The sequence below is a fragment of the Mesocricetus auratus genome, unplaced genomic scaffold (assembly GCF_017639785.1).
Source record: "Mesocricetus auratus isolate SY011 unplaced genomic scaffold, BCM_Maur_2.0 Super-Scaffold_100022, whole genome shotgun sequence".
In the NCBI taxonomy this organism is placed as follows: Eukaryota; Metazoa; Chordata; class Mammalia; order Rodentia; family Cricetidae; genus Mesocricetus; species Mesocricetus auratus.
In genome coordinates this window covers 35,600,687-35,671,751 of record NW_024429203.1, presented here as the reverse complement: position 1 = coordinate 35,671,751, position 71,065 = coordinate 35,600,687, and the positions used below count along the sequence as shown (strand labels likewise).

The window sequence follows — 71,065 nt, the reverse complement described above, 5'->3', positions numbered from 1 at the left end:
CCCTATCTGGGCCCGAGGACCCGGTTCCTTTCCTGGTCAGCCTGCTTGTTGGAACTCTGATCCAGTTAAAGTGCGGCTGCCTGCCACTGATAAGGTTTGAAGACCCTTATCCCACATTCCTTTCCTGAGCTACGAGTACCCCTGGAGCAGTGTTCCTCATGACCCCTTGGGGGAGAATCCAGTGACCCTTTCATAGGGGTTGCATATCAGGTTTGCTTCTGTCTAGGTTCCCGTGCTCTGCTGGCAGCCTAAGGAGCCTTCCTCCAGCTTAACTGTCGCCACAGCAGCCTGGTCTTTGGCTCCTGCCCTGGGGATTTGTGGCAGAAAGATAATGGCTCTCATAGGGCATAGCCTTCTTTGCACGCTGTAATTTATTCAGCTGTGTGGGGAGGTGCCCAGCCAGTGTCTCCTGACCTGCAAGCCTCCTTCCTCATGTTTGCTCCTAAGCAGACATTCTGAGCCGTGTTCTCACCAGGTGGAGCTCTGGTGTCCTCGGGAAGGAGCGTGTCTTTTCAGCAAGCTCCCACCGGTCTGGTCAATGTGAAGAAGGGCTGCCTGTGATGGTTGTGACCCTGGAGGTGCTGTCAGCCATTGTGGGGCAAGCAAAACCCAGAGACTAGGAGGTGGGACTTTGAAGTTTGAATTTTGCAGTCTGACTGTGCTTTCCTTTTGTAGGTGGCTTTAACAGCGAGGCCAGAACTTTACCCCCATCAGAACTCACAGTGACCAGAGATGAGCCAGAAAGCCAGGCCCTGGCTCATGAGTCACCAGCCACCAAGGTCAAGAAGCCAGGGAGGAAGCCACCAACACCCGGCCCTGAGAAAGCAGAGACAACCACTGGGGAAGGGTCACGTGATCCCTTGCCCAGCTCTGGTGCCTGCACTAGCCCACCAGGTCCTACCCTGAGGGCACGCTTCCGCAGCCTTCTGGAAAACGCCTGGCTCAATGGTGTGGCACTGCCTACTTGGGGCCACAAGGCCTCAGGACCAGACCGACCTTCGCCTCACCCCCAGCTTCTGGGCAGCCAGAGCCATCACCTTTAGCATTGGTACCTAGTGTTTTTGGGACAGTCATCTGGGGACCTGTCTTGACATCCAGCTGCCCAAAACTAGGAGTGGATAATGGGGCTGGGCCCACCTACCTGGGCAGAGACTTCTGAACTTTGAACTTGAGGGTCTGTGGTAGAAGAAAAAACCTGTGGGCATTGGAGCCAACCCGACCTGGCCTTGAATCCTGGCTGCTGTGTTCCTTGTTGCGTGTCCTGGGCAAACACTTCACCTCTCATGAGCCCTTGTTCCCCATTTGTAGAATAAGACAACACAGCCTACCTCACCAGGGTTGTTGTGGGGATGACGTCTGACATATACCTATTGTGATTTGGTCTGCTTGCCCAGGACAGGCCTTTGATAGTCAGAGGAGGCTGGTAAGTCTCCATGTGTCTTGGGACCGGTTACCTTAGAGTGGTACATTGTATAGTGTATATAGCTCACACACACTTCCCGAGTCCACTGCTGGTGCAGGGACCTGGCCTGGGGCTGGCCCGAAGACCCTAGGTCTGCTCTGATCCATACCAGTGACCTACCTGGGCTGCATCTCATACCCAAATAAAGTTGTACCAAGCAGCTATAGGGACCTGACAGGCTGTCAGCTCAATGCTAGGAGGTCTCTGAAGATCTGGACTGGGGACTGGTATTTCCCAAGGCTCTTAGGGCCTCCTTCCTGTAGTGGGCTGAGCTCAGCTGGTGGCTGGCAAGCTGTGGCTCCTGCCTTATTTAAGGGTTTTGATGAGACTGGGCCCTGGGGGCCAGCTATTAAAGCATTTGGGTTGTTTTTGAGAGATTATGAGTTAATGTTGCATATCGCCCTTCCCCTATAGGCTGCCTCCCTTTCTCCTGCCCGGAATGTACTCTACTGTGGGTCACTTCTGGTCCTACTAGCCACTCCTTCTAGCTAGCCACACCAACCTGGGGAAGACCTTCCCACAACTATAGAGAATCTTGGAGACTGGTGGTCTTCTAACTACTGGTTACCACGTTTGTGTGCCTGCCTCCTGGGACTGAAGATGTGCCCACTAGAGTCTGGAACTGTCACCCCTTCCTGTGCATCCCATCAACCTTACCTGTTGAGGTGTCCCGAGGCCCACCTTCAGCACCCCGCCCTGCCCATTTTCCTGCACATGGCTTTCTTCCACCTCGCTGGAACTATGCCACCGGTGCTCACCAGGGCTGTATGTGCAGCCGGCTTGTGCCCAGCTATCTGGCCGCTTGAATCGGTCTGACCTTGAGCACCTGGGATTTGAAGGGGCAGCTGCTGTTTTCCTTGTGCGGGCCCAGGAGGACCCGATGTGTGTGATCAGAGCACCACATGGTTAGAGCACATGTATGTGTGTGTCTCCCTCCGCCTGATGATGTTAATCTAAACCACCTCAAACACATCCCTCTAAGCACAATAGCTGCATTAAATTCCCATCCTCTCATCCCACAGTGGGGATTAAATCTCAGGGTGAACTCTTGGGGGGTTGTGTTGAAACTACATCTAGATCCAGCACCTGGCCTTCGAATTTGGTGGGAATGGTCATTGCAGGAATCCTCAGGAGAGGGCTGTCAATCTGCCTCACTCCCTTGTTAGATGACAGCCGTGCTTCAGGGTACCATGTTTCTACCCCAGGGCCAGAGACTTGAGTCCTGTGCTGTGCATCAACAGCATACAGGTCCTTCACTTGAAATTAGTTCCACGAGCTCCTGATTTTGAGGCCATCCCCAAGTGCCCTTTAAGCTGTTCGCACGTCACTGACTGTCGTCCCTTTATATATGCAGCCAGGGCTGTCCTCAAACGTTTATCCTGCCTCAGCATCCAGTGCTAGGGAAGTAGATAAGAGGTTTAATCAAATTGCCAAGCTGACTCAGGAAGCAGGGGCACCATGTTCCTTCAAGTTATAGATGGAGAAACCTAGGGACAGGATTTGCTGCAGGCTTACATGAAGTCAGGGGCTGTGTGAAGACTCAGTCAGCTCTTAAAAAGAAAAAAAAAAAAGACAACCTGAAAAAAAACAGTTAAAAAAAAGTCTCCGTCAGCTCTGGACTGTGGTATGCTGGTGGTCTGCCTCCTGCTCAGGTCTCCAAGGCCTATCCCAGACCTGCTGAGCAAATGTGCCTCGGGGCATGATGGCTAGACCCACACATCACATCTGTGGGTTAATGCCCGGAAGGTGCTCAGGTTCTTAAGGCTCCAGCATGGGGAAACCTGGCCTTAAAGCCCAAGACAAGGTTTTGCTGACAAGTAGGGGCTGCGAAGTGAGTGGAGGAAGTTTTCTTCCAAGTTGTGTTCTTGAGAAAGGAAGATTGTCTTTGCTAACCCGCGTATGCCTTCTTCCCTAGTTTGCTGACTGGGTTGGGCCGATCATTGTCAGCTCCTCAAAGCAGCTGGGAGCATGGCCTGAGTGCCTCTCTGGTTCCCCCTGCTGGAGATGGAGGGGTGCTTCTAACTCCACCTGACGCCTCATCTGAGGCGTTCTACTGAGGGCAGCCAGCAAGTACTATTGTTTGTTTGTTTGTTTGTTTGTTTTGGCCAGCTGTTGTCTTGCATGCTTTCTGGGCCTTCTCCCTGACTGCCATCTCCACTGACAGTGCAGCCTTTTCAGGGTTCCCCTTTTTCAGCAGGAAGGACTATGGAGTCTCTCCTTTCTGGCTGGCCAGGGTGGCTGTGCCATGCTGAGGTTGGCAGGCAGGTGGGGCTTCTTGTGTAGCTTGGACACACATCCTTGGGCGAAGTCGTGATGACCACCCTAGGGGCTCGGTGTACATGACACCTGGACACCCACCCTGGCTCTAACCCTGCATGCTCTGTGTATACACACTGGTTCTTGATCTCTCATATTCCTAAGTGTGGTCTCCATTTCATGGTAGTGTGTGGTGGCAGCAGAGCCTGGCAGAACATTCTACGGGACCTGACTCCTTTTGTCCTGACCCACCTGTGCATGCTCCTGGAGAGGTCGGAGCTACGGGAATAAGGAGCCCCAACCATGGACACAGGACCTCGTGTTTTTCCCAGTTTTATGCAGCGTGGAGGTGGGGTGTGGCAGGAGATTGAAGACAGTCAGTCTCAGGCTTGCCCTTTCTGCTCTAGCAGCCTGCAGCTTTAGTCCTCAGGGCTGAGGTGCTGTCTGGAAGCCCCAGGTGAGGTGAGGTAACCTAGGAGAGGTAGGGGGTTTGCTTCTTGGTGAAATGGGGAGCAGCACCAAGGGCCACCTGGGGGTATAGAAAAGACACAAAAGCCAGGAGTTAAAAATGTCCAGAAAGAAAATGGAACGTGGTAGCCCATGCCCTACCTCTTGGAGGCTTAGGCAGGTCCCACTGCAAATTTGAGGCCAGCTTGGGCTGTGTAGCAAGTTAAAGATCAGTCTGGCTACATGGTGAGAAAACTGTCAGGTACTTGCTGGCTGGTGCTGCCCTCTCCCATCTACCTGGTCAAGGTGGAGTGCGGGCAGGAATTGAGTTGACATCATCTGCAGAGGACCTGGAGTGGTCGTTGACAGCACCCTTGTGTGGTGGGAGTGAGACCCCTCTGCACATCTCCATTCTCCGCCCCAGGTCTCCCCTTGTGGCCAAAGTTCTGCTTTAGTCACCCTAGCCCATGTCCGGAGCTCAGGTAGCTTCTGGGAGGGGTCAACCTGACCACCCCTTGGCTTCTACCCAAGGCAGGGTAGATCCCTGTTACATGAATGGCACCAGCCAGCACGGTGGCAGTAACTCAGCAGTAACTCAGCAGAAGATTAGGTAGATCACGCAGAGATCTCTCCTCCACACCATCTTCCCAGGGCAACCAGGCTGATTAGCCTCTGCTTGCCTGACAGAAGAAGGCCCTCCACACCCTTGTGTGGTGCAGCCACTGCTGTGGTGGGGGTTTCTGTCCTCCAGCCTGAACTATGGAGGTGCAGCCTCGGGTGGAGAGTATGCCGTTCTAGCTGGCATGTGAGGAGAATTCAGGGTCAGGTGTATAACAGGCGGCTGAGCTTTTGAGTTAAGGCCTTACAGGCTCCGCTTGTGTCTTAGGGAATAGCTCGTGTCTGGCCAGACTCACCAGGACAAGAAGAGGCGTGATGAGCTGGAGGGTCAGCATGGACACATGGCCAGGGCCTCTGGAGGCTCTGGAGCTGGGGATGCCTGGAGCAGAATGGGAAGGCAGAGTGGGTTTTCCATTCTCAGCCCTCAGAGTCTTGTCGGCGTGATGGCTGTTCCCAGGATACTTGGAGCCAGTGTACCCGTTCACGGGGAGGGTAAGAGCAAACATGGCCATGCAGGGCTGAGTGCCAGAGGGAGGGCCAGGCTGGCAGAAACAGCAAGGCCAGAGATCGCAGAGGGACGGAGGGCATGGACAGCCACTGACCAAGGACTGGGACGAGCATCTCTAACTGGAGACCTTCAGTTTCCTGCAGGAAGCCCAGCGCTCGGTGCATGCAGTCTTGAATGATAGCCTGGGCTGGTGCAGCCCCAAAGAAGGAAGCTTGCACTTTGGCAGTCAGTGGCTCCTGCCTGGGAGGATCATTACCCACCTTAGAGGGCTGGAGAGATGTAGAGAGACCCTCTCATCCGCCCCAGGACCCACCCTCTGAACTGAACACTCACTGGAATTCCTCCACCACCACTTGACCAAAGTCATGCAGAGGCTTGAGGACTGAGGTTAGCTGAGGTCACAAGACAAAAAAGTGTTACGGTTATACAACCTAGGTCAGCCACACCCCTTTCTCTGTGCCTCCATCCCCTCACGTCACCCGTTTTGTCAGCAGTCTGCGAAGCTCCTGGGACTCAGAGCTAGTCTTGTTCTCCAAGGCCTTGCCGAAGGGGTGACCCAGGATCAGGAGCTGTGTCTCGTAAAGCACCAGCTCTGCTTTCTCCCCTAAGGTGATGGGGTGGGGTGGTGATAGCAGTCAGAACTCCTGTCTTCTGAGAGCTCTGGGGTAGGACCACACCCTGACTCAGGGTGGCTTGCCCAAACCCACTGATTCCATCTGGTGGTCAGCACACAAGCTTTGCACACAGCCTGGGGTATGTGTGTAGTAAGGCCTAGAGAGATAGGCTGACCTAGAGCAATACATGGGGTCCAAGATCACTCACCATTGGCCACCAGGCTGGATTTCTGGAGAGTGGGGTCTGTTATGTGATGGGCCAGGTAACTGGCCAGGCCTCGGAGGTGAGTGGGGATGGGCCTCTTGAACTTGTATTCCATGTAAATGCTCACCCACTCATTCACATTGCTAGGGAAGGATGGGAGAATACAGTGTCATGGGCTCTTGGTCAGTGCATGCTTCTAGAAACAAGTGTTGAACTCCTAATTATACACCCCATGTTCCCACCTCCAAGAGCAGAACTCTGTGAGGCAGACTCAAGCATGCTTAGTCAAAGCCCTTGGTGGTCTCCAGTCTACACCTGTATCTCCTGGCTTTGGGTTAGGGGTGGAGTTGCCCTAGTGATACACCTCCAAGAGAGTTGTCAAGTAGGCTGGGGAATCAGGGATGGGGCAGCAAGAGGACTGGACAGACCAGATGGGATACTCAACCTACCTGAATAGGAGCAGGGGTTGGTCCTGGGGATTAGCTTTGTAGAATCTTAATACCTCATGGGTGACCTGTAGGAAGTCCTGGAAGTCAGGTTGTCTAGGAGATGCTTATCCTGAGACCCAGTATGGGGTGAGTCAGGTACTAGATAGATAAGGCAGGACCTGAGAGCCTTCTGTAGTGTAGTGTGGTCTCCTGGGCAGGGATTCTGGTGACAGCCTGGCCACTGACTTCCCTCAGAGCTTTCTCCTCCTTAAACAGCCCCCTCCACGCTTGCTTCCCCACGTATGCCATCCCGGTGTTGCTTACATTGGACATCATTTCGCCCACCACTAAAAGCTGTATAGGCCTGTTGACAAGGGAAGGAGGGAGAGCATCCCAGTCCCAGAAGCAGAGGGGAGGACACTCACCAGCTGGAGGACCTGCTTCTCCAACAGGACAAAAGGTTGGGAACCAGGCAGAAGCAGCTGGGGCAGGAAGGGCCTCATGAGTATGAAGCTGATGCTGATGGTTTCCCGGGTAAGGTCTGCCATGTTGTACTCTGCCGAGCCATATACAGCAGTCTGGGAAGTTGGAACAGCCACCTTTCCCACTGTGGCCTGTTTAGGGCTTGGTTGGACGGAACTGAATCCCTCCAAGGAGTCCAGCCAGCCTCCTCCATGCACGGCTGAGAAGGCATGGGGCAGACATTGCTCTAGACTCACCGTCAGAGGAGAGACTGTTGTCAGCCAGGGTCAGGTGCCCAAGAGACCATCTGGAGGCCTTCACTTTGCGGTACAAAGCCCAGAGGATTTCTAGGGCTGAGGGATCCGGCTGACCAAACACGAGCAAAGCTTTCACTTCTGTAGACCCAGGCCTGTAGGAGGGGTTCAGTGGGGGTAAGATCGGCCTGGCTGGTGCAGAAGGAGAGAAGCCTACCAGGCAGCTGGTGTGATTAGAGCAGTCACACGAATGAAGCGGTCACATGACCCCTTTGGTGCTGGGGCTAAGAGGGCTGTTGTGAGGCATGAAGGATGCAGGCACAGCAGGCGCTTGATTAAAGTAAGTTCCCTTGGACATTCTCACAGGGACACTGAGTATCTTGTCCAGGGAGGCACTGGGATAAGGTGTCACTCAAAGAGACCACAGCCGGCTGGGGGCTCTCAAGAGGTCTAGTGGACACAGAGAAAACCGTAGCTGCAGTTCAAGAAGTAGGGGGCTCGGGAGAGAGGGGGAGTGACAGGCCTGAGGAATTTCTAAAGCCTAGAGGAGAAGGATCAATTGATCGTGTTTTGGGGAGGCATCTCCTTCAGGCAGCTCTCAGGGAGAGACCGGGAAATAAACAGCCCCAGAATCTAAAATAACATTTGCTCTTCCTGTGCCAATCCCAGGGCTGGGAGACAAAATGGGCTTAGGCTCAGGGCAGGGGAATCACAGAGTGGACTTCAGTTTATTAAAAGGATTTTTTTAAAGACAGGATTTCTCTGTGTAGCCCTTGTTGTCCTGGAACTCACTCTGTAGACCAGGGTGGACTCAAACTCACAGAGATCCACCTGCCTCTGCCTCCCAAATGCTGGGATTAAAGGTCTGTGCCCCCACCCAGCAAAAGGGAAAAAAACTGAAGCAGTTGGGATCTTGTCCTGGATAGCCACCCCACCCCACGGCCAATTCTGGAGGTAGTAGTCCACTTTCCTAGCAGCTCAGAATGAGAGGGTTCCACCCAAGATTTGCATTTATTTACATATCATTTACATGACCCTGTCCCCAGGATAAGCAGCCAAATGCTCTTTGCCTGCCTTCTCCCTGTACACAGCCCGTCCTGATTTCGTCATCCAAACCCAACAGTTGGAATTAGGAAATAGCAGGAAGGCCAGCTGAGGTCATGCAGCACAGCTGGTGGCAGGAACAAATGTGGGCCTCTTACCCACCCATCTGGGCCAAGGTGTCCCTGGACACTCACACTTGGCAGGGTGAGCGGCCTGGGCTAGGGCTGCTAAAGGCATAGGTCAGTTGAAAAACTACACTCACCGAAATAGCAGGGCACTGACATTCTTGAAGCTGGAGAAGGCCTCATGGTAGATGAGCTGGAGCTGAGGCAGAGGCACAGAGGTCAGCATGCTCACCCCTGCCTTGTGTCCCTCCATCTTCCCTGGCCTCTGTCTGTCTCATCCCCGATCCTGGTCCAGCTGGGCCTTTCCCGGGCTGTTCCCCTCTGGTAGCCTGAGGCTTGTGATTGCTTTGTACTGAGATCCTAACTGGGATCCATCTGTCCAGGGGCTGTACATGCTGTACCTCGGCAGTCCAGTCACCTTTGGGCTCTGTATCCTGCCAGCCACCAGCCTGGGCTGCCACTCCCATCCTCATTTACCATAGAGTCCTTTGCCAGTCCCTCTGCAACTTGGGTTCCCCCAAACAGTGCTCTCTCTGCCCCAGTGCTTGGGAAGCCCTTCAGTGTTTGATGTGGCTACCTTCTCTCCACTCCAGCTAAATGCTCCCCACTGCCGGGTGTGGTAGTGCATGCCTTTTGTCCCTGCACTTAGGAAGCTGAGGCGGGTTCACTGTCAGCCTGGGCTACATAGTGGGGACCTGATCACACAAATAAACAAATACAAGCAACAAACAAACGAAAATAAAAAACTCAACCAACTAATAGACATAAAATCCACAACCAGGCCAGATGTGGTAGCATTGAGTCTTGGAGAGGAATGCCCAAGGACCATTTCAAAGCCAGGTTAACCCTGTCTCAAATAAAATAAAATAAAATAAAAAAGAGGCCTGGGCATGCTGGCATGTGACTTTAATCCCAATACTTGGGAGGCAGAGGCAGGTGGATTTCTGGGAGTTCCAGGCCAGCCTGGTCTACATGGTGAGTTCTAGGTCAACCATGTTGCACAGTGAGACCTTGTCTCAAAACAACTAACTAAACAAACAAACAAACCAACAACCAAAGGGGATCCATTGCTGTGGTGGAGGGGTCACCCGGTGTGTGCAAGCACACCACCCAACAGTCTGCTAGTCCCCTAAGTTCCTTCCCACAGCTTGTTGCGCTTCTAGTCTGGCTTCCATCAGACCCGAGGACTATAGCTCCTGTTGTTTCCCAGTTGCACACAGAGATGAACCATTCCACAGGAGATTGCGCCCTGCATGGCAGGTGAGAAATGGCAGTTCCTGTCTGAGATACCTGCCTTGCTCCTGGTTCCAGAGTCAAGGCGGGAACTGTGCCTCACTTTGCCAGGGATCAGCTAAGTGCTGATAAAAGGCCAGCAGCTGCACAGTGAGAACCTGCTCTGTTTCTGATAGGCGAGGCCTCCCCCACTGTGAGATTTTCCCTCTGTAATGACGTCTAAGAAGTATGTCTGCCTAGCCTCTCCCCAGTCTCCTCCCGGGAGCACAGCATGGTACTCATTAGATTTTATTATTTTGTGTCCAGCTGCTCTTAGAAGCCAAGGATGTGTGTAGCATGTGTTGTGGCCGTGCCTGGCATACTCAGAAGGAAGCAGAGCAGGAAAGAGTATCTTCACCCACATTCCTCTACCCAAGGAGCAGGTGACACACCTGGTAGCAGATAAACCCATTCAACAGCCTTTGCTTCAGGGGTATCAAGTTCCAGACAGCTGTGGTGAAACATTTACTGTTGATCCTGAAGGTCACAGAGTGGGTCACATGACTAGGTCCTGGCGTGGAGGAACTCAAGTCCTGCAAAGACACATCTTGGCCAGGGCGAGGCAGGGTAGAGGACTGGGTAGAGTCAGCACCCCCAGGTAACTTGGTGGAGACAGAGCTGTGTGGGGCAGGGGGAGGGCTGGAGAAATGTTGGAAGGAGAGAGTGGGCAGGTGGCTCAGGCTGGTAGGAACCCATGGCTTGGGATGGCTGGGTCGTAGGGCCATCCAGAGTGCAAGGTTCGAGGTTTTAGTGGAAGAGTCTGTAGTTGAGGATGCAGTCACAGACACAGAAGGTTTAGGAGGGGCCCTGGCTCCTGTGGTGACAGAGGAAACTGGGACCGGGATTGAGGGTGGTGGTGGGGAGAATGACAAAGATGCAGGTGGTGGGGATGAAGACGGGGGCAATGCTGATGAGGAGGGTGGGGAGCAGGGGGAGGATGGACGTGAAGATGATGTTGCTGAGGACAGCAGCGGCACAGGAGCACCACTGGATACTGGTCCCGTGCCCGAAGCTACAGTGTCTTCAGATGACCCAGAGCTCACTGGAAAGGCTTGGGAGGCCAGTTCCAGCCCTGATCTCCCTGAAGATGCAGGCAACGGGGTCTCTGTAGCTTTCAGTGTGTTAGGCATCCATGGAAAGATAGGCAGTCCTAAGGGGCTCCTTGGAGCCAGTGCCACAGGTAGGGATGCCTCTGACCTGGAGTGGCCATCCCGCCACACAGGGGGACTGGAGATGTTCAATAACAGGCACAGAGCTCTAGGGAATATGGGGGAAAAGGAAGCTCTGATTGGATGCCGTGTTGGTTTAGATGCAACAGTTGTCTCCGATGATGCAGAGGTAGGGACTGTCCAACACAACTTGGGGACCTTGTTGAACTTCTGCTCAGATCCACGTGTGGGAGAAGGCTGTGACAATGACATAGCAATTGTTTCTAGAGTTCCAGAGGCCAAGTTTTCCTCTACAGGGTCAGCCCCAGAGGACACTGGCTGAGAGTCAACAGTCATGTGGGCTGCAGATGTGTTCAGGGCTGAGGGGATTGGTCCAGGCATGACCCTGGTACTTCCTAAGGGGCCAGGCATTGAGGGGGACTCCTGGCCCCCCACTGCCTCTGTAGAAAGGGCTCCTGCCCTCCTCTGCAGGGCCTCTGATTCCGTCTCAACTGAATTGATGCCACTAACAGTTTCTGTCAGAATGCCCAAAATGCTGCTGCTTTGCCGAGCAGATGTGTCAGGGGCTGAAGGAACTTGGTTAAGGTCTTCATGTGTAGAGAGAAGGGTCAGGGTAGAAGCTGAGACTATCAGGAAGGCTGCAAAGCAAGAAAGGCCTGGTTCCCCAGTGTCTGGTGAGCAGAACTGGTCCCTAGACTCTCACATCTCATCCTGTCACAGCTGGCTCCCTTAGGTACCTGAGAGCAACACTTGGGCCTGGTTAGGCCCCAAACTATGAAGCTAGTCACTCAGGTTACCTCCCCTCCCTGATTCTAGCCTGACTGACACCAGGAATGCCTTTACCTCCACCCAGGAATGTGAGGACAATGGGACATGTCTTCAGGGTTTGTCATCTGTCTCCTAACAACCTCCATGTCAGGCCCAGGTGGTCACTAGGAGTCGAGAGTCTTGCACACTCGATTCAAACCCCATCCGAGGCCTAGACTAGCTTGATGGTGCTGAAAATACTGTCAGATTCTCTATTGTGGGTGAGACTGTGACCTGACCATGTTCCCTGCGTATAGGGTTCCTCTTCAGGGCTGACTGGGTGGTGGAGCACATGCGTGGGGAATTTTTGAGGGCTCTGGGGTTAATGCCAAACCTAGCTACACATGTGTACAGCTCCAAGCAGGTAGCCCTGACTGCTCTCTAGGAGCCTGAGGTCTCCAGTCTTTCCTTGGGCTGGTCATGGCCAGGAAAACACGTAGACAATGAAGGGAAGCCCTAAGGTGGGGGTCATGGAGTTCGCTGAGGACTCTGTCCTTCCTTACCAAGTAAGCAGATTATGGGTGAGGGCGGCCAGCTCCTCTTCCCTGCTCACTTACCGGCCAGGAAAACTCCAGCTGCAGGAAACCACTGCTTGCCCATGCTGTAGGCTCCTGCCAGGACTTCCAAGGATGCAGTGTCAGGCGACAGACAATGATGTCCTTTGCAAGCCCCCTTCAGGAAAGGACTCATCAGGCCGGGGTAGAACTTAGTGTAGCACTCTTGCCTAAAATGCCAGATGCCCAGAGCTCCACACCCATCACTGAGCTATCCACTTCTGCTGGTAGCTGTCCAGAGATAAATGTCATTTTGGGCATGGAGGAAGCCCTGAGTGAGTGATATCCCAAGTGGATGTGTGCTGTTGACATGAGTTTGGCCGTGTGGCAGATGCCAATGCCTCAGCCCCATGGGAAATGGCAAAACCTTTCCTAGGCAAGGCTCCCCTACAGATGGCTTCTACTGAGATTTGTTAAACCTGCCCTTCCTTGTTCGGCAGTATATGATAACCCTGACTCCTTGTTTATCTGTGTGCATTAATCCTGCCTCCTCGATTCAGCTGTAACCAATGACCCCACCTCCCTGTTCAACTGTATATAGTAAGCATGCTGTACTATATTAGAGAACCCAGTCCACCCAGCCCCAGATTTTCTGTACATGTGACCATGTCTGTCATGTCTTTATTCCCTCACCACCGCAGTCAGGTCAGTTCCTGGAGCTGTGATGGATGAGGAGAGCTCTTTTCCTGTCTTCAGGAGGGGAGGGAGTTACAGTGGTATTTTGGTGATAGGGGATGTAACAACAGGTAGTCAGGGATGGGTTGTGAGGTGCTAACTGTGGTGTGGGAGCTGCGTGTGTGTGTGTGTGTGTGTGTGTGTGTGTGTGTGTGTGTGAGTGTGTGTGTGTGTGTGTGTGTGTGTGTGTGTGTGTGTGTGAGCTTCTACCCAAAGCCCTCGCCCTGTCTCTGTTCCATTCCACCCGACAGGGAGGGCCTGGATTAAGGCAGATCAGGAGAGAACCACATTCATGTTAGTGGTCCTTCCTAGAGTTCTGGTCAGCGCCTTGCACTAGGTATGTGGAGGTGGCAGGGGCTTTGGGTAGAAGGGTTCTTTCCAGACCCTTTTCAAGCTGCAGTTCTGTGTTTGCCCTGCCCTGTGTTGGTTAGGCTCTTTGTTTTTGTTTTGTTTTATTTATTTTTTGTAAACTTAACACAAGCTAGAGTCATCTAAGAAGGAATCTCAACTGAGAAAATGCCTCCATAATTGGTCTGTGGGGGCATTTTCTTGATTAGTGGTTGATATGGGTGGAGCCACACCTGGGCAGGTGGTCCCGGGTATGTTAGCAAGCCGGCCGAGCAAGCTGTGGAGAGTAAGCCACACAGCACAGCCTTCCTCCATGGCCTCTACCTCAGTTCTTGTCTCTTTGTTCCTGCCCTGAGCTCAGCTTTCTCTTTGCCTGATGATGGACTGTAACCCACAGGCCAAACAAACCCTTCTCTCCCTAAGTTGCTTTTGGTCATAGTCTTTATCAGAGCAATAGAGCGCTAAGACATGACCACTCATACTGCTGGCAATGGGCCTAAGCAGCCTTGAACTCCTTAGCACCCTTGGCTCAGGGATAAACAGGGAGCAGGCTCATGCCTCAACCCTCTAACTCTTGCTTGCAGCCTTTCTCTCCCCAGGTCTCCTGGCCTCTGTTGAACCAAACCGGTCCCAGGGGTCAGTACTGTTCTTGGTCAGCAGAGCTGTAATGGGGAGAAAATAACTAGAACCCTGATGGGGGGAATTCCCCATTAGCAGCTGGGCCTGGAGAGTCCCACCCAGGATCCTACCAACTTCCAGTTCCTTCTACTTGGGCACACCCCTCTGTCCGTCCGTTATTGCTCAACTGACTGTTGAAGCAGGACTTTGCCATGTTGCACAAAGGTGCTATCTGTTATATTCCCAGCCCTTTCATTTTTCTTCTTTAAAATCTTGAGACATTGTCTCACTAAGTGGCCCAGGTTGAAACCACTCTGTAGCTTAGACAGTTCTTGAATTTGCAAGCCTCCTGCTTCAGCCTCCCTAGCAACTGGGGTTAGATTCTGTGTCAATAGGCACAGCTACTAGAAATGTTTTCTAAGCGGGGAAACCATCACTTATGGCACAGTTCTCTTCCGGGTCACAGATCCACAGTCCTACAAATCTTTCCATCCAGCCCGTCCTCTCGGCTTCTCTGACATTTGCTGTCTGTAGGCTGATGCACTGCTGTACCCCAGGAGGCTGCTGCCTCTTCCCTACTGTCCTTGGAGAGACATTTCACTCCTGGTCTGAGAGACACCTCCCAGGAGCATGAGACGGCTTTGGCTGTGATGCTCCCTCCTGCAATCCTGATTCCACTATGCCCATTCTCCCTGAAGCTGCTCTTCCTTCCCCAGTGCCCAGGAGCTGTCCCCAGGCCTGTGAGCACACACCTGTGCCTTCATTCTCCTTCCCTCACTTGTGTTCCCTGGGGGCCCAGGTCTTACCTGGTGTCCCTGGTGCTGCCAAGAAGCCTCTGCCCATGAGGAGGAGGATGGAGCTTGGTGTGGTCGCCCTTTGCTCCACCCCACCTGCTCCCGTCAGGTGGGCAGGACTACTTCTTTCCCAATAACCTAAGGCTAAGGAAGACCCTGATGGTTCTACTATAAAGAGTGAGGCTTACTCATAAGACACTGGGTTCCTGTCTGGCCAGATGGGGCTCAAACTATCAAACTGGAGTTCATTCATAGAGGCCACAGTGGGAAAAGCTGTAGCTGCCTAGGGAGCCAGGCATGTGGTATATACTTCAGTCCTAGCACTTAGAAGTCAGAGGCAGGGGGATCATCACAAGTTTGAGGGCAGCTAGCTTGATCTACATAGTGGATCCCTGTCTAAAACTTAAATAAGTAAATAAATAAATGAGACCAAACCAGTCTAGACCTACAGGCTCAGAAGCCTAGCTCTCAAGGCCTGCCTAGGCAACTCAACAAGATCTTGTCTTAAAATTAAGTAAAGAGAGGACTAGAGGTATACTTCCAGCCATAGAGTTCTTGCCTAGCAGTAACTTTGCAAAGATTCTGGGTTCCAGCCCTAGTAGGAAGGGAGTGAAATCAGGATTTGGCATGTATGAAAGATAAGATCTGGGGCTGGAGAGATGGCTCAGAGGTTAAGAGCACTGGCTGCTCTTCCAGGGGTCCTGAGTTCAATTCCCAGCAACCATATGGTGGCTCACAACCATCTACAATTCAACTTGGTGCCTTCTTCTGGCCTGTAGGCAGAACAATGTATATGTATTAAATAAATAAATCTTTGAAAAAAGATAAGAACTAATTTATAGTTAGGACCAGTGCTCAGTCTGTGACAAGTGTCTAGGCTCACTGTGGACTAGGACAAGTTTAAGCCTGGCAGGGGTTGCTCTCCCTGCTTACTCTGGGTCAGATGCAATGCCACCTACACATGGAGTAAGTTAAATGGAATCTGGCCCCACACCAGTGTCACACAATGTCAACAAAAGAATTAGAAGATCCGTGAGTGCTAGACTGTACCAAGGTCTGGCCCAAGGGCTCGCTAACATTCTTCTTGTGGGCCAGCTTTGATCCTCCCGTCAGGACTCTCTTGGGTCTCTAGCAGGGTTCTCTTCTCCTTAAAGTCCCATGGCCCTGACAGCCACACTCTAGCCCTGTCACACTCTGGTCCCTAATACAACCAAGTGCCAGGGAGACCTCTTACCCTGATGACTAAGTCATGGATTCCCATAGGCTGTATCCTACCTGGTACCCTCTGCAAGAGGAGATGCTGTACACTCTCTTCCTGTGTCCCTGGCTCAAAGACAGGGTGTGCACATACTCAAATGGTCTTGAGAGTGGTTAGTAGGTTGGTGGAACCTCCTGGGGATGGCCCCTGAGCCAGGCAGACATTTACCTAGACACACAGGCAGATGGACCAGCAGATGCTTGACTTTGCCTAAACATCTTCCTCATTGCAGGGACCTTCCTCATTGCAGGGATGGGGGAATCAAGCTGGGCTCCCCTTCCTGGTACCCTCTTCCTGGCTCCCATCTCACACTCTGTTTGAGGAAGAATGACATGGAATCTTTTACTACTCGAGAGACCTCAGTCACTAGATGTCATCTTAGTCATCGGAGAGGATACTATGACAGCCTGAGGTTCAGTCCAGCAGGACAGGACTAGCAGCTCCTCTGAAGACCAGGCAGGACAGAGTGGTGTCTCTAGGACCCTGCCTAGTCTCTTTCCAATTCTGGATTCTGCATCTGGCACCAGAGGCCTCAGTACTGGGTAAATCCCAGGCCAGCACTAGCTAACTAGCCAGACTCCTCCTACATGCCCTGGCCACTATGTTCTTGAGAGAGAGAGAGAGAGAGAGAGAGAGAGAGAGAGAGAGAGAGAGAGAGAGAGAGAGAGAGAGAGAGAGAGAGAGAGAGAGAGAGAGAGAGAGAGAGAGAGAGAGAGAGAGAGAGACTGTCTAGCCATTTGTCCACATTTTCTAGGGCAAGAGTTCCAGGCAGGAAGGAAGAGCAACAAGAATGAGGTCCCACAGGTAAAGGGGTGATTGGGTCAGTGTGTGTGTGTGTGTGTGTGTGTGTGTGTGTGTGTGTGTGTGTGTGTGTGTGTACAGACAAATGAGGGAAGCTACAATCCCAGGATTCTCCAATCTTTGATTTCCTGCTGATCATCAGTTTCAAGCCATGGATCCTTGGGGTCTGGGAAGGGTTTTGGTTAACGTCCTGCTGTCTTCTTTTCATCTAACTTTCTGGTTCATCATCCAGCCTTCTAAGCTGGTTGTGTGAGCTAGAAACATCCCCTGAGCCCTGCCAGCAGCTAGGTCAAGTAGGAAGGATGCCTGGCTATCATCAGGATGTCCTAACCCATCTTTAGCCCCAGTGGCTACTACACTGCTCCACTGAGGAATAATGGTGTCCTGCTGGCGCTCCAACCCAAGACTTGCTCCTTGCCTCCAAAGATGCTTCTGCTTCCCCTTCCTGCTCTTTTCTTCAAAGATGGCACCTGGCCTGCCAACTTGCCCTTACTGCCTGGGTATGTGTGGTGTTAGAAGAGAATAACATCATTTGGACATGGTGGTGCACACCTACAGTCTCAGAAACTGGGGGATGGTGACAGAAGAGTCAGGAATTCAGTGTCTGCCCCAGCTACAAAGGGATTTCAACCTACCTGAGACCCCATCTCAAAATCAAAGTTTGTTTTTGTTGGGATAGTTCCTCATATAATTCAGGCTAGCCTTGAACTCAATATGTTGCTAAGGATAGCCTTTCTCCAAAGTTCTGGAATTTCAGCTGTGAGATGCCATATCCAGGTTACTTTCTTATTTTTGAAGTAGGTTCTCCTTGAGTTGCCCAGGCTAGCCTTGAACTCTCTGCATTAATTAGGTTGGGTCTGCACTTTCGATCTCCCCCTTCACCTTCCTTTGTGGCAGAGTTTACAAGCTAGGCTGGTTGCACTTGGGTGTTTTTGTTTTGTTTTGAGACAGGATCTCGTGTATCTAAGATTAGCCTTAGGCTTGCTACATACTGAGAATAACCTCAGCACATAGCATCTGCCCCAACTCTCAAGTACTAATATTACAAGAGTAGTATTTCCTTGGCCTTGACCTTGGGTTTTGATATGACCCCAAGGAGTCTGTAATACTTTCCTTGCCTTCTGCTAAGTGCAAATATTACTGAACAGCTAGCTTCTTAGAAACTCCTTTTGCTAAACAACAGGTCTTGGGCCTGCAGGTAACAAAAGTCAAGTGGGACCAAGGACGTCTGCCTCTGCTCCATGCATCTCCTTTGCTTTGTGTTACTCGTTTGCCTGTGCATGTAAACAGGTTAATAACTCACTGATGAGCGTCTGAAGACTTGTGACACCAAACCCGTCTCATCCTGCTAAAGGCTAAAGGCAGATCAAGAAGAGGAACTAAGGAACCTCAGCATTGGCTTTTACAGTGTCTTGCTCCAGACCCCTTCCTAAAGTGTGCCTGAAGCTGTTTAGTCATTGTCCTTAGCTTGCAGTTATCTTGCATTCCAAAGCACTGAAGCTTGAGAGACATGTCACTCTATGATGAGATGACCCCAGAGCAGGACTGGTTCTCTCCTTGTGTCTCTCTGCCTCCCTGTCCAGACTGACCTCTGACTCACAGCTCTTTCTGCCTTTGTCATGCTGGAGTCAAAGATGAACATCACCATGCTCTGCTCCTTTTGGTTTTTGGAGATCATGTCTAGTCTGGCCTAGAACTTTTTATGTAGACCAGGCTTGCTTCAAACTCATGGCAGTTTGCCGGCTTCAGTCTCCTGAGTGCTGGAGTTCCAAGCACGAGCCACCATGCTAGGCAGAAATGAGTAATATCATGGGAACCGTATTAGCCTCCTCACATGATGACAGTGATAACTTCCTCCAACTACCATGAGAATCAGATCTGAGATAGTGATCTACCACACAACATGTTGACTGAGACTCTTAATTATGTTCTTCCCACCCACACCATATCTTTCAAACTTAAAACTCACTGGGAGTGGTGGCTCAGGCCTCTAATCCCAGCAGTTGGGAGGCAGAGGGAGGAGGATAGCTGTAGGTTCAAGGCCAGCCTGGTCTACATAAGAAGTTCCAGGCTATCCAAGCTCTACATAGCAAGAACTTGTTTCAACACAACAAAATAAACTTCAAGTTTATATGTTAGTACCTCAAAGACAGACCTGGAGGGCTGTAAATGTCACTCAGTTGGTAGTATGCTTGCTCAGAATGAACAAGACTTGGGTTGCACCCCCAGCGAAGCATAAACTGGGCATAGTGGCACATGTCTATAATCTCAACACTTCAGAGGTGGAGGCAGGAGGATCAGAAGCCTAAGTCATCCTAAGAGACATAACAAGGTCAAGGGCAATCTGGGCTAAATGAGACTGTTAAAAGAAGGTGGGGGGAGTCAGGCTTGGGGTTATTGGAACCCTTATCTGTATTTCCCAACAGACGGCCCCATTGATGTAAATCTTTTTTCCACTTTTCTCCTATTCTCTTCTTTGATTGGCACATTGGGTCAGGTTGTGTGGTCTAACCTGCTTAAAGCTGAAGGAATTGGCACTTTGCTCTGAAACTTCAAAATTAATTTTAGACTTAACATGTATATTCTTCCCTAGACATTGAAAGACCATCTATATCAGGGAGGTGGTGGTGGCAGAGGTGGCTCACACCTTTAATCCCAGCACTTAGGGAGGCAGAGGCAGGTGGATCTCTGTGACTTTGAGGCCAGCCTGGTCTACAGAGCTAGTTCTGGGACAGATAAGACTACACAAAGAAACCCTGTCTCTAGAAACCAAACTAACTAACTAACTAACTAACTAACTAACTAACTAACTAACTAACTATATAAATAAATATGACAGTTGCCACAGTCTCAGAACCCGGATGTTACAGCTACCTTTCTCCCCTCCTCCCCTGTCCCCATCCTGCCCCCTTCACCACTTCTTCCTTCCTTTAGACACAGTCTTGCCATATATACCTGCTCTGCCTCAGCTTTCCAAGTGCTGAGATTGCAGGCATATACCACAAGCCTAGAAAAAAAGGCACATTTTATGTTTAAGTTTTTAAAAAAGTCTTCATTTTTTGAGACAGGATCTTACTGTGTAGAGCATGCTGGTCTTGAACTCACAGAGATCAAACAGGTGCATGAACATCTCCGGCAAGCTTCCTTTTAAATCAAACACCTCTGATTTAAATATGTGTCCTTTTGTTTGGTACAGGAAAGCTGGGATCTAAATGACATTATGTCCTATGTTTGCTCATGCAAAGCCCGGCTGTGGTGAATGTCAACTCTGCTTACCAAATGGTTTTCTTTGGTCTACAGCAATCACAGTCTTCCTTGGGGTTGGGAGCAAGGCTGGAAAAGTATATTCAGCCTGCAAATAGGTGTGCCCTAGGAATATCAGTGGATGAGTGAGTATGTGGAAATGGCCTGGTGAGTCAGTTGTTCTTGTGTGTTAACTCAGAGTCAGTGGAGGCCAGGAAGAACTGCTAAGTGCTTAGAGAGGCATTCTGAAAAGGACCCTAATGGGAGGCACCATGGGACAGGACTCGCTTCAGCACACCTATGCCATTCCCTTCTTGTTGCCTCTGACCTTCTCTTCCTTCCTCTGATTTTATCCCTCAGAAAGCAACCAGAGCCTAGGATGGTGGTGTAGATACAAGGGTCACAAATTTAAACCCAGACTGGGTAACTTAATGCAACCCCTTTTTTAAAACATGAAGAAAGGGCCAAGGTTGTAGCTCACTAGTAGGGTGTTATCGGGTTGTAGCTCACTAGTGGAGTATTATGGGGTTGGAGGTCCTTGGTTCAGTCCCTAGTATCATCTCGACACCTTACCTGATGTGGAAAGGTGTTGGGGACTGCTAGAACCTTGAACAAAATGGAGTCTGTCGGCCATTTCTTGGCCTTCTGCCTACATGACTGCGGGCACACATGCCCTTGAGACAAAGGAAAAAGCTAACCACAAAAGTTAAATTTACACAGGGCAGCCCACCCGCCTAGCCAGGGGGAAGTAACCCTTATAGAACAATTGCCTTTGTTGGCAAAGGGTTAATGTGTTCCTTTGGATGCTTTTACCATAATGATAGGTGGAAGTAACCCTTATAGAGCAATTGTCTTTGTTAACAAAAGGTTAATGTGTTCCTTTGAATACTTTTTACCCCTCCCTAATTTCTGCACCTGGCTTACGCTGACAAGCATTTGTGGAATGCAACTGATGGAAAATTACAGCTTCGTCTTTACCTTATTTGGTGTATATTTGAGTTGAGACTTGATTGACATGCTTGTACCGCCCCCTGAGATTCTCTACTATAAAAACCATTTCACCCCAAGAATAAACGCTCTTGATCAGCAAAAGTTGTCTTGAGCCTGTTTCCCTTAACCTCTTGAAGTTTGCTTATTAAGATCGGATCTGCTCGTGAAGACCCACCAAATTAGTAGCAACCCTCATCACCTCATCCCCGCAGGTCGGGGGTCCCCTTTGGGGGTTGCAGAAAGGAGAGCAAGCTGCTGGAACCCACAAGCTTTAGCTCAGGCTTCTCTATGGGGGAGTCTAAACCCAGATAACATAGAAGTGTCTCTAGAGGGTGAGATTCTTAGAACGTGGCTCTAGAACTCACTGTCACATGGCAGTGAGTCCCGGTCACACCGAGGTGCTGGTTGATGCATGTTGAAGTGTGTCGAGCATGGATAGTCACTTGCTGTAGGTAGGGGTGAGGTACCAGGGGTGTGACAGAGGCAAGGTTGATTGACACGGCAGCTTTGGACCACAGGTTCTCCAAGTTATCCTCCTGGACCAACTGCATTAGCGCCACTTGGCAACTCAGCAGAGGTCCAGACTTGATAGTAACCTCAAACTCCCGACTCAGAGTATGGGGTGAAGCCAGCCCTTGTGCTTCCCCAGACCTGTGTGTGAGTTTCAGTTGGATAACATCTGAAAATGCTATCAATATCTGAGTTGAGCTCTTCTGATTCGTATTGACGTCTGCTTTTCCAGACAAAGCATTGTTTCTGTTTCTTCTGGGACTATTTTGAGATAAATCAACAACAGCTTTCAATATTTCTTCAGCCATTACAAATACATCCATATAGAGAATGTTACATAATATAGCTTGACAGATTTCTGCAGCTGATTGAAATTGTTCTGAGTACACAGTATCATAATGGCCATTATTTGAGAATCAGAGAAGGATCTTGTCTTCATAGCCATTATCTGTGACATGAGTTGGTGGCTTTCCAGGGTAGCAATAAAGAATGAAGTCTATTGAGAGAAAGGACTTAGTTCCAGCTGGCCAGCATTCTCCTTGGGATTGTCCAGCTGTTCCAGATATTTCTTAATAGGTCCCTCCATATAAGACTCAAAAGTTTGTTGATTTTCCTCCACACATGAGACAAATGATACTGGCATATAAATAATGGCTATGACTATAAAAAAAAACAATTGCTCAGAAATAGCTCAAAAGAGGCGAGAGACAACTTTCAAAATAGCTCTAAAGTGCTCCGTTGATGCCTCATTCAAGACCTCTGGTTGAAATACTTTTTTCCTTTCTTTATGCATTGTGCATGGTTTTAGATTATTTAAGGATGATCTGTAGAGAGGAATATTGTCTCTTCATGCCTGTATATTTTTAAAGGATTTATTTATTACATATACAATGTTCTGCCTGCATGTATATCTGCCTGCCAGAAGAGAGCACCAGATCTCATTATAGATGGTTGTGAGCCACCATGTGGTTGCTGGGAATTGAACTCAGTCCTCTGGAAGAGCCCACAGTGCTCTTAACCCCCAAGCCATCTCTCCAGCTTCCCCATTTTTATTTTGGTTTCTTGAGACAGGGTTTCTCTGTATCTTTGGAGCCTGTCCTGGAACTTGCTCTGTAGATCAGGCTGGCCTTGAACTCACAGAGATCCACCTGCCTCTGCCTCCCAGGGCTGGGATTAAAGGTGTATGCCACCACCATTTGGGGGCAGCCTGATATATACTATGTAATATTGACTGGTGATCTAGATTCACCTTGGAGTAATTAACAACCAGGTGGCTTGCTGCTATTTTGGCAGCCATGTGACATAGCTACCATCTTGGTTAAGGTGACCACATGGTATAAATCAATCAAAGCAGCACCCATAAAATGGCTAGACCCAGTGAGACCCTTGCTAATCATTGTATTTCCCTTTTATTAGACTAAAGAGGCAGCACCAGGTCATCAAGATGGTTTGATTTATTTTATTTTCCTTGTATTAAGGAGGCAATAGCAAGTCTCCAAGATATTTTTAATTAGGATGGGGTTTTTGTGTATGATAAATTTGGTTCTTAAAATAAAAAATAACAGATGAGGGCAAAACCATTAACAAGGTCTATGTAATATATATTTGATGATTAAGTCCTGTAAATTCCTAAAGACTTAAAGAGGTATGTCTAATCACTTATGCCTTTGCTAATTTTGTTAAGTTTTAGCTATTTGATGAAACAAGTCATAAAAAACCTGACATTTTATAAAGGTACACTATAAAAGGATCAGGAAAATAAGTTTCCCCGTCTCTTTCTGGACTGTATTTATGGTTTAAAGTTTTTATTTAATACTAAATGATCTTTAATTCAAGAATTATAATTTTTAAGACTCAAACTTAATAGGAATAAAATTGTAAAATCTTAATCTTATAAAAGGTACCAACTTGAGGTGGGCAAGTGGTGGCATAGCCTTTAATCCTAGCACTTGGGAGGCATAGACGGGTGGATATATGAATTTGAGGACAGCCTGGTCTACAGAATGAGTTACAGTGCAGTTAAGGCTATACAGAGAAACCATGTCTTGAAAAAGAAAAGCAAACAAACAAGGTACCAATTTGTTGTAAACTGTTAAAGATAATTAAGACATGCAAGTCAATGGTCAGTTATCTTATAAATGATGGAATTACTTAATGTGTTCAGAACTATGTAGTCATGCTAAGTACTCATTTACAGAGACAAATTTGGAGGGAGAGACCAATTTTTATTTTCCATAATATAGTATTCCATGTGTGTTGTCAAAATTAAGACTAAAACAAGTAAGGCAAAAACAAGTTTAAAGTAAATGTTAAGAGCAAAAGTTTAAAGTTAAATAATATTCAAAATCAGGTATATAAAAATTGGTTATAAAAATTAAATGCTTGAGTAAATGGGTAAAATTTACAATAAACTTACATGTCAGGGAGTCCCTAGGCTCAAGTAGTTCCATTGGATGGAGCACCCTTCCACCAGAGTAGGTTTTGAGCTAGCCACATTACAGGACAAGGATGCATGGGAAATATGACCAGCCAGAAGTCTGCTGCTTTCATCTTCAGCTGTGTAGACCTCCCGGCTCTGGCTATATAAGTCTGACCAGTGCTGACCATTTTGGCCAAACCAGGGAAAACCCTCCTTATCTAAAGATGAATTACTCTTCATGTCTCACCTAAAGGGGGATGTATTTTTTTTTTGCCCAGTAGAGGATCTCAGACTCAATACCCACATCCTAAATGTCTCAAACAATAGAGAGGCAAATAACAATTACTCTGCCCTCAATATCTTCCAAATTGACATATGAGGATGCTATGACCATGGCAGCACTTATGCAAGCTTACCATCGAACTGGTGTGGAACATGCATGCTGGTTCAATTGGCTATGCCCTTTATCCAGTTTTTTCTCTTAGTAAAAGCTAATATCTCAGTCTATACCCTAACCTGTCATAGTTCCTGATGAAAGGAGGATGCCAGATACTGTCATCAACAAAACACCTTTGGAAACTTTTAGAATATCCAAACCGTGTCTTTGAAGTTGGTTTTATATCTGTGGAGTCAACAAACCCTCAGATTCTTCAGGAGGAGACAACTTTGATGAAGGAGGTCCTTTCCAACTTGGACTCACTCATGGTGCCTTGACAATACAATCTTGTCTCTACTTAGATAGGGAGCTCCAGGGCCAGTGCCTTTACTCTTATCATAAAATCTAGGAGGTATATAATAAGTGCTTTGGCAGTGAGCTTGTGGATATTTCCTAAGAAATTCCAAAAGCTCATTTATTTTGGTTATCTTGTGTCTTAGGGTCTCTATTTCTGTGAAGAGGCACCATGACCATGGCAACTCTTATAAAGGAAAGCATTTAATTGGGGTGGCTCTCGTACAGTTTCAGAAATTCAGTCCATTACCATCATGACCAGGAACATGGCAGTGTACAGGCAGACATGTTGCTGGAGTAGTAGCTGAGAGTCTTACATCTTGCAGGCAACAGGAAGTTGACTGAGACACTGGGAAATATTTTGATAATAGGAAACCTCAAAGCCCATCCTACAGTGACACACTTCCTTCAGCAAGGGCATACCCACTACAGCAAAGCTATACTTCCTAATAGTGCAACTCCCTATGACATTGTGGGGACCAGTTATATTCAAACTACTACATTTTACTCTACAGACTGTGCCTCTAAGTGAATAGGATGATACTAAGAAAGCATACTGATATGCTTACCGTTATCAGAGTGACAGAGTATCAGGTGATCTAGAGATTTGTAGAGAACTGGTTTTTCCTTCTTTAATTCAGTCCATGTTATATGCCAGTTACTTATTACAGATGCGACACAACTGACTGTTTTCATCTGTTGGTTGAGTGCGTGGAATGAAAATATGATTTTTAAAAAGGTTCTTTTAATAGGGTTAATTTTAGAGAAACATTCTGATTTTTCTTTTTCTTTTTTTTTTTTTCGAGACAGGGTTTCTCTGTATTGTTTTGGAGGCTGTCCTGGAACTCACTCGGTAGACCAGGCTGGCCTTGAACTCACAGAGATCCGCCTGCCTCTGCCTCCCGAGTGCTGGGATTAAAGGCGTGCGCCACCAACGCCCGGCCTGATTTTTCATGGTAACCATTGTAAAGTGAATCATTTACTGACATGGGTCATAGACTCAGGTGGTAACTTTGGATATTCTAAAATGTTCTAGAGAAGTGCCCAGTGAGGAGAGTGTTCTAGGGAAGTGCCCAGTGATGAGAAAGTAAGGTAGTCACTCTCTCTGGGAGTACTTTTTTTCAAGACAGGGTTTCTTTGTAGCTTTGGAGCCTGTCCTGGAATTCACTTTGTAGACCAAAATTAAAAATAGTTTCTTTTTGGGAAATACAGTTTAGAATTAAGCTGTCTCTTGGAATATAGATATAACAATTTGATTTTAAGTAAAATATGTAGTCATGTTTTTAAATACTAATTATGGTCATTTAAGGTAATAGTTCTAATTTAAAAAAATAGTGTATTGAATTGTTTCTAATAAAAAATTATGTTTTACTTGAAATACTCTGTTTTTGTTCATTATTGTTAATATCTGGAACAAATATACCCAGTTCATCATATGTAAAAGCTAAGACTATCACTTAGACACTTTCTGTTCAGGTTCAGTCCTCAGATGCTGACTTTAACTGATCTGATGCACAGCTTCTAGGTGTTTGTTGCTTATGCAGGAGTCTGGTGTAAGCAAACAGGTAACTACAGTTATCCTTCTGCAGAGCTCTGGTACAGGGTGCAGTTGTACAGTTTCATCTAACTCAGTCTTGATGTCCTCATTGTTTCTTAATGTTCCCCACAGAGTTGTACACTTATCTCCTGACTGATATTCTAGATCTCTGCTAACTAGTAAGTTCTATCACGGCCCCTGAGATGGACTTTCTTCTGAGACACTCTAGCCACTGCTCCTTTAATTTCTCTTCTGTCAGCCTTGAAGAGATCAGCACCACAAACCTCTAAAAGCAGTTTAAGTGTGATGGGGGATGTCCTTCTGTATATATGTTTCTCGTATTGGTTGATGAATAAAATACTGTCTGGCCAGTGAGACAGGAAGATAGGTGGGACTAGGATGAGGAGAATTCTGGGAAAGGTAGGCAGAGAGAGCCCACCAAGGATAGTTGCCATCTAGTCAACAAAGGAGTAGAAGGTCCGGACATTCTCTGGTAAGCCAAGGCCACATGGAAATTCATAGATTAATAGAAATGGGTTAATAATTAAGACAGAGCTAGCCAGTAAGAAGCCCTAGTTCCCTAGTCATCGGCCAACACTTTTATAATTAATATAAGTCTCTGTGTGTTTATTTGGGGCTGAAATGGTGGCAGGACTTGGCAGGACAAGAAAATACAGTAACACAAGTGGACTAATGTGCCACGGGCCATCCAACCTATCCCTCTTCTTGCAACTCTGGACACTGTTTTGGAGACTCAGAAAAGAAACAGCTGGACTGAAGCCTCCTTTGCATATGTTAGCCCCTCTGTCTCACCAGCCCTGATCAACTTAGCATCCTTCAGGACCAGTTCAACTCCTCGACTGCTGCAGTACTCCACAACTAAAAAGGACTAGCTCTGACTGCTGCTAAGGATGGGTTCTGTGCCCTGCTCTGAGAATAATGCTGCTACCATGGCAACAAATCCTAACTGGTTTGAAATGAGGCCCAAGGATGCAGGGACCAGACAAAAATTCTTCCTGGTTCCCTCCACTCTGGTTATTTCTCTTGCTCACTCTTGCCTCTTTATCCTCATACCTATGTTTGTACCCTGTCTTTTAATTTTTTTACCTACTGAACTTTACCCTACAAAATGTTCCACACAAGAGCTCTCACCCTGTCACGGCTTGTTCCTGAAACATCTGCCAAAAAGACCTTTTAGATGCCTTGGAAAAACTGACTAAAAGGAGCCTTCATCCCTTTCACTGTGGGCCAGATACAATTTTTTTAAAGATTTTATTTATTTATTATACAACACTCTGCCTCCATGTATGCCTGCAGGCCAGAAGAGGGATCAGATCTCATTACAGATGACTGCCAGCTACCATGTGGTTGCTGGGAATTGAACTCAGGGCCTCTGGAAGAGCAGCCAGTGTTCTTAACCACTGAGCCATCTCTCCAGCCCCAGATACAATTCTTTACATTAGTCCTCTGTTTTTCCCTGTTCCCCTCCTTTGATGCTTTGTAGCTCCCTGCTACTTCTGCTAGCTCATTTTGGTGCAACAGTGTAAATGGAGTTCTTAATTGGTCCAAATAATAAAGCCCCAGACTCTGATACAGAAGAAAACGCTGAGAGATCAGAGAAGGAGCAAGCCAAAGCCACCTTTACCTTATTAGCTTCCTAGTGGAAAAGAGTGAGTTGCTGCTTCGTCCAGCTTATATCCTCTCTGCCCAGCCATCTCACTTCCTGTCTGTCTGTACAGACCTCCAGACCTCTATGGTTAGCTAGTGGCAAGCTCCATCCTCTGATCTTCAGACAAGCTTTATTTATACAAGCAAGATGTCACCACACAGCAGCCCGGCAATGCCACCGAGTCAATTCTGTGCCTACTCCCTCTCACCGGCTCACTGCATCTCTCTATCTTTTCCCTCAACCTTCCTGCAGAGTCTCTCAGTTTTTACTCTGCAACCAAATCTTCTGCTTACCTCTCTCGAATGGTGGTTTTCCAAGTCTTCTTCAGGAATACAGGATGGTAATCACCTGATCCATCACAGCCATTCAAGTTGAGACTCCTCTTGCTGTGTGTGTCCTCTTCAGTGGGCCTAGAACTACCCCTCTGACAGAGGCTTTTCTCACAGAAAACAGCTGTAATGCCCCTGCCCTGCATGTTTATATCCTTTCAGAGTTAGGAATGATGGTTTCCTGCTGAAAGATTGCAATTTCTGGCTCCCCTTGTGGACTGTGGAAGTCATTTTGCATTTATGCTCATAGACGGTTCCATATCCTATCTTCCCCTGTAGGTATTTTGGCTGTCTGCACACAGGTGACAAAACAGTGCTTCTCTATAAAAATGCATGGTCCTACCTAAGGTCAGATTGTTGTGAGATATCCACCAGAGAAGATTGCTTGAGCATGAGTTTAAGCCAATAGAACATCTTTACTAGCCAGCTGGTGACTACACTGGTGAGCTTTTAAGCATAAAAACCATGTTTTGGGTTGACATAAGAACAGTTGTCCAGAAGCAGAACTACAAAAGCAAGCAAGCAAGGCTAGTACTTTCCCAGAACTATGGACTTTGATGGATTAGGTCTTTGTTTTCATTTTGTCTGGCTAATGGTGTCTGTGAGCTGAGTGGCATTTCCATCATGGGGTCAGTTGTGCTAAGGTCTGAGTGCCTACTGAGGTCTGGGACCTGTTACAAGATCAATCCTCTCTTTCTGCCTTCCTTCTCTCTACCACTGCCTTTCAATAACCCAACACGAAATCACAATACATAGTGCTCTGGGAGCTGTGTGTTTAGTTTTGCAGGAGGGCGTGGCAGTTATTTTACCAGCGTTGTTAGGGTCAGGGTTTGCCTGGGCCCTGGCAAGCTCTAACATGCCAAGCTTGGCAACCAGTCCTCAATAAGCCAGTGAGAGAGCTATTCACAGATAATAGTGAAAAGCAGGAAAAATGAAGAGATTATTCAATGTGCTCACATTGGGAAGAGCAGCAAAGAGGCCTGGTGGGCAGAGGAACAGGTATGTGTGAGTAAGTAGCCCTGGTCAAGGAGTACTGCTGCTGCCACTGTCCCTGCTCCAGTCTCTCCTGAGAGGTGACCTGACAAGTTGTCAGAATTCTGTGAAGTCTCTTTCAGGGAGACAGCTTTCCCCTCTGTCTAGTACCAGGCTTCATATTTTTTTGTAGGAAACACATCTTTATTGGGTAAATGTTTCTTTTTATTATTATTTTATTATTATTTTAATTTTAAATAGCTTGCTTCACATGTCAATCCCAATTCCCTCTCCCTCCCCTCCTCCTGCACCCTCCCCCACTATCCTCCCCAGCCTCCCACCCTATCCCCACTTCCTTCCACATAGGGGATATCTAGAGTCTGTCATTTCACTCAGGGCAGGATCCAGGCACTCCCCTAAGAGTCCAGGCTGATAGAGCATCCCTCTTTGTGTTATGGACACACGATGTCTGTTAGTATTCGAGGGATAAACACTGATCCACTGCTCAGGACCCCATAGGTTGCCCAGGCCTCCTCACTGACTCTCACATTCAGGGGGTCTGGATCGGTCCCATGCTGGCCTCCCAGATGTCGGTCTGGGGTTCAAGGGCTCTTCCCTGTTCGGATCAGCTGTCTCTGCTGGTTTTGCCAGCTCATTCTTAGCCAATTTGCTCATCGCTCCTCTCTCTGTCACTGGGTTCCTTGGGTTCAGTTCAGTGTTTAACTGTGGGTGTTTGCCTCTGTTTCCATCAGACACTGGATGAAGGCTCCAGGATGGTTATAGACATCAAGTTCATTATCAGGAATGGGCATTCGGGGTGGTCTCTACACTATTGCTTAGCTTGCCAATTGGTGTCATCCCTTTAGATCACTAGAGGTCACAATGGTGCCTGATCTGTCTTCTAACCTATGATTCCCCCTTCCCCCTATCCTACCCCCCCAGTCAACCTTCCTGTTCCCCCATGACCTACTCTCTCTTCCTCTTCTCCCCCTCTCTTCTTCCCAGCTCCCACCCCCCCCTCGCCGTGTTCCCAATCTCTTCAGAATATCTTGCCTCATTCCTCTTCTCTGGGGTACCATGCATATCTCTCTGAGGTTCTTTCCTGTTTCCCAGATTCTCTGTCAGTGGAAGTGCAGACTGGCACTATCCTGATCCATGTCTAAAATCTATATGAGTGAGTACATACCATATTTGTCTTTTTGTGACTGGGTTACCTCACTCAGGATGGTTTCTTCTAGTGCCATCAATTTACCTGCGAATTTCAAGATTCCATTGTTTTTTTCAGTTGAGTTACACTCCATTGTGTAAATGTACTACGTTTTCTCTATCCACTCTTCAGTTGAGGGGCATCTAGGTTGCTTCCAGGTTCTGGCTATTACAAATAATGCTGCTATGAACATATTGGAGCAGATTCCTTGTTGTATGAATTTGCATCTTTTGGATATATGCCTAAGAGTGGAATTGCTGGATCTTGTGGTAGATTGATTCCCATTTTCCTGAGGAATCTCCATACTGATTTCCAAAGTGGCTGTACGAGTTGGCACTCCCACCAGCAGTGGAGGAGTGTTCCCCTATCTCCACATCCTCTCCAGCATAAATTGCCTTCGGTGTTTTTGATTTTAACCATTCTGACAGGAGTAAGATGGTATCTCAAAGTTGTTTTGATTTGCATTTCCCTGATGGCTAAGGATGTTGAGCACTTTCTCAAGTGTCTCTTGGCCATTTTAGCCTCCTCTATTGAAGAGGAGCTTCTGCTGCATACAAGAAACACATCTCAACTTCAAAGCCAGACGTTACCTCAGAGTAAAGGCTTGGGAAAAGATTTTCCAATCAAAGGGACCCAAGAAACAAGTGGGTGTAGCAATCCTAATATCTAACAAACTAGACTTCAAATTAAAATCAATCAGAAGAGACAAAGAAGGACATTTCATATTCATCAAAGGAAAAGTCCATCAAGATTAAGTCTCAATTTTGAACATCTATTCCCCAAATACAAAGGCACTCACATTCATGAAAGAAACATTACTAAAGCTCAAATCACACATAAAATCTCACACACTAGTAGTAGGAGACTTCAACACTCTGCTCTCACCGCTAGACAGGACCTCCAGACAGAAACTTAACAAAGAAATAAAAGAACTAATACAAGTTATGACCCATCTGGGTTTAACAGACATCTATAGAACATTCCACCCAAACACAAAGGGATATACCCTCTTCTAGGCGTCACATGGAACCTTCTCTAAAACTGACCACATAATAGGAAACATAGCAAACCTCCACAGATACAAAAAAGTAGTAATAACCCTCTGTATCTTATCAGACCACCATGCATTAAAATTAGAATTCAACAATAACACAAATAGCAGAAACCCTACAAACTCATGGAAATTGACCAATGCACAATTGCACCATCCCTGGGTAAAGGAATAAATAAAAAAAGAAATTAACGACTCCCTGGAATTCAATGAGAATGAAGACACAACATACACAAACTTATGGGACACTCTGAAAGCAGTGCTGAGAGGAAAGTTCATAGCACTAAGTGCCCACATGAAGAAACTGGAGAACAGTCACACTAGAGAATTAATAGCACAGCTGAATGCTCTAGAACAAAAAGAAGTAAACTCACCCAGGTGGAGCAGATGCCAGGAAATAATCAAATTGAGGGCTGAAATCAATCAAGTAGAAGCCAGGCTTCATATTTTCATGAGGCTCCACTGCCCCAGGAGTCTGATAGCCCAGATGGAGGGAGGTGTCTCTTTAATCATTGTTCTTGCCAGGTAAGTGGTAGAGGCAGATTATTTGGGGCAGGGGAAAGAGAGGACTTCCTGATTCATCAGTTTTAAATTTTCTAGTGCTCTGTCAGCTTTACTACAATAATCATGTTTAATTTGTGAGATCAAGACATAAGGATTAGGTCACGGCCAGTCTGGGATACATGACTCCAGATCAGCATGAACTACTGTAGGACCCTGCCTTCAAACCAAACAAACACAATTAGTTACACAACATGTTGTTTGTATTATTTTTTTGCGTTTTGGTGTGTGTGTGTGTGTGTGTGTGTGTGTGTGTGTGTGTGTGTGTGTGTGTGTGTGTGACTATATAGTCCTGGCTAGCCTAGAACTCACTATGTAGACCAGGCTGTCCTGGAACTTACTATGTAGTCTAGGCTGGCTTCAATCTTGTGATCCTCTTTCTTCTGCCTCTTCAACACGGGTTACAGTCATAAAATTCCTTTTCATGTATGTATGTGTGTATGTATGTATGTATGTATATGTATATATGCACACGCACAACTAATAATTTTATTTTTATTGTAGTTGGGAATCTCACCTCATGTACCCTGATTGAGTTCACCTCCCAGCCTTCCCATGTCTGCCACCCCTCCCCTGTGACTTCCCCCTACCAAAAGAGAAAAGAACAAGTCCATTTTGTTGTCTATATACTCACCGGAGCGTGGTCAGATTCTCGGTGGCTAGCCCCACAAGGGAAGATGACTCTTTCTTTGTCTGCATCCATGCCAGAAGCCGTTAACTGAGGAGAGCCATGTGGTGGCAGGAGTGGGCAGGGCCAGCTCCCCTGTGTCCACTCTGATGCCTGCAGTGGCTGACTCTCCCACACCCATGCCATCGCCAGTGGTTGCCGATGAGGGGCAGGACCAGCTCTCTTGCACCCAGGCCATTGTTTGCCACAATATGCTGTGGGCTGGAGAGGGGTGAGGCCCTCAGACATTAACATGGCTTCAGGCTGCAGTCCATACCACGGACATCTGCAGGTGCTTCAGTGGTAACACAGGCCCAGACATTAACACCATCCTTGGCTGTATCAGGACCACCGATCTGCACATGGCCCTCATCAGTTTCGTGGGCCATGGGTCTCAACATGGCTTCAGGTGGTTACACATGCCACTCACATGCTACCCCCTGCCCCTGTAGCAAAGTCCCAGGACATCAAGGCATCAGGAAATGGCACAGACTGCATATGTCCTCATGGATCTCAGGGTTCATTGTGACCTGGGACAGCAGCATGGACCGGACACCCACATGGTCTCCAGTGGCATCATGGGCCACAGTGGTCCTTCGAGGAGGTCCAGTCCAGGCAGCGAAACTTTCCTCATCTTGGACCTCCATTGTTGCCCAGAGTCGGGGGGACCCCACGGCCAGATGGCAGGTTTGGAGGCTGAGTCTGCATCTGAATGCCCTCCAGGCTGTGAACACCATCACTCAGTCCCTACTGGGCAATGACAGCATGTTGACCTCAGTGCTCTTACCCCACCTGTCACCTCTATCGCGTCACAGTTCTGCCTCTCTCCATAGTGCATGCATCACTCTGTGTTTCTGTCTTTCCCGTCTCTCCATCACATATTTTTTGATTGTAGTGTTGTCCATCCACACCAACTGTGGGGCTCCTAGTCATATGTTAAATATGCCATGCTACAGCTACAGCTATAGTTGGCTGTGTCAGGAAGAAAGACTTGGCCTGTTCAGGCTTGCCTGGACCTATGTGGAGGCAGGACTTAATGCCAGGATACCCCACCTCCACAGTTGTCTCAACCTCCTCTGAATTTACACCAGTCATTGTTCCTGCAACGGCTCCTCCCCTGTACCCATCCCTGGGCATCCTCACCAGAGGCTTCTACTAGTCTGCCAGTCAAATGAATATAGGGTACATCTTGTGGCCCTTCTTGACTCACCTACCAAGCTAGGCTGGAAGAGCAGACAGTGGCCAACCCTCAGGGAGCTAGTGAATCATGGGAATCCTCATCTCTCTGAAGTTGATTTCCTAAGACCCTTCTCTGGTGGAGCCAGGTAATGCCAATTCCTTTTTGTTTGTTTTTGTGTTTTGATACAGGGTTTCTCTGTGTAGCTTTGGCTGTCCTGGAACTAGATCTATAGACCAGACTGGCCTCAAACTCAGAGTTCCACCAGTCTCTGCCCTCTGAGTGCTGGGATTAAAGGCGTGCACCACCACCACCCAGCAGTGGGAATCAGGGATAGTCAGGGAAGCCAGGTGTGAGGCGTCGGCTGGTGGTCTGTGGGAGGCCAGGGTTCTGCTAGTCTGGGGAGCATGCTGGATTGTGGTGGGACTGGTAGGAGCTGTTGGGGGGGGTGTCTTGGGGAGGACTTGTTCTGGGACTCCCATCGTTCTCTGGAACCTACAGCTGTGCAGCATCTGTAGGCTCCCCCCCCTAGCCTCACCCCTCCCAGCTCCAGGAATGGCACTCCAGCCCCTCTGTCAGTGAAGAGACACTCATCTTCCATGTGAACAGGCAGCTAGCTGCAGGCAGGAGGAAACGGGTGAGGTGAGTCGTGGTGTTGGAAGACATGAGATTCTGTCTTGATCAGAGGCCTCATCCTGACCTGTGAGGTGAAAAGATGGGCCCTCAGCTACTATGGGGTCCTGAGCCATTTTCTGTGATGTCCCCTGTGGGCTCAGTGACTCAGTTGCCCTGACCTACCCTGCGCTTCCCCTCTGCAGTGAACATAAAGCTGTCATTTATTAATGTTTCTGCCTGGGTGATTTGTCAGCACTGAAATGAAATAATAATGACCTTCATGGTCTCAGAGTCTAGCTGCCATGGCCAAAGGGTATTTGATCTTTCCAAAATCTGAATGACTCCTTCCTGATATGATACTTACAGATCTTCATTTCTCTGAGAATTCCAGGTTTTTTTCCTGGAAAAAGATATAACTACTATACAATCCAGTCCCTTCTATAAAGGAGTAAGGACTGGCAGGTGATAAATGAATTTATCCTTTAGAATAAGAAGAGCAGATTATAAGTGTACTAGAAGAGGGCAGCAGAGTGAGGGATAAGCAGAGTTCTGTGTGCGCGTGCTGTGGAATAATCCTCTTGTACACTGTAAAGATGCCACTCAAAGTGCTTTGACAAAACGCTGATTGGCCAATAGCTAGGCAGGAAGTATAGGTGGGGTGAACTAAACTAAGGGTGATGGGAAGGAGAAGTGCTGTGGGATCAGGAGTCACCAGCCAGGTGCAGAGGGAGCAGGAGATGAACATGTCAGGCTAATAAAGGTACTAACCACCACATGGTAGAATGTAGATAAGGAATACGGGTTAACTTAAAATGTAGGAGCCAGTTAGTAGTAAGCGTGAGCTATTGAGTGAGCATGTGTAAGCTCTGAATGGTCATTTGGGAGCTGGCAGGCAGGAGAGAAACATCCATTTACAGGGTGGGGTTTTGCATTGGAGGGGTCTCCCCTGGGAGGAAATCCTTTTTACAGTTAGGGTATGTTTCTTTTGTAGCCACGTGAGTTTCCTGGCATGTAATTTCATTCATGGGAAGGAGGACCCCTTAGATCGAGTGATGTACAGTTCTTAGAGATTGGTATGTGTTGGGGAAGTCCTGTGTATATGTTAATAAATTACTGCTGGCCAATAGGAATCTAGATAGGTGGGGCTAGGAGTCCAGGAGGATTCTGGGAAGGAGAAACACAAGAGAGTCAACATGTAACGCCATTGGGGTAGGAGCCCGGAACTATTCTCCGGTAAGAGACATACTTAGATTAACAATTATGGGGTAATTACTTAAAGCAGAGCTAGCCAGTAAGAGACAAGCAAGGCCAACAGCTTCATAATTCATATAGCCTCCTGTGTGTTTATTTGGGACTGATACGGCTCTAGAACCAGGCTGGCGGGACGGCTCCCTCTCAAGGAAAAAGCTTCTCTTTACAGGTATGAGCCACTGTGCACACTCTTTCCAGCTGTACAACCTCTGCTATGCACATAGGGCTGTGCAAATTGGGTCATGGAAGTAATGGCTGCCTTGGTCTAATGGTCTGCTTCTAGGATGCAGGGCTGTAGTTCCGTGTTGGCAGTTCCTAGCATCCATAAGCTAGAAGTTTGGGATTCCTGGGCCATGTGTGAAGATTCTCTCACTGGGGTCCAACTGGTCTCTAGTTAATGGCCTTCCCTCATAATAACCACAATGATTGCAATTCCTAAGCAGAAATTACAATAATACTACATACTGAAGACCATCAGGTTTGATCACACTTACCTAAAGGCCTGCAGGCACTCCCTTGGTCCTGCTGATGGTGTTGCCATTTGTGCTACTCACTGATGTGGGAGAGGGTGGCAGACAGATTTGCTGTCTGGCTCTAATTTCAGTCTCCTTGTGTTACTGAAGGTTCTCACAGATGTCCTGTGCTGCAGGATCCAAGTTCTGTGTGTCTTGATAAAAGATTTGATCAAGGCACAGCAGAGAAGTAGTGAAATCAAACACTGAGCAGAAGTGAGAGCCAGGGCATACCACATTGCCCAGAAAGCGAGCAGGCTCCCGTGGGCAGCACTCAGAGGCATCCAGTGACTTTTACTAAAGCCACCCCTGCTTTCATCCTAGGCCCCCATTCCCATTCTAGTGGAATAATTTCCAACACACACACCTCCTCATGGCCTGCGCCAGGTCCCCTGCCCTGCCTGCTCCTCCTCGTACTTAGTGACATTCCTCTCAGCCTCCTCTTGCTTCAGCTCCAGCTCTGCCTGCACCAGACCCGTTTCCTTTACACTTGACCACACTATGTGACTTGTTTGAGAGTGGGAAAGCTCAGATGTTGTGCTAGGAAGCTCCTGGAAAAACCAGTGCTGCCATGTGGCTTAAGTTCACATATGCATGAATCTCTACATGGCCCATACCGCAGGCCTTGATGTAAAAGAGGTGTGGGTTCACGCAGGTCCGAGGGAAGACTTGGGCCCCTTCAGGATGATTTTAGCCTTTCCAGTGCAGGGGCTCAGCCTCTTGAGGACTGAGACAATCTCTCTTAGCCCAGGGTCTTTTTATTGTTCCCCAACTTACACCTTCAACAAATTGATTTCCATTTCCCCCAAACATCCTAATTAAGTTTCCAAAGGGACAACGCTAGATGCAAATTCTCAACTAAAGAATATCACTGTGTGCCAGATTTTTTTCCCTCAAGTTTTGATGAGGCTTTGTACCCTTGGGAAACTCTCAGACATGATTTACATATTTTAAACAGAAGCTACTGAAGACAAAAGGGCAGATTAAGGCCAGGTATGGACATATGGAATCAGCCAGCTGCAGGTGTATGGGAGTTGTCGCTACACACCCACATCATACACACTACACACTGCCTACATCACAAACACCCACCACTCCACCACACACCACACAGACACACAACTCATAACACGGACACCACACACCAAACTCAGAACCACGTGTGATCCAACACCTGTAGGTTGACTCCTTAGGAATTTTGTTTTTTTTATTAATTTTTTATTTAGAAACAATCTTATTTTACATATCAATCCCCCTGTTCTCTCTCCCTCCCATCCTCCCATACCCCCCACCGTCCCCCTCAACCTATGCCCACTTATTCCCCAAGGATAGTGAGGCTTTCCATGGATGGTCATCAAAGGCTGTCACATCATTTTGGGGAGGGCCCAGGCCCTCCTCTGTGTATCTGGGCTGAAATAGTATCCCTCTAAAGGGAATGGGCTTCCAAAGTCCATTTGTGCATTAGGGATAAACACTGGTTCCACTGTCAGAGGTCCCATAGACTGCTCAGGCATCCTAACTGGCACCCAATTCAGAGAGCTTGATGATTCAGTTCAATGCTGTTTCCCCAGATTTATAACTGGGGTCCCTGTGCTCTCACTAGGGCAGGCCAGATGTTTCTTTAGGTTTCTCCAGCATGGTCTTGACTCCTTTGCTCATTCCTCCTTCTCTATGGCTGGATTCCGGGAGTATGGCTCAGTGTTTAGATATGGGTTTCTGCTTCTACTTCCATCAGCTACTGGATGAAGGCTCTAGGATGGCAATTAAGGTAATCATCTGTCTTATTATAGGGGAAGGGCATCAAAGGTGGCCTCTCCACTACTGCTTAGATTCTTAGTTGAGGCCATCTTTGTGTATCTCTGAACATTTCCCTAGTGCTAGATTTCTCTTTAAACCCATACTGGCTCCCTCTATCAAGGTATCTCTTTTCTTGCTCTCCTCTATTCTTCACCTGACTCAATCTTCCTGATCCCTCTTGTTCTCTTCCCCCTCTTCTTCCTACCTCTCTCCTGATGGGGGAAGTCCTTCTGTGTATGTTTCTCTGATTGTGTGTTGATTAAATAAAGCACTGTTGGCCAGTAGGGAAGCAAGATAGGTGGGACTAGGAGTTGAGGAGGACTCTAGGAAAGAGAGGCACAGTCAGTGATGATGTAGGATGTGGGAGAAGAGGTCCGGTTCCTTTCTCCAGTAAGAGAAGATCATGTGGAAATACTTAGATTAGCAGTTATGGGTTAATAATTAAGTCAGAGCTAGCCAATAAGAAATCAAAGCAAACAACCAATAGCGTCATAATATAGTGTCTCATGTGTTATTTTGGGGCTGAGACAGCAGGGGGACCCAAGCGGCTGGTAGGAAGAATACATGTTACCCCCCCCATGATCCCAATTTGCTTAGGAGTTCTTGTCCCTTTCTCCTTCTTTGAAGACCATGTATTTCTCTCTTAGTTTCTCTGGTGGTGTAGATTGTAGGTTGGTAGTCCTTTGTTCTATATCTAAAATACATATATGAGTGAGTATATACCATGCTTGTCTTTCTGTAATTGGGTTATCTCATTCAGGATGATTTCTTCCAGTTCCATTCATTTTCCTGTGAATTTCAAGATTTCATTGTTTTTTGTTTTTTCCTCTCTGAGTAATACTCCATTGTGTAAATGTACCACATTTTCTCCAGCCATTCTTCAGTTGAAGGACATCTAAGTTGTTTCCAGGTTCTGGCTATTACAAACAACGCTACTATGAACATAGTTGAACATATGACCTTGTTGTATGAATGTGCATCCTTTGGGTATATACCCAAGAGTTGAAACCACCATACTGATTTCCAAAATGATCTCCTGTGCTAATTTTTTCAAGGGTACCTACCTTCCACTTTCTCTTCTAAGAGGTTCAGTGTGGCTCGATTTATGTTGAGGTCTTTGATCCATTTGGACTTAAGTTTTGTGCATGGTGATAGATGTGCATAGAATTATCTGTAGCACCATTTGTTGAAGATGCTTTATTTTTTCCATTGTATAATTTTAGCTTGCCAAAAATCAGGTGTTTGTAGGTATGTGGGTTATTATCTGGATCTTCAGTTTAATTCCATTGGTCTACCTGTCTATTTTTATACCAATATCAAGCTGTTTTCAGGACTAGAGCTCTATAATAGAGCTTGAAATCAGGGATAGTGATGCCTCCAGACATTCCTTTATTGTACAGGGTTGTTTTGGCTGTCCTGGGTTTTTTGTTTTTCCATATAAAGTTGAGTATTTTTTTGTTGTTGTTTTTTACAAGACAGGGTTTCTCTGTATTGTTTCGGAGGCTATCGGTCCAGCCCAGCCTCGACCTCACAGAGATCTGCCTGCCTCCCGAGTGCTGGGATTAAAGGCGTGCGCCACCACCGCCCAGCTCGAGTATTGTTCTTTTAAGGTCTGCAAAGAATTCTGCCTGTATTTTGATAGGGATTGCATTGAATCTGTAGATTGCTTTTGACAAGATTGCCATTTTTATTATGTTATTCCTACCTATCCAAGAGCATCTTTCCATTTTCTGGTATCTTCTTTAGTTTCTTTCTTTAAAGACTCAAAGTTCTTGTTACACAGGTCTTTCACTTGTTTGGTTAGTGTTACCCCAAGATATTTTATGTTGTTTGTGGCTATTGGAAAGGGTGATATTTCTCTAATTTCTTTCTCAGCCCATGTTTCATCTGTATATAGTAGGGCTACTGATTTTTTTTTGGTTAATCTTGTATCCTGTCACTGTGCTGAAGGCGTTTATCAGCAGTAGGAGTTCCCTGGTAGATTTTTTGGGGGGGGCCCTTATGTAAGCTATCATATCATCTGCAAATGATGAAAGTTTGACTTCTTCATTTACAATTTATATCCCCTTGCTCTCCTTTTGTTGTCTTATTGCCCTAGCTAGAATTTCAAGAACAATATTGAAGAGATATGGAGAATGGAGAACCTTGTGTTGTTCCTGATTTTAGAGGAATCATTGATGGGGTAGTCCTATGTATATGTCAATAAAACACTGTTGGCCAATAGGGAAGCAAGATAAATGGGACTAGGAGTTGAGGAGGACTCTGGGTAGGAGAAACACAGGAAGTCACAATGTAGCTGCCATAGGGGGAAGAAGTCTGGACCCTTTTCTCCAGTAAGAGAAATACTTAGATGGGTTAAATACTTAAGTCAGAACTAGCCAGCAAGAAACAAACACATGGCCAACAGCTTCATAATTAATACAGCGTCTTGTGTGTTATTTGGGGACTATAATGCAGCAGAGTCTAGGCAACTGGTGGGGAAAAACCAAAGTGGCTGGCAAGGAAAAGACCTCTCTCTACAAATCATGTTGAGTTTCTCTCCATTTAGTTTGATGTTGGCTGTTGGTTTGCTGTATATCACTCTTATTTTGTTTGGGTATGTTCCTGTTATCCCTGATCTCTCCAAAACCCAGAAAGCTCCAAAAGGAGGGTGGGAAAAGTTGGGCCTGGGCAGGACCCACACTCATCTCCTCTTCTTTGTTTTTCAAGACAGGGGTTTCTCTGTGTAGCCCTGGCTGTCCTGAAACTCACCATGTAAACCAGGCTGGCCTCAGAACTCACAGAGATCTGCTTGCTTATGCCTCCCAAGTACAGGGATTAAAGGTGTGTGTCACCGAAATATAAGTAGCACACTTGGTGAAGGGTATGGGTGACTATTTATTGTGGGAAGGTACTTACAAGAGAAACTGGTAACTCAGGTTGGTCTCAGCGGCTTTCCTTGGCTTATTGCCAAGTGATGGAGAAATCCTTTTTCAAGCCTTTGCTATTAATATGGTGTTTTTTAAATGAAATTCTGAAGCTTCTAGCACACTTGCTATTATAAACAATCAATCTCATCATTACCTTGTGCTAGAGGACCTGGCAGACCCATATGGGATCTGATGTCTTATATATATATATATATATATATATATATATATATATATATGATGAGTTCCATTCCTATTAGTTTCCTGCAAGTTAACTCCATATCATCAGGAATCAATTCAGTGGTCCCAATGTGTAAAACGACTATCTCTGCATATGGAGAGTCAGTAACTACATTGATAGACTCTGTAAAATCCGTAAGTACTATGAGAATGGCATACAACTCATAAAGTAGTTCAAAGCCCTTACAGCTTTTGTACAGAGTTGTAAGGTCTTTGAATTACTTTACTTATATTTTCTGATTTACAACCTGCCTTTCCTGACTTGTTTGCATCTATGTAGAAAGAATGTAGGGACTCCAGAGATTGGCATTTTTCTTACAATACGTGGAAGGATCCAAATTGTTTTCTTTATGAATTTGATTATCTCTGTTTTGGGATAATTGTTACTAATTGTTCCCAAAAAGTTACTGCAAGTCCTTTGCCAATATTCATTATCCTTCCACAAGGAGGAAATTTTCTCATTAGTTAAAGGTACTATAATTTCTGTTGGGTCCCTTCCAGTTAGGTGACAAAGCCTTAATTTACCTTTTAAAATCAAGTCAGAGATCATTTCTATATATGTCTTCAGTTTTTTATTCTGTTCATGTGGCAGACATATCCATTTTAATAGGATATCTTTCCTCTGAATCAAAATCCCTGAGGGGTATTCTCTAGATTGTAAAAATAACCAGAATACAGTCTAGCTTTGGATCCACATGGTCCACATGTACTTCTAGTATTCTCTTTTCTACCCATTCTAATTCTTTTTTAGCCTCAGCTGATAATATTCGTGGACTGTGTAAGTCCTTGTCTCCTTTTAGGGCCATTTTAAAGTGTTTTAAATCATGCCCTTCTACTCCAATAATTGTCTGTAGTTGAGAAATCTCTCTGAGTAGTTTTTGAAGATCATTAAGAGTCTGGTAACAATCTCTCCTGATCTGTACTTTTTGTGATCTAATTTTTTTGTAGGTCTATTTTATAACCTAAATAATTAATAGAATCTCCTCTTAGTATTTTTTTCAGGGGCAATCTGTAATTCCCAGCAAGGTAAAATTTCCTTCTGCCTCAAACATCTTTTCCAATGTTCCTTCAATCGAATCAGTCAACAGTATATCATCCATATAATGTAAGTTATGGATTATGGAAATTGTTTGCAAAATATTCCTAACGGTTTTTGCTTAAAATACTGGCACAGATAGGACTATTTAACATTCTCTGTGGCAAAACCTTCCATTGAAATCTCCTAACTGGTTAAGAATTGTTATAGGTAGGTACCGTGAAGGCAAAATTTTCCCTTTATTTTTCTTGTAAAGGTATAGTGAAGAAGCAGTCTTTTAGATCAATGACTATAATAGGCCATCCTTTATGTATCAGAGAAGGCAATGGCATCCCAGGCTGTAGAGAGCCCATAGGCAGAATTACTTTATTGATGGCTCTCAGATCAATAAGCATCCTCCATTTACCAGATTTCTTTTTGATAACAAATACAGGGGAATTCCATGGACTGATAGATTCTTCAATATGTCCAGCATTTAGCTGTTCCTAAAGCAGCTTTTCTAAGGCCTCTAGCTTCTCAGAGGTCATAGGCCATTGCCCTACCCAAACAGGTTCATCTGTTAGCCATTCTAAGGATAGGGCTTTTGGTTCCTATGTAGGTTTGGCACTCATATTCTGTTTCTGTACAGCCTGTATGGTTGGCATCTGTTTTCTTTAGTGCCTTACATTATTTTTTCTACCACCAAGAGGTTGTTTCTGATTCATATCTGATACAGAAGGAATGTTAATCTAGGTATTGCATTGCTATAATAGATCACGACCCCAGAGACTTATAGCAATGTGTGTAACATACGGCCACAGTCTTCATCTTTGTCCATCTGGGCTACACATTCAACCTATCTCTTGCATTGTTTTACTTGAGGTAGGGTTCCAATCCCTAAGAATTGAAGGGGCCATTTTGAAGGCCAGGATTTCTGAGTTATGATGGTGACATCAGTTTCAATGTCTAAAAGGCCAATAATCACCTTATTACTTACTCTTGCTGTTAATTTGGGTCCGTGATCCTGTATAGAAGTTTATCAAAATATATGGTTTTTTTTGTTTCCTCCAGTTACGTTTTATTCATCCTCAGTAGCTAATCTATCATCTAGAGCGGTATTATTCTTTACAATAGGCAGTGGTTCTTCTAATCATCCTGAGAGAGATTGTCCTCCACAGTGACTGGGAATGACCAGACCACTTTTGACATGGGGTCCTTCAAGAGGCCCCCCCAAGGAGCTTCCCGATTGTAAAGGGTTACCTTGTTTGTCTGTGGTCAACCTACATTCATTGATCCAGTGTCGGCCTTTGCCATATCTCCTACATAATTCAGAAGGCTGAAGCCTTCTGTTTGAGTCATTCTAATAGGAGCATTATTTCTAGGAATGCTTTGCCTACAATTTCTTCTTAGATGTCCTATTCTACCACAGTTAAAACATTTGGTATTTTGATGTCTTTTTAAACTTCTGGTGATTGTCTCTCCTACCCAAGTTTCTATATCCTCATGGTTATGGCATTTGGCATCTTGGTGCCTCTTCAAACCTTTAGAAATTGCTTCTCCTACCAAAGTCTCTGTATCTTTATCTTTATATTCAAGGTTAGCTGTATACGGGACCCATTCCTCCAATGATGCTGATCTGAGTTTTAATGGCCAAAGTTCCTGTTTGCATTGTGGGTTTGCATTCTCATAAGCTAGAGATTCTATGAGTATTCACCTAGAATCTGAATCAGTTACCTGTAATTATACTGCTCTGGACAATCTTTCTAAGAATTCTGTGAACCTTTCTCATGAACCCTGTACCACTTTGGTATAGGGTTGTATTTTCTCTCCTGGTTTATGAACCTCATTCAAAGCATTCAGAGGTGCTGTACAGCATAAAGACAAGATTTGCTCATCATATACAGCCTGAGTGTGTGGGTCAGCATAAGCACCCTCATCAAGAATCTTTTCTTGGGGAACTTGATAACCTTTCTTTAAGCCTTGAAGCTTGAGGAGGCTTTTGCTTCTTCCCTCCATAAATCCCTCCATTGTATTTGAGATGAATTTTCCAGCACCGCTGAGATCAATTGACTCCGCACTTGCCCAAGAGTTCAATAACTCTCTGACATTGGGTGAATGAATATTATAAGAAACAATAGCCTTTGATTCTCTTTGAGTCCTTCATCTGTATTGGTTTCCATTGATAAGCAATGAAGCCATTTGGGTGTTTTTGTTGCTGATTTTTCAGTCATAGATACTGGGAAAACCATAGGAGAGGGCAACCTTAGAAAGGTCTTCCCGGCATCTGAGAGGTGTAGGTAAACCTCTTTCATGACCTGTTGCTTGTAATTCTGACTCTGATGTATCAGATTGGAGGTTGTCTGAGACCTGCAATCTATTTATCATTGTTTCCCTGAGTGCTTGAAGTTCTTGGGTCAAATAAATTTCCAAGGACTTCATAGAATCTGTCTGTTTCTTGGATTCATCGTTAATACTTAATTCCAAACATTTAATATTCTCATCCTTAGATATTATATGAATGGCATGTAAGTTGCGTTCTAGAAACAATGTTCTATCTGACAGCTGGTCAGTATCCTCAGAGATGGAATGAATTTTTTTCTGTAAGTTTTCCCATCTGAAGTTCCAGTATTTGTCGAGTTATCAGACAGGGAACAAGTTGCTTCTGATAGCCTAGTAATGTCATCCTGAATTGATGCTATTTTGGTCATTAGGGCAGCAGTCATGGAACTAATCCTGTCTCCTAGGTGATCATTGTTATGTTCTAAGTTGTTCAACCTGTCTGCCATTCCCCCATTGTCCTCAAGATTCTGAATTATTATCTCTAATTTACCAATAGTTTGTATAACTTTTTCGTTCTTTACCATATTATCCAGCCCTCTCTTCCAGGATATTATGTGGGTTATGAAGCTAATCGTTAGCATTAGGTATAGATATATTATGGGCAGGTCGTAATCCTCTCCCAGGATGCCATATAAGAAGCAATAAGGTCCCTAATGTTCTGCATAATAAGATTATCTGCCATTGGTATAGAGTAGTTAATCTTATTAACAGCTTAAACTACCAGAATGAAGAGCTTACCTCCAAGGATTTTAGTCTTGGGCTGAGGTGTGGATTTTTACTTGCAGTAACTATGTTTGGCCAGCAGGTAGCGCAGGTGTACCGAACATTGTTCCATAGCAGATGCTGGGTATGTTCCAAGTGGAATCTGAAAAATTCTAAGTAGCTTTTACAGAAATTTAGTGACAGGATTTGTTAAAAGGAAGGGAAAAGAGTCCTGCACAGATCGCTGGAGAAAGGGAAGCCAAGTTCGGTGGTCCTCTGGTAAAGGAGAATGCGATTACACGAGAAATCTGTTTGGGATGCTGCAGCAGATGGGGGAGTCCACAGAACCTTACGGGTGAGAGGGGGAGTGAATTTGGATGCAGCGGCAGTGGCTTTTGGGGTGTTCATTCCAGCGTGAGAGGCAGAGGGGGCAATGGTGGGGAATCACAGTAGGAATCTTCTTGTACTGAGCAGTTAAGCTTCAGAGCAGTAGCGGGCAAAGTGGTGGAGAACGGCGGTTGTCGGTGCTTTTGCGGATGGGTTCAACAAGTACAAGTCCTGGCAAGCACAAGCGGAAGATTCGGGTGGTGGGTTGAAGCGGGATGCGGCTCAGCGATAGGGGAGCCCATGTGTCCAGAGTTGGCGGTGCCGGCGGTGTTCGGCTAAGGAAGAGTAGATGCGTCTGGCTGGTACCAAGGTGTCAGCTTCTGGAACCCGGTTCTGATACCAGGTTCTGACACAAGATGTCACTGAAATATAAATCGCATACTTGATGAATCAATTTCTTCTCTCCTCAAGGTTTAAAATTTCCATATTAAAAATGTAGTTTTCTGTCAAGGTATGTTCATGGTCATAGCTTCTCTTTGAATGAAAATGGATGTTTTGGAATCCAGGTTGGGCACCCCGTGCCCAGCTGAAAATAGTTGCGTGTGAAGCAGGATCAGTGGGGAACTTGGGGGTGACTGTTGGGTTTTTAATGTATTTTAAAAATTGTCCTTTCAAATATGGCTTTCATACATTTACCTCAGTTTTGACCTTGGACTTCCTCAGTTATAGGCTTGCTTTTTCTTTTAGTCTTTATTGGTTTTCTAAAAGGTTCTAAGTTTACTAAACAGAAGAGAAAATGGCCACTTGAGTGGGGAGGTAAAATGTAAGCATCCCTTTCCCTCTCTCCTTTCCCAGGTCAGGGGCTGTGGCATGGCAAGGAACAGGGCAATGGAAACCGTTATCCAGAGGTCTACACCTGGAAAGCCCCTATTTCTCCATTCTGTGTCCATTTTCTGCCTTTTGGACTTGCTGCCGAGGTGTCTGCTCACCTTCTCCTCCAGCATGGGCCGTGTACATGGGACTTCTGGCATAGCTACCTTCAGTCCAGCTTTCTATAACCTGACTTTCTTCCAGCAATCCCTGCCTGGGGCTGCTGTAGTCTGAGACTAATCCCAGCTTTTGTGTCTGCCCCCTGATGAGCGATAGCCTTTTGTATATGTTTTTCTTATTGGTTGATGAATAAAACACTGTTTGGCCAATAGCCAGTCAGAGCATAGGTGGGGCTACCAGACCAGGAGAATGCTGGGGAGAGAGACCAGTAGGAGACGCCATGTAGTGGAGGAAGGAATCACAGGTCTGGACCCTTCTCCGGTAAGATAAGACCATGTACAAATACTTAGACTAATAGAAATGGGTTAATAATTAAGACAGAGCTAGCCAATAAGAAGCCTAAGCCATCGGCCAACCGGTTTATATGTCTCTGTGTGCTTATTTGGGGCAAGGCAGTTGCAGAACCTGGTGGGAAAGAAACTCCAGCAACAGCCCCTACCCCCTGCTCTGTACACACTGGCCTGGCTGTCCCCAGAGCATGGCTCATGGGGATCTGGGTTACCTCCAGCTTCCTGCACCCCTCACCCCATGTTCATGGTGTGGTCCAGTCACATGGCTGGGGCTTGAGCTCCAGTACTCTGAATGTTACCTCCTCTTTCACTGTCTACCTTACAAGCTTAGTTTCTTCACAACATCTGTTACAGCTAGGCACACTTTCAGGTGTTTCTGCTCTAGGGCAGTCCCTCAGGGTTTAGTTCGCTGTGGCACACTCACATGCACAGCCATAGGGTTACAGCCAACGTAGCTGACGGAATGAACGTATCGTGTGGAACGTCAGTCTTGTCTGTAGATGACTCGCCATCATCAGCTTATTGGTCACTTCGCCCAGCAGTGGGGGCTTAGGCAGCACATGGTCTCCAGGCTCAGTACCTGCTGCTTCAGTCTTCAGTTTGCTGTGACTCCCTACTTGCTCCCAGGATACCTTCTCTCCAGAAGACCACACTCAACTTCTTACCCAATATCTTTGATATGCATGTAACTTTACATGTTCAAAGCTCAGCCCACGACATCCTTTCCCACCCCCATTAATGGAGAGTCTAGCTTTCCAGTCGAGGGAAGGCTCTTTTATGGCAGAGACCACCACTTTCATTTAGGGTCTGAGTCCTAGGGATATTTGCTGGCCAGAGCAGTGGTCTTAATCAAGTGCAAGATGTGTGTGTTCTGAGGGCAGGCAGGGATTCAGCGAAGGCCCTGCAAAGCAAGACACCCAGCTTCAACTCTCACGAGACGCTTAGCTTGTTCCCCTTGCAACAGGTCCTGTGGTTAAGAGCAACCCTGCACACCCAAGAGTTGGGAAGCTCAGCCTGAGATGCTGAAGTCAAAGCTGGGTCCAGTATGGAAACCTGTGCATCCTTCCTTCCAAGCCCCAGTCAGTGGAATTCAGGAGTGGGGTGACGTGGGTCACAGGGGAGGAAGGGAGAAGGAGAGGGAAAGCAAAGACGGGAAGAGGGGGGCATGGAGTCGGAATGCTGGGCTTCCTTGGAGTGGCTGCTCCATCAGTGTGTCCCTCACCTTGCTATTCTTACTGGGCCTCAGTTCCTCCTCCTGTAACCTAGGGCTGGAATGAGGGTCTTCATCTTCTTCGGGATTCTTTTGCACCTGTCACCCAGACTCCTAAGCCCAAGACACTGCTCCATTCACTTGGGAAGGTTAGGCTGACTGGGGCAGCTTGGAGAGTGGGGAGCCTGCAGCCCGAGGGAAACCCTTGGGGCCATGGGACCTACACAACCTGCAGCCTGGTAAATGACCCAGACTTATCTGGGAAGGGGAAACATTCATGGCCAGGGAAAAGTGGTGGAGGCAGGATGCGTAGCTGCTTTAGGCTGACATGGGGTAGAGACAGTTAGAGGCCAAATACAGCGCAATGGTGCTGATAGCCATTGCTGCCTTCTTTTCCGCCCTTATCTGGCCTTGTCTTTCTGCCTTATGGCCACCAGAGGGCAGGCAGAGACCAAGTTTCTGGCTAGCCTCTTTCTTCCTGGTTTCTTTTTTGTTTCTTGGCTAGAGATGGCACAGGTGGGAAAAGAAGGCAAATGCCCACCAACGATCTCCTCTCCCCCACCTCAGCCTGCTGCAGGGTCTCTGTGGGTTCTGGGGTGTCCTCTTCCTAGTCATGGTACCCATTCTCTATGCTGCCTAGGTGGTCTAGACCTCCATGTGAGCCATGTATAGATTCCTGAAGCCGTGGTTTCCCTTTTCCTAGGCTGTGCTGAGGACTACTCCTGGAGACTGGGATCTGAGTGACAGTTGTCTGTTCACAAGCCCAGCCTGCAAACGGGACATGAGGCTCTCTGCCCCACTTTCTGAATGCTTCCCCCCAGAGGCTGTCTTTCATGGGTCCCAGCTGATTCCAGGTACCCTACTGCCACCCTCCCCTTACCTTGCTCATTCCACTCCTGCATTTGCCCCGCTTTCAGCTGTGGGTACCTTCCTCACTACATCTCTCCTGTGATGGTGTCATGGCCCCTCTGGGTCCCCTGCTCCTGATAGCATAGCAGCTAAGGGGCATGGCAGTAGACTTGGCTGGGCACATCACCCACCCTTTCCATGTTTCAGATGCCCTGAACTAGGAGCACCAGATTGTTGGTGGCCACGCCAGAGGAGCTGTAGTCAGCAATGGAGGTTATGGAGTTCAACTCACTGAATAGCAAAGCTAAACCTTGGAGAGGCAAAGTCCACCCCCGAATGGGGAGGGGGAGGGGGAGGGGAGCAGAAAGGGGGAGGGGGAGGGAGAGGGAAGGGGGAAGGGGAAGGGGAGGGGAGGGGAGCGGAAGGGGTTGTCTCCAGAAAGCCCCTGGTTTCTGCTGTACTTCCTTCTGCTTGCTGTTGCCATGTTCCTGCTGTATTTGGAATGGTGTGATTACTACACTTTTATTAAACACATACTTTTTTCACTATAGTGTTTCATTATCACCCAGTTTCTCCAAATAGTTTGCTCTGGCATTTGAGGCCTCTGGGAAAAAGACCACAGACCCAATCCAATTCTAATTAAAAGATTTATTGATTCGATGCTAGCAGGATGACAGTCTTAGAGCCAGGTCTCAGGCATGTCGTGAAGGAGAGGTGCAGGGAAGGATTTTTAAAGGCAAAAGCCACAAGAAGACCATCAATATCTACCCAAGCAAGGAAAACACTGGTCTATTCTGCTAAGTGGCCAAGCAACCCAAAACACTCCTTAGATGTCTGCATAAGTAGGTTACAGAAGCCAAAAAAAGGTCATATTCTTCTCATAACAAGGCAGATAGTTACGACCATGTTTCTGGATGGGGGTCACTAAGTCAGGGTTGTTTTCTGGGAACTCCTCCTGGAATTTTGAGTCTAGGGCAAACAGTCATTAGGTATAAAAAAGGACCTAGCACAAAAGATGGCTTTCTCTAGTCTGGTTTTACAGTTAAAGACTCACAAAGAAAGCAAAGATCTAAGTGATTAGACATACATCTTTAGGTCGACTTTTTTAAAACAAGTATCAACTGGAAGTCCCATTTTCCATAACCCTTGTGTAACATAGACCTGTGACTTGGCTTTAAGCTTTCATGGTTTTGTCTTCATTTATTATTTTTCATTCTTAGGACTAAATCTTATTTTTGTCATGCAAAATTCACCCTTATCCAAAACGTTCTTTTTAACCCAGAACAAAAGCTTATAACTTTTAACCTTTAAGCCTCCATGAGTGTGAATCAATGATTTGATCCATAGGAGACAGAGCCGGTGGGGAATGGAACGTTCTTAGAGGCCTGAGGCTAGCCCTGTCAGTAACCTGAGTCTGCTAAAACATTCCAGGAATTTTAAACCCATTAAACTATTCCAGGAATGCCAAAGACCTGGATGTTAGCTCATGCCTGGAGTAGTGCAAATCTGCAAGAATGAAGTAATTGTAGCTTTTGCCTTTAAAAGCTACAATCGTAAATCTGGCCAAGAGGACTGTGGTTAGCTGCAGGTTAGTAAAAACTTGGCTAATTAAAACTTGGTAGAGACCAGTCTTTTGGTTTTCTTGAACTCTGAAACAATACTTTTAGTTATCAAGCCTTCTTGTTGCAGCTTTTTTTTTTTTACCTGTTTGAAATGTTACAAGTTTTTCCATCACCAAACCCATGATCTTACAGACCCTTATAGGAAGAAAGTTTACATTTTAGCAAGCATCTCAAAGATACCAAATGATCTTGAATGGGGGAATATTCTTTGCAAACAAGAACCAAGAAGGGGAGTGAATATTCAGAGACCCAAACAGCTGTAATTATATTTATCCATTTAAACCTTCATCTATCGATCTCTCTTTAAAAAATTGAATACTATGAAACATAATAACATCAACAAATCTACATTTGTTGTAAGAAATTCCCTCATTTCCTTGAAGGTAGGAGGTGTTAGGCAGTATCTGAGCCTCTACTCAGTATATGCAACAGCTTTTCCACAGTGGCATAGGTGGATCCCACCACATTCTTAATTTTTAACCTGTATATCTTATTTTTTCCAGAACCTTGAGGCCTCACACGGTTAGGGCCTAATTGAATGCAGCCAGCTGGGAGGAGTGACAGACTACCCAAATGAAGGTCTACTGACCTTGTCTACCATCTCTGTTTCTGAAGCAATATTAACTTCTAATAAGGCCAACTATAATTATTTTAAACAGGCGTATCTGTGAGAGACCAAAACCAGGGCCATTTTAGAAAAGAGGGCGGGAAACAGAATACAGGAACTTCACCCACACAGCAGGCCGTCAGACAACACACAGCCCTGACTCTGGCAGGAAGAACAGATACCCCCCCCCGTTAATCAACAGAGTTGCAAAGCAACTTTTATGGGTACATGTTGTGCCAAAGTTTAGCCTATGGAAATTCCCCAAGTTCCTCTAGACACCCCAACCAATTAGCTTTGACCCCGTACCCTCACCCCGTCCTGTAGTTTTAGTCTTTATAAACCCCTTGCTTAGGAGGCTTGAGACCTTCTCCTGCAGCTGCTGCTTCAGTCTGTGTTACAAGGTCCCTGCCTAGGCTTGAAATCAATAAAGAAGCCTTGTACTTGCATTTGTCGAGTTGGCTCTGAGTGGTGGTCTCTTTGGGGGGTCTCGTGCACTGGGCATGACATTTGATGCATTGTCTGGGAACCCCAGCAACCCCCTTGGACCCTTGACCCCGAAGGTTTCATCTCTGACCTGTTAGGTGAGTTTTTGTGCATGCTGTGATGTCCGTGTTTGCCATTATCTGTGTAGTTCTGTGTCTTTTTATTTCGGTTCACCGGTGAAACAATCTGTATCGACAGGTCAAAAGGGTCTTGGTGGATGCATTACAGGGTCAGATCCGGAAGAGCTGGGAGACATCCAGACTCCTCATCTGGGTGGGGATCCGATTGAGAGTCAGATTAACCCACCATCTGATCTGAGTGGGGTCCAGTTGAGGATCAGATTAACCTGCTGGGGAGTTTGCCTCCCATCTGTACTGTTTTTAGCCTGATAGAGCCTCCCCCTGATGAGAGGGTACAGGACTTCTGAAGAAATCTGAAGCTTGCAAATACTTGAGTTAGGCCCTTTGTCTAAGTGTTGTACATGTTTGTCTCGTCGTTGTCTTGACTCCGACGCAACATACATAACATGGGACAGACACCTTCCTTTCCTCTAGATCTCTGCCTGGCACATTGGAAGGACAAAAGCAATGACACACCTTTAATGCTAACTGGCAAAAAAACAAGGACATCATCTATGGAAGACCAGGACACCCTAACCAAATTCCTACATCTCTATGCAGGAAGCTGTGGTCCATTACCACCCCCAAAAGAGTCACAGGTTTTTACCCTGAAGTAGGAGGGGGAGCCCCAGAAATGTACCCCCTTGCCTTGGCCCCCAGTCCTTCAACAGGGGATGGAGGAAGAACTCTTCCTCTGGCCACCACCCTATCATTCCACCATGTTGAGCATCTGATAAGCCAGCTGATAGGTGAGCTGTCTTTTGTCTTTGTCTTGGTCTTACTGTTACTGTGTTGCTGTTCTGTTCTGTGTGTTCAGGTCTCTGAAAAGCTTAAATTGAGAAAAACAGGTAGTTCCTACCAGATGGGACTGGCAGCAAGAGAGGCTGTAGTTTCAGTGTTGGTGCATCGGTATGTTGTTGTCTGTGTCATTGTTAATTGTTTCTGTTTACGAACCTTCCTCATTTCCCTGTGTGTGTGTGTGTGTGTGTGTGTGTGTGTGTGTGTGTGTGTGTGTGTGTGTGTGTGAGAGAGAGGGGGGAGGGAGGAGGAGGGGGCTGTCTCTGCTCTGCTGCAGGGGCAGAAATGGGGTGGCAGGGAGTTGACTACTTGCAGTTGATAGACTGTGTGGATGTTGACAGAGAAGTTAACAATCTTCTGCTGCCATGCTGTGTCCTGCCCCTCCCATGCTGGTAGATGGGGTTCCCAAAGCCTGCCCTGAGGGCTACCCACCCTGAATTCTGGTCCAACAGGGTTAGCTTTGTGGCGGGAAGTCACAATCTATGGGTGCTCTGGCACTGTTTTGACACTGTAGCCAGACTTCCCTCCACCAAGGTTGCTCTTGTCATTCAGATCCAAGGGTTATAAATATCTGTCATCGCTTACAGGGGTTGGTTAAAAATTATTATTGGTTAGGGGAAAAAAACTACTGTTAGTCTCAGATACTTCACACTGGTACAGGTTTTAATGTGTTGATACAAATTTAGAGTTATTAAAACAACAAGAAAGACTTTGGTAAAAGTTTCTGTGCTGCTGAGCTGAACTCAAGAAAGCCAGTAACAGAGAGGGAGGACTGATGACCAAAGGGATTAAGACTGAGCTGGTTTAACTCCCAGAAACAGCTGACCTGACAAAGGTTAACTCTTGAATCCCAGGCTGATGCCTGGGAATCCAGCATGGGGCTGATCAAGACCCCCTGAATGGGGGTGTCAGTGAGGAGGCCTAGGCAATCTATGGGGCCTTTGGTAGTTGACCAGTATTTACTCCTGGCATACAAATGGACATTGGGTGCCCATCCCACAATGAGAGATGCACTCTCACCCTGGACTCTTGGGGGAGGTTCTAGGCCCTGTCCTGGATGAAATGACAGACTATGGACATCCCCATGGAAGAACTCACCCTCCCTGGGGAAAGGAGGGGGTGGGCGGAGGGGGAGGGAAAGGGAGAGGGACCTGAGATTGACATGTGAAGAAACCTTGTTTCTAATTTGAATTCAAATTTAAAAATAAAAATTTTTAATATAAAAAAGTTTCTGTGCTGTCTAAAAAGTGAGGGAAAAGGTAGGAGACGAAAATAATAAAAAAAAAAAGGGAAAGGGAAAGTGTAGGAGTGAACCCCAGAAAGCTATCCACCCATGAGGGCGGAGACATGTAAACTGACACAGGTAGATATAAAAGGAAGTGAAAGAAGAAGGAACCTCCCTTGTTTCTCCTGGAAGCCAGCCACGCTTCTGACTCCTGGTCAGTGCGTCTCTCTCTCTCCCTGATAAATAAATATATTGTTTTTCCCTATATAGTATCGAATATCGTTATAGGAAAGAAAAATTTGTCTAAAGTAAAAATGTCTGAGAAATCAGAAGAATGGACTGAAGGTATATGGAAAGTTGTAGAAGGTCAGAGGGGATGTGAGCTATGTTTGCTGTGGTTTCTCATACCTGCAAATACTGTAGTTAAAAATAAGTTAAAATTTTCATCATATTAGGTTAATTCTGCTTAAAAAGTTTTGTTTGTCTTGTTAAAATTTTTTTGTCTATTTCTTGAAAAAGTTGTATATGCTTTTTTGTTGGAAAGTTTTGTCTGTGCTTTCTGGTGTGATCTTAAGTTTTGTTGCAAGCATAGGGCTGAAACATAACTGGTTTGGATATTTTCATTGTCTAATGCTGACAGCAGTCAGTCATTTATGGACATAGCTCAGAATTTATCTCTGAGTTCTAGTCACTGGATTCAGGTTATCAGGATGTCTTTTTTGATGAAGATAGCATTAAGACCGTTTTATGCTGTCCTTTACTGAGAGGCTGGCTCTACAGTTGGATTATGGCTCTTCCTTCAATATACCCAGGCTTATTTAAAGATTTCCTTTATGTTGCTCTGTCAGTCTGAGCCCCTGACACAGTGACAGAGAAACAAAGCCAGAAAACAAAAAGGAAAAAAAGGTTGACTTGGTTTATGTGAACACTTTCTGCTTTCACACTTATAAGTTTATTTTCTTAGGTATGGTTAAGAATCTGTTTAAAATTAAAACTAGTTAAAAGTTAAAACTAGTAACACTGGGAGTTGATAATTTAAAATCTATGCATGGGTAATTTTAAAGGAACCATAATGACATGATTCCAATTTGGATTCCCACCATTTTTAGTCAGTCACATGGCTGGTTGCCATTTTCCTGGAGTTGAAAAAGATGGATGTCACAGACTTTAACCTCCATCTTGACTGAAGTGACCATGAAGGTGGAGTGAGCCTAACTAGGAGGCAACAATAGATCTCCAAGAGAGTTTGGATTGAGACCGAGTTTTGTGTGATGATTTATGTCGAATCCTAAAAACAAGCTTTTTTTAAAAAATAGGATTTAAAATTTTAATGCTACAACTCAATGCTTCTATATATATTAAGTCCAAATGGACCAAAGATCTCAATATAAATCCAGCCACACTGAAACTTTTAGAAGAGAAAGTGGGAGATACTCTTCAACGAGTTGGTACAGGAGACCACTTCCTGAACATAACACCAGTGGCACAGACACTGAAATCGACAATTAACAAATGGGACCTCATGAAACTAAAAAGCTTCTGTAAGGCAAGGGACACAGTCAACAAGACAAAAAGGCAGTACACAGAATGGGAAAAGATATTCACTAACCCCACATCTGACAGAGGGCTAATCTCCAAAATATACAAAGAACTCAAGAAACAAGTCTCCAAAACACCAAAGGATCCAATTAAAAGGTGGGGTACAGAACTAAACAGAGAATTCTCAATAGAGGAGGCTAAAATGGCCAAGAGACACTTAAGAAAGTGCTCAACATCCTTAGCCATCAGGGAAATGCAAATCAAAACAACTTTGAGATACCATCTTACTCCTGTCAGAATGGCTAAAATCAAAAACACCGAAGGCAATTTATGCTGGAGAGGATGTAGAGATAGGGGAACACTCCTCCACTGCTGGTGGGAGTGCCAACTCGTACAGCCACTTTGGAAATCAGTATGGAGGTTCCTCAGGAAAATGGGAATCAATCTACCACAAGACCCAGCAATTCCACTCTTAGGCATATATCCAAAAGAGGCAAATTCATACAACAAGGACATCTGCTCCACTATGTTCATAGCAGCATTATTTGTAATAGACAGAACCTGGAAGCAACCTAGATGCCCCTCAACTGAAGAGTGGATAGAGAAAATGTAGTACATTTACACAATGGAGTATTACTCAGCAGAAAAACACAATGGAATCTTGAAATTCGCAGGTAAATGGATAGCACTGGAAGAAACCATCCTGAGTGAGGTAACCCAGTCACAAAAAGACAAACATGGTATGTACTCACTCATATATGGATTTTAGACATGGGATCAGGAGAGTGCCAGTCTGCACTTCCAATGACAGAGAGTCTGGGAAACAGGAAAGAATATAAAAGCTATGCATGGTACCCAAGAGAAGAGAAATGAGGCAAGATCCTCTGAACAGATGGGGAACACGGCAAGGGGTGGGAGGAAGGGGGAGCTGGGAAATAGAGAGGGGGAGAAGAGGAAGAGAGAGTAGGTCATGGGGGAACAGGAAGGTTGACTGGAGGGGGTAGGATAGGGGGAAGGGGGAATCATAGGTTAGAAGACAGATCAGGCACCATTGTGACCTCTAGTGATCTAAAGGGATGACACCAATTGGCAAGCTAAGCAATAGTGTAGAGATTACCTTAAATGCCCATTCCTGATAATGAACTTGACGTCTACTTTATATGCCATCCTAGAACCTCATCCAGTGACTGATGGAAGCAGAGGCAAACACCCACAGTTAAACACTGAACAGAACCTATGGAACCCAGTGGCAGAGAGAGAGGAGCGATGAGCAAATGGGCAAAGAATGGGCTGGCAAAACCAGCAGAGACAGCTGATCCGAACAGGGAAGAGCTCTTGAACCCCAGACCGACATCTGGGAGGCCAGCATGGGACCCATCCAGACCCCCTGAATGTGAGAGTCAGTGAGGAGGCCTGGGCTACCTATGGGGTCCTGAGCAGTGGATCAGTGTTTATCCCTCGAATACTAACAGACATCGTGTGTCCATAACACAAAGAGGGATGCTCTATCAGCCTGGACTCTTAGGGGAGTGCCTGGACCCTACCTTGAGTGAAATGACAGACTCTAGATATCCCCTATGTGGAAGGAATTGGCAATAGGGTGGGAGGATGGGGGGGGGATGGTGGAGGGGTGCAGGAGGAGGGGAGGGAGAGGGAACTGGGATTGACATGTAAAACAAGCTATTTAAAATTAAAATTATATATATATATATATATATATATATATATATATATATATATATAAAGAATACACCTTGCTCTGACAGCTAAACTTGCTAATTTAACAGTCACCAAGGTGATAATGGTTTTATTTTATTTATTTATTTATTTTTGGTTTTTCAAGATAGGGTTTCTCTGTGTTGTTTTGGAGCCTGTCCTGGAACTCTCTGGGTAGACCAGGCTTGATCTCCAACTCACAGAGATCCGCCTGCCTCTGCCTCCTGAGTGCTGGGATTAAAGGCGTGTGCCACCACTGCCCGTTGGATAATGGTTTTAAAGGCATAAATAAAGGCTACTTTATTGTTGATATTTCAGAAAGAAAATATTTAAATTTATAAGACTATGGCATAGCTGTGCTTATAAAATGTTTTATATTGCTAATAAGTGCATGTGACAGTTGATACATATTCTTAATGGCCACCACACAAACTGGAGAAACCACAAAGCATGTGATAAGTCACTGCTTAAAATGATCTGCTTACATGGGAGTTCCAAAAGTGATAAAAACAGACAATGGATCTGGATATACTAGTAAAGCATTTCGGCAATTTTTTGCTCAATGGAAAATTGATCACAATACAGGCATTCCTTATAATCCTCAAGGACAAGGAATTATGGAGCATGCTCATGGCTTCTTCAAGGCAACTTCTAAAAATGAGAAGAGGGGAGTTGTGCCCTCAATCTGCACATGCTGCACTAAATCATGCACTCTTCATTTGAAATCTTTTGAGATATGGATGCCTAAGAGCAATCTACTGTGGACAGAGTCTGGCAGGATGGAACTCGAGTGACTTTCGATCAAGTCAAGTGGAAAGATCCATGTACCAGACAATGGAGAGGGCCTGGTCCTGTCCAAATATGGGGTTGAGGGCATGTTTGTGTTTTCTCAAAGGAAGAAAATGAGGCCCGATGGCTGCCAGACCGTTTGGTGAGATGTGTGGAGCAGAGGAAAACTGGACCTGAGACTAAAGGAGCCTATGCAAGTCAGTTCGAGTGAGACCCAGTGAACCTGTGTTCCTAACCTCCTGATGTCATTGATTCTGCGGTCCGAGAAAGGAAGGAAACTGTTGGTTCGAGATTTCTAGTTTCTCAACAGGTGTGTTGCATCTACCTCCCAAACCTAAGAGTTCTCATTCTAGAGCCAGCCAAGAACTAAATGACCAGTAGCTCATCCGCACCACACCTTCAAACACAGAACTGGTTTTGCCAGTTTTTCCCTTTGGGACGAAAGAACTCATTTAGAACAATTAAACACTATTATGGATGTGATGTGTGGCAAAAGCCCCTCTTCAGTATTTAAACAGGACATGGACAAAAGTTTTACAATTAACATTCAAGGACTGTGATATCTCAAACTTATTTTTGAACTTTACAAGCAACAGAGCATTGAACTTTAGATAGGGAAAAGGAAAAAGTTCAGGATTGTGGAGTTATTCATACTCCACCCGTCATGAGAACATTTTATTGTCCTTTGATCCAATTGAAATTATGAGAATTGTAACAGTCTATTTGTATGTCTATTGTTACTAATCACACTGGAGTTATTAATATTTGTAGCCTTTGCTATGCTATGTAAGTGTTTATGGATTTAAGAGGTCAGAGCTCATTCTGACAAGAATTTGATGTGATACTTTGGGTACAACGTGACTAGAAAGGCAGATTTAGACTTTGATATGGTCAAAGGCACTCGAGACATCCCACACCAATTTTGAAAGGCCATTTTAGTTGGGTTCTTCTGCTCCTTCTGCAGGAGATTGTTGCAGCCATAAAAGCACACATGTTGCTTAGCACTATCAAGCTTGCTTGTGAACTCTCGATTGAGAAGCTGGCTTAGAGGTGCGTGGCATTGAGCTATGCACCACCCACTAATGTTCTTTGTTACAGAGGCTGATAGTCAAAGATGGGTAAGATCTTCTTGCCTCCAGGTAACCCAAGACAGGTCACACATGACGGAATGTGTGGTTCAAGGATAGGTAAGCACTGGTAGATTGAAGAGGGTAATCTAAGACAGGCACAGCCGTCTGTTCTGTTGCAGAAGTACAGGTATTGTTTTATTAATTTAAGAAGGAGGAATTGTCAGGGCCCATATATTGGAAATCTATTCCATCCTGCCATGAGTTCAGAGAGCCTTGACTCCTATTGTCTTTAAGATATCGGCTTAAAAGCCAGATGTTGGTGGCGCACACCTTTAATCCCAGAACTCAGGAGGCAGAGGCAGGTGGATCTCTGTGAGTTCGAGACCAGCCTGGTCTACAAGAGCTAGTTCTAGGACAGCCTCCAAAGCCACAGAGAAACCCTGTCTCACCCACCCACCCAAAAAAGATATTAGCTTAATGACTGTAGGATGCTCTGTAGCCTCGGTGGTGAATGACTCCTATCTATAGACCTAGGCCCAGGCAAGTTTACACTCTCCCTGAAGGCTAGGTGATATGTGCACATATGTAGTGCCTGAAAACCAAGTGGTATGTGCAGCTACAGCTACAGAGTATCTTTAGGATTAAGGGAAGTAATTGCTATTTGCCTTTATACATAATAATAGAAATCTTTTGCCATTGTCCCCACCTTTGGTTGGTTACTTAAGATGCTGCATGAATATATTGGGTGCATTCAGAATTAACTGGATCTGTCCTCCTGACACTATCCTATGTCTCTGTCTTTCCTTTAATGTCTATAGCTAGCCTTTCCCTCACCCACACTCCTCCACTCAGGAACAGACACAGGGATGTTTGACTGGTCCCGATTGCAGCCTCAAAGACACCATTCCGCAACAATTAGGCTAGCTATAACTTTGTCAGCTTGGTAGCATCAGACAGCCAGATCCTTCCACAAGGCTATGGCCTGCTTGGTAGCTCATTTTACATTTAAAAATCAAGCCTTGATTTGGCTCTAAAAAAAGGGGGTCTAAGGATGTAAGAGTATACAAGTTTTAAGGGTGTAAAAATGATTTAAGATAAATAAATAATTTAAGATATAAAAAGGTTTCAGATTATTTTCCCCTTCTATGATATAAAAGTTCAGAGCTTAGTATCTAATAAAGTTCTAATAAGCTGGTAGAGCAGTGACTACCTGCTGTTCAGTCACAAGCTCAAGGCTTTGGATTTATTTTCATTGTCATTTAATATAAACTTAAAGGGCTTCTTATCAGGCCAAAGACATCTCTGTCCAATCTATACCTGACTCTCTCTGTACAGAAAAAAATGTGCATGGTTCTAACCAAAATCTGTAATTTTTACTAGGACTCAAAGGTGTGAGTCTAATCCTGCTGCTTTACAGAAATCCAATAACAGCTTTTTCTACAACATGGGTTTCAGATTTGTAATACTAATATATCTAAAACTTTTATGTCCTTTTGTAAAATAAAGTTCATATAAGCTTCAGAGGAACAAAAAGTCATAAAGCTTAGACCCACTTCACACAGGACAAAAGGGCTCCAGATAAGTGCAGCCTGTGTTTTGCCACCTGTCTGTTCCTGAGAATGGGTTTTTTTCTCTCCTGGTCTTGGGACTCCTGCCCTTCCTGATCACTAAAACTATGGACCTCAAAGTTCTGATTAAGTACGTAAATTTTAACTTCTGTTCATAGTTTGGACGTGTCTCAACAGGTTTCCACTTCTGGCAGACACATCCAAGCATCAGCTGACTACAACCTGCTCCAAAAGACTGTGAGCTCTGGACTTGCTGCTGATGTGGGCCAGGCCAGCAGATGTGAACACTCCCTGTATCTTCAACAGAGTCTTTGAGCCAGATGCTTCTGATCAATACCCCACTGCCCGAATTCCCTCTTTGCTTTTGACTAGCATTTCAGCCTTCTTGGGCCCCTGACAGCAATGTCCCAAAGTCATCTGGAAGTAGTTACAGAAAAGAGTATGTTGTCCCTCGCTCCCTCATTGAAATGCTAAGTCAAAAGGAAACCCCCTTACATAGGGGACAAAATGGCAATAGATGCAAATGTCACTGCCCTAGAAAACCCTGTCAGCTAATGGCTCTTAGGACTTGTTCCCACACCTTTGAGCCTCTAAAAGGCAGGATTTATGATTGGGTCCTGTTGTTGGTACCTCTAGAAAGCAGGAATGAGAGACTAAAACCAGGGTCATTTTAGAAAAGAGGGCCAGAAACAGAATATGGGAACCTCACCCCATAACCTGTGCAGCTGGCTCACATCACCCACACAGCAGGCCGTCAGGAAAAACAGATAGCCACACATGGCCCTGACTCTGGCAGGAAGAACAGATACCCCGGGTTAATCAACAGAGTTACAAAACAACTTTTATGGGTACATGTTGTGCCAAAGATTAGCCTATGGAAATTCCCCAAGTTCCTCTAGACACCCCAACCAATCAGCTTTGACCCCATACCCTCAGCCTGTCCTTTGGTTTTAGTCTTTATAAACCCCTTGCTTATGAGGCTTGAGACCTTCTCTCCTGCAGCTGCTATTTCAGTCTGTGTTACAAGGTTCCTGCCTAGGCTTGAAATCAATAAAGAAACCTTGTACTTGCATTTGGTGAGTTGGTTCTGAGTGGTGGTCTCTCTGGGGGTCTTGTGGACTGGGCATAACAGCTGGAGTTATTACTAAGTGATTTTAGACAAAGGGTCTTTTTAAACATTTTTAATTTTTTAAAGTGCTTTTTATGTATGAGTGTCTCCTAAGCTGTTTTTAAGGGTGCAGTCTCCTTTCTTCTGCTCCCCTCTCTAATTCAGAGCCAGAGGGCCAGCCTGACTCAGAGCAGAAGGTCTGGAGGAAATATTAGGACATATTTGGGTCTGAAGTGGGTAGGTCAAATCCCATCTCCAGAGCTAGCTTTTCAGTGAGCTCAAACAACATATGGCGATATTTTTAAAGATATCATTCCTACCAAAAAGGTGCTTGTTTCTCCATAACCGAAAAGTAGAAACAAAAGCAAAAGTATGTAAATTAGTGGGGCGGAGACATAAGCAGGCCACAGGCATAGGTCAAGGGAGTCCAGGAGCAGAGAGACTACCCTATCTCAATTAGAGCAAGCAGGCTTGGAGACAGTGGAAAGGACCCAACATAGCTTCAATCTCCAGTCTCTAATCCCAGCGGTGTAGCCAAGCAACTTTCCCACACAGAAAAGCTGGCTGCATACCCTTTGGCCACTTTAAGGTAGGGTTCCAGCCTCACTGGCTGTCAAGGCTATCGAGATGCCTGGTAGTCTCCAAAGCAGTAAATAAATGTGGAGGGTTGCCCTATTCCTGCTCACATTGCAGCCCCTGCTCCAGTGGCTGCTGCAGCCCCAAAGTGACCAGGGCCACAGGTCATCATGTCCCAGCTGGGATCTAGTACTCAGCTAATGAGATTTTATGACTTGCTCCTTTAGGAGAAAGGAGTCAGGAACTGATTAGGTTCAGGCTCTGGGCGATCCTAAATGGTGTATGCAAGGGGTGTAGTAAAGAAACTGCCAACATGTCCACTCCTTGGCATTATTAAGGGTTATCTTTTTATTGAGTATGAGAGAGAAAACATCCAATGTCATCTGGAGGAGTCCAGAGAAGAGAGAAAAGAAAGTGTTAGCATCTTCAGATCATCCCACAAAGAGCACACTCTCATATGCAATTAGCAATAGCCTTTATTTCTCCAGGCAAAACTCCTACACACAGGGGTCAGCCATTCAGGAAAAATGGGGACAACCATGAGGGGAGCACACTAGCTGCTTTTAAGCACAGTTATGGTAATTCCAGGGTGAGGGGATCTGACCTTTGGGCTGATTAGTGGGTTTGAACCTGAGTCAACAGGGGATTGGTTGGGAGCTGGGGACTTTGCAGATTCAGGATGGGGTGCCTATCTTTTGTCACCATGAGATAAGTGGTGGGGAGCCTTTTGATTGGCTGGTCCTAGGCTGTGGTTATCCCTGGGAGTGCCAGCTCATTCCAGGAAACTGAAATTGAGGCCTGGTCTTTTGCCAAGGCTACTTGGGCTCTGTCCTGCTATAAGAGGGGATGGCTGCTTCAAAATCAATCTGGATATAGCCAGGGCTATCTTTGAGAGAAGGAAGAAGGAAGAAGAGCAGGTCAGGGGTGCTGGAAACCTTACTATTAGAACAAGAACAAATGGTGCTCGTGGGTAGGGACTGAGGGAGCCGGGAGGCAGGGCATGGGCTTTGGTATGCAACTACAGCTGTGTCAATGGAGTCATATGTGCCTTCTGCCATATCTCTTTTGGCAGATGAGAACCAGTTTCCTAAGTTCCTGGAGGAATGCTGGCTTTTATCTTTCACCAGAAAATCCTCCTGTAGTCCAGGTTGAGCTCATTTTTGGATGTACGGACTGCGTCACCTATAGTCCAAGTTGAGCACGTTTCTGGATATCCAGACCGCCTGTTGCCTAACAAATGGGTGATGAGCTGCTGGATGAGAAGTAAGTGCGGGAAAGAGACAGGGAGCCTAGGAAGGAAGGAAAACAGAGAGCAAGGCAGCTGGGGAGTCTGAGCATGAGAGACTGAGAGAGACTGACAGAGTCAGTGGGAGGATTTACTGGAACTGCCCATAGAACTCCAGAAAGAGACCAGCACCATTAGCAAAGGCAGTCAGGGGGGTGGATCTTTTCCTCAAAAGCGAGATGCACACCCTAGTTTGACTTCTGGTTGCCATTAAGTCTAAGTGAGCTTGAAGAATAGACCTGTCCTGTCCTCAAGACAGACATCCGAAGGAAACAAGATGAGACATACCGTAAGCACTGCAGCTGGGATGGAAAGGTGTCCTGGCGGTAGGAGCAAAGTCACTGTCACTTTAAGCGTAGCTGCTTACAGCTGGGCTCAAGGGAAAGCTTTTCCCAATGTAACAACTCTACTCAGGCAGGGGATGCTTTCCCTAGTGAATTTTGTTACAGGTCTGTTCTCCTAGTGTAATGTTTCTCTCGTGAAAGTGTCACAGTTCTGCTCTGCTCAGTTTCCCTCTGGCTCCAGCGAAAGTCTGTTACAGTTGGGCTTTACTCTGGGAAAAATGTCACACTGCAAAACAAACCTCACTCAAGAGATTTACTGGGAAGGAAGAATCCAGGAGCATGACTGTCTTGGGTGAGAAACAGCAGCAAACTGAACGGAGTACAAACTTCATACAGGATTTCTTGGGGAGGGGGCCTTCCAGGATGGCTTGGAATTTTTGGATTTTGGTGGTCTGATTCTGGGGCAAGCTCAGGGGTTGGTGCAAATTCAAGCCCTGGTCCTGGGGTCAAGTCAGGGACAGGGTGTTTTTCCCTGGCCCTTTTCACTCTACAGATAACACCAACAAAAATGACTCTCCAGGCAGAACCTGGACAGAGTTCAGTTACTCAATAATTTGGCTAGCCATACACTCAAAACCCAGTTTCCCCCATACTCATGGGAAGCAGAAGCAGAAAACCAGGTCCTTCGCTACTGGTGTCCGGATATAGTGAGAGAGGAGAGGGAGGCTCCTGCAAAGGTTTATCCCTCTTAACCGGAACTGTCAGAAGGACTGATCCACTTTAGTGTCAGGGAACATGGTGGCAGTCATTCTAGACCCCTGGGCTCAGTGGGAGGCATGAGCCCCTGGAAAGCGCTCCAGGGGTTATTTCCACTGTAACCTCCCCACTCCAGGCAGGCTAGAAGCAAGATTGAGTCCTGTATGCATGGTGTAATGTCACTGGGGACCTCCATATGTTATAATCTAGGGAAGAAAGGTTCAGCTCACCATGTACATAAAACCAAGTAAGAGTGAGTCCTTTATTACCCAGCAACTGAGAACAGGCTCTTGACACAAAGAACTCTCAGCACTGAAGCTCTGAGGTACAGCATTTATAAAGAAAAGCCCCATAAAGAACAGGATGACATTATTGTCAGATGTAGGGCAGGGTACCTGGTACATTTGTTTTGGATGACTATATCAGTTGTATTCTGGGTATTGTTGTAAAAGTCTCAAATGTGTTGCTAAGGCAGACATGACTGTTCAGGGAGTTAGGGGCTTGCAAAAAGTGCCTGAGCAGACACAAAATGCAGATCAGGATGTCTGTGTGTGTGTGTGTGTGTGTGTGTGTGTGTGTGTGTGTGTGTGTGCACCTGTGTGCTGTGATGGGATAGATGTTAGAGGACAAGCTGGGGAGTCTGTGCTGCCCTTACATTATGTGGGGCCTGGGGCAACAAGTATCTTTACCAACTCGGTTGTCTCATTGGCCTTGATTTTTAGTTAATTATTAAATGAAAGCTTAATTTCATTAAAAATTCTATTAAGTGGGTAGACTTTCAACTAACAGAAGGGGTATCAGAATGGTTAAGATTATTAGAGGTAACTGATGTTATTGGTGAGAGGGTAATGTAGTTGTATTTAGATGTAATGAGCAAAGGGGTCAAGACCATGCTGGAAAAACCCACAGAAATAGCTAATCTGAGCAAGTGGAAGCTCACAGACCCCAGTCTGACAGCTGGGGAACCAGCATAGGACCCAACCAGCCCCCTGAAACTTCCGGAAGATCATAGAAACCACTGTACACTTCACGTGGCATGGCCAATGTAGGGATGAGAGCTCATTTTATATGGATGGGACAGTAAACAGAAGAGCAGTGTGTCTGTGGGTATGGGTGTGGTACCTTGGCCACATCTAAATACCTTTTACAGACACTTGAACACAGGGAAATTTGTGCATTCCCCAGTCCAACATCCCAAAGGACCCCTTTTATTGTATATTAATTGTATACATTGTAGAGAAAGTTATTTCAAAAAGTAGTTGACACACAAATATTAAAGGGTCCAGTTGAGGGATGGCATTTAGAGGTGAGTATTATCATATTTTCACAAGAGCATCTGCTCCTGTTTATTAAATCTTCTGGAGGGGGCGTTGTTTGAAACAGGGTTTCACTGTGTAGCCCTGGCTGTCCTGGAACCCACTCTATAGACCAGACCGGCCTTGAACCCAGAGACCCTGCTTGCCTCTGCTTCCCAAGTGCTAGGATTATAGGCATGTGCATCACCTCCCGGCCTTTTAGTATATCTTAATCACAACTAAAATAATGAATTCTGTACTATCCCAAGTGCGTACTGAGAAGTCTCATGCTACTGCAATTAAGAACCGAAGCATGGCCGGGTGTTGGTGGGGCACGCCTTTAATCCCAGCACTCTGGAGGCAGAGGCAGGCAAATCTCTGTGAGTTCGAGGTCAGTCTGGTCTACAGAGCGAGTTCCAGGACAGCCTCCAAAACAATACAAAAACAAAAAACAAAACAAAAGAAGCAAAGCATGAATGCAATGCACAAGCACATATCCGTGGTAACAGTATGACACATAACTTTTCAGAGTGAATTCACAGTCCATGCTAGGACAGCCAGCTGCTGGGTCACTGAGCTAGCTGTTGGCCTGGGTTGTAAGAATATTTTGCTGTATAAACCTGATGACTCATGTTTGATATATTGAACCTCTGGTAGAATGGGAGAAAATTTCCTAGTAACCTCCATCCATGTGCTATGCTGGGAGTGTGTCACACTAAAACACCACAACAGAAGATGTTCATGGTAATGATTTTTAAAATAGGTTATTTTAACCTGTTTTATTGTTAACCTAAATATTATAGATGATATTTATGTACAATATTCATTCACTAAGAATATACCTACCAAATTATATCCTTTGTCTCATCTGTTGGTGTTATTAGGAAGCTCCTTGCCTACATTTCTGACTTCACTAATTTAACTGAAAACTTTTTCTATACCTGAAGTCCTTGGCACAGCATTTAAGAGGAAACAAGACAGACTGGGGAGGCAGAGGCAGGCGGATCTCTGAGTTCGAGGCCAGCCTGGTCTACAGAGCAAGTGCCAGGATAGGCTCCAAAAAAAAAAAACACACAAAACAGCAACAACAACAAAAGACAGAATGAAACAGTTTTGAAGGTCCCAGGCATCTCCGCTGTAAGTTTGGTCCTAATAGAGGATTTGTAGAGCCATATCAGAGGGGTGCCACAGGGAATGACTCTGCCCTCTGGAAATATATAAGAAAGTAAATGTGGTAAACATGTGTTACAAGAATTCTCTCTCTGGAGGGTGGGTTTCAAGGAAATGTCTACCCCCTCCATCAAAGCTCCGACTGGCAATTCAAAATTTGATTTCTTCAAGGATCACATTGGGAAAATCAATTTATTAGGCTTACTTAAGAGAGCATGCACGAGGGGCTATGGGCAGGAATGACCCTAGAGTAAGCCATACTGGAAATCTGTACCCAACATGGATGGCAGCTGTGACTTTATAGATAGAACTACTATAGACTAAACTACAAAGAATATATACTATATATAGACCCTCTTCATCATCCCTGAGCCCACCTACCACCAAGTCTAACGTTTTTACAAATGACTGGAGAAGTGGCTGGATTCTCAGTTGAGAGTACAGTGACTCCCAATGCCTTCACATTCAAGAGTGTATTGACAAAGCCAGCCTTGATTACCACCCCTTACAGAGATAAGAGTCAAGATAAACCTTTGTTACAATTTAGCCTGTGGTATTGTTCCAGGCAGTCTGGATTCACACTCCATGGGACCTTGTCTTGGACAGTGTGTATAGATACCCAGTGTGCAAGGCAAAGGAAGCTATCACTTCTCTTCATTCCTCTCACGACCCCGATGTTTCCAGTTGACCAGGAAATACCCGAGATGGACGATGACCTTGAACCTATCATGTACACACACCCTGCCATGTATTCTGCATCGATATGGAATTATCCCCATACACTATGAACCAGAATAAACCCTTTCTTTGGTGATCTATTATTTACAATTTATTTAAGTTTGACAGATGATTCAGAAAGCAAAGTCAGCCTCAAACTATAGAGGTCAGGCACTGGTGACACACACCCTTAATCCCAAGGATTATGAGATAGACAGATCTCTGTTAGTTCAAGGTCATGCTGACTACAAAAAAATTGATCCAGTCCTAAAAGAAACAGCTCATACAAGGTGATCTCAGCACTTGGGATCACATGCCTTTAATCCCAGCACTAGGGAGGTGGAGACAGGAGTTATATGACTGGGCAGAGAAAGGAATATAAGGAGGAGGAGGAGACAGGAACTCAGAGCCTTTTGCCTCTGAGGATTCATGGGGACAGGATTGCCATTTCAGCTGGGTATTATAGGCATGTAATTATAGCTAATTATAGGCAAGTAAGATCTAGTGGCTTGGCTGCTTTGCTTCTCTGATCTTCGGCTTGAAGCTTGAACCCCAATACCAGTCTCTGGGTCTTTTGTTTACTGTGCTACACTTACTCCTCTGATTAGCTTCCCAGCAGGTCTTTGGTGACAACAATGAGGGAAGTAACTAACACAATGATCAGAGTCCCTCATTGCTTTTGCCTACTTGGAGGTGCATTAAACTGACCCGTGCTTTCCCATTGCCTCTCAAGCAGCTATATATCCCTGGACTCTTCCATGGGATCAGACTAGGAATGCCATCCTTGTTTTGCAGGTCCCTCACACTTGCCCTGCCTCTTCTCGTCACTGTGTAGTCTGTTCACACCATTGCTATCTAAAGTAAGAAGAGAGTGGCTGACACACACACTGGTGTCTGTAGCAGGTGAAGCCACACTGCCTGACACAAGAACAACCTTGGCATTCCTGTGCTCTATATCATTCAAAGAAGAAAATGTATATTTGAATGTTTTTTCTATATCTGTCTGTGTTGCCTGCATGTGTAGCTGCAGCATGTGTGTGCATTCCTGGTGCCTGTGGAGGCCAGAAGAGGGTGACAGATCTCTTGGAACAGGGGTTGCAGGTGGTTATGAGCCACCGTGTGTGCTGCGAATCCAATCCTCTGCAACTGCAGTCAGTGCTCTCAATCATCTTGAAATTCAGACCATCTAAATTCATTTTTAAATAGCTTTATAGGTGCTGTGGTTGTAGTTCTCATGAGCTGGGCAAATTAATATTCACACATTAAACGATCCCGCTTGACACATTCACCCTTTCATGAGATGCAGTGCAATCTATAATGACAGTGAACGACACACGAACCTCATAATATCCACAATAGCTTCAAAAGTGCTGCAATGTGTTTCATTCTGATGTTCTACTGCAACTACAGCACTGGGTCTCAGCAACTTGTGCCTCAATGCAATCTTCTCAGTAGAGCCGAAAACAGAAAATGTTCACGACATAGGAGGTGGCTAGCTCAATGGCAATGAAAACTAAAGTCTATTTATTTGATGTCATGAGTCACTTCCTTACAGGCACACAATGTAAGTTTGGCATTGTGCTTACCCACTAAATGTTGTCGAGGGGAACTGAGTAAAAAGAAGATCCTCCTAAAGAAGGGTTATGTGATGGGGGATGTCATTCTGTACATGTGTTTCTCTTATTGGTTGATGAATAAAACACTGTTTGGCCAATAGTCAGGCAGGAAGCATAGGCGGGGTGAACAGCCCAGGAAAAGGCTGGGAAAACGAAGGCAGAGGGGGGCTGCAGAGAGAGACTCCATGTAGCCTCTGAAGGAGTAACAGGTCTGGGCATTCTCTGGCAAAGCCAAGACCATATGAAAACACATAGTTTGATAGTTACGGGTTAATACTTAAGAAAGAAGTAGCCAGTAAGAAGCCTAAGTCATTGCCCAACAGTTTCATAATTAATGTAACATCTGTGTGTTTACTGGGGCAAAGTGGCTGAGGTACCTGGCAGGAAAACAACTCCAGCTAAAATCATGGGAGTGGAATCAGTTGGCGGGAACCCCGTAAACTGCCTGTTTCTTTGGAACCCCTGCCAGCTAATCACTTATCCTAGCTTCCGTTATGCTGCCTGCTCCTAGGAAGTCCCTCTGCAGCTGCTGAGCTTGATGCCAGGCTGTGATTTTTGTCCTCAAACACCTCATGCTCTGGACTGAGAACTAAACTTGTCCCCAATACCTTAGTCCTACCATCTGGAATAAAGACTTGCAATTGGCTGTAAACTCTGAGTGCTCATCTCTGGTGGGCGTGGGCTCCCTGCAACAGGTCATTCCATGGAGACAAAGGCGACCCTAGGGTGTCTTTCCCCATCCTTCACTGCTATCTGCAGTTTGGGAAGACTTTTTTTTTTTGTTAGCTGGCTTGGTTCTTTCTCTGTTTCATGCTGGAGCTGACTCTTTTCTGGGCACCTCACTCTTTCCTCTCTGTGATTCTATCTTGCTTGAAGAAAGGGTTGCCAGCAACCCTTCTTATCTGCATTGAAGCAAAAGGACTGAACCAGATGACATACTAAGTTGCAGATTACTATCTTTCTAGGAATGTTTCTTTAAAAAAGTGCTTAGTTCTGTCCTTCACCATTGGGCTCTAGTCTGTGTGAGCTGCCTTATGAGGAAGTGAAGCAGGGCTAGGATTTAGGAGACAGGTATGATATGGGATGCCCGTCTTTCTGTGTGCTGTGAACACAGGTATGATATGGGATGCCCGTCTTTCTGTATGCTGCGAACATGTGTTGCTTTTATTGGTTGATAAATAAAGCTGATTTGCCCAGTGGCCAGGGAAAATAAATGAGGAAGGAAATCCAAACAGAGATAAGGAGATAAAGGAGGCAGAGTCCGGAGAGATGCCATGCAGCCGCCAGAGAGGCAAGATGTCAGGTAAAGCCATGAGCATCACAGTAAAATATAGAACATTAAAAATAGGTTAGTTCCTAGGTAGAGCTAGCCAGAGCCATCTGACAAAATTATAATTAATATGAGGCCTTAGAGGGTTATTTGGGAACTGGCAGGCAGGACAAGAGACCTCCAGCTACATAGGTATCATGACAGGTGAAGGAAGAGCCACAGATATCAGTTCTGAGGCTGAGAAAGCGCACAACAGAGATTAAATCAAGGCATGTGGTCAGCGAGGTCAGGGACACAAGTTCTGGAGCATGGTGGCAGGTGAAAGGGATTCCAAAGCCTCCACGGATTGCCAGGTAAGGACACCATTACCAACAATGGCCCAGAGCCACAGGAAAAGGTAGAAGAGGCCCTGGGTAAGAGGTAATAAAGGATAATTGAAGGATGTGCCCAGGGAGGTGGGTTCCTGGGGGTTCTGCAGGACATTGCTGCAAAGCTGCAGGAGCACTCAAGACACTCAGGTGTGGACCAGACAGCTCCATTTTGTAATGAGTAGACAATTTACAG

The 71,065-nt window shown here is 46.0% G+C and overlaps 2 protein-coding genes and 1 long non-coding RNA gene across 5 annotated transcripts in view; 2 read left to right on the top strand and 1 right to left on the bottom strand.

Moving 5' to 3' along the window:
* Positions 1-1,835, top strand: part of CUNH15orf39 (chromosome unknown C15orf39 homolog) — an 11,946-nt gene extending 10,111 nt beyond the window's left edge. For 2 of the 3 annotated variants that reach the window (XM_040729948.1, XM_005069584.4), the window contains exon 3: positions 676-1,835. In XM_040729948.1, the coding sequence (XP_040585882.1) occupies positions 676-1,043 (368 nt within the window). In that variant the 3' untranslated portion in view covers positions 1,044-1,835. The remainder of the gene's footprint in view (positions 1-675) is intronic. The other variant, XM_013113028.3, reaches the window with a different exon arrangement.
* A 2,060-nt stretch (positions 1,836-3,895) lies between these two features.
* LOC101843469 (taste receptor cell protein 1) lies at positions 3,896-12,361 on the bottom strand. The gene is made up of 12 exons (XM_005069316.4): positions 12,229-12,361; positions 10,088-11,502; positions 8,561-8,622; positions 7,258-7,409; positions 6,964-7,094; positions 6,560-6,624; positions 6,114-6,253; positions 5,771-5,895; positions 5,625-5,683; positions 5,386-5,531; positions 5,080-5,162; positions 3,896-4,247 (listed from the first exon to the last, which is right to left on the bottom strand). Exons 1-12 carry the CDS (start codon positions 12,359-12,361, stop codon positions 4,191-4,193), a joined length of 2,568 nt encoding a protein of 855 aa, XP_005069373.2. The 3' UTR covers positions 3,896-4,190.
* Positions 12,362-29,030: 16,669 nt separating this feature from the next.
* LOC121133524 lies at positions 29,031-61,496 on the top strand. The gene is made up of 3 exons (XR_005870385.1): positions 29,031-29,145; positions 57,893-58,096; positions 60,602-61,496. It is a non-coding gene; the product is annotated as an uncharacterized LOC121133524 (long non-coding RNA).
* Positions 61,497-71,065: the final 9,569 nt, after the last annotated feature.

Bases quoted from the DNA above. Each gene is read 5' to 3' on its own strand.
- LOC101843469 (XM_005069316.4), bottom strand. From the start codon at position 12,361: ATGAGTCCTTTCCTGAAGGGGGCTTGCAAAGGACATCATTGTCTGTCG. The intron at 11,503-12,228 runs GTAAGTGAGCAG...CTTGCTTTGCAG, and splicing joins AGCTGGAGTTTTCCTGGCCG to CCTTCCTGATAGTCTCAGCT. The intron at 7,095-7,257 runs GTGAGTCTAGAG...ATGGCTCGGCAG, and splicing joins CAACAGTCTCTCCTCTGACG to AGTACAACATGGCAGACCTT.